We start from the raw sequence: 72089 nt of genomic DNA, 5'->3' as shown, positions 1-72089 counted from the left end.
TGCTGCACACTCATGGTGATGACCAGCTGGTTGGTGCAACTACTTGCTATTAGTCGCCAACAGAAAATCACTTTTAACTGTGGTTGACTCAACCATAATGCATGTTACTTTGAAAAGTGTCCAGCTCTCATCTGTATGGTGAAAATAAAGCTACAGCTTACACTGATTTCCTTAGCTTAACAGAAACAAGTATCCTAGCTGTAAGACCAGCTTTTAAGGATCAGAGCTAATCACTTTCCTTTTTTTGTCCCCCGTCTATGCTAAATTAAAGAAAGAGGCTGCTGGTGGTAGATAAGACAGCACTATTGCTTGTCTCATGTGACTCGTAGCAAGAAATGAATTAGCATAACTCTAAAATGTCCAAGCACTTCCGAGAAGCAGCAGGTAAAGTTGAATTTTCTTTTCTCTCCTCTATCTTTCTTTCGTTTTTTTCTAGCTCCCAATCTTGTGATAAACTTTCATCCCCTTTAAATGACTTCCTTAACATTTCAACTATTTATGGTTCACATGAAATACTGGGGCTATGAGGCACACTGGACTGAACTGAAAGTTTCAAAAAAAGACAGCCCACACATGATTCAACCATTTTATTGGAAATGTTTGGCCAAATGACTAGTGTGGGTCACAGTTTTTCTCAAATGGAGTCTGACCTAGTCTGTGCTGGAGTGCTCTGAGAGGAGGAGGAGTGGGAGGAAAGAGTGCTGTGGGAGATGGTAAAAAATAGAGAAGCACAATACTTTCCTATTCATGCTAGCTGGCACACAGGTGGCCAGGAAATAGCACAGGGAAAGTGCTGCCGAACATACACCCATTTTATTCAGCTAGTTAGCACGTCCTTGTCCACTTTATGTGTTTGTGTGTGTTTCCCAGTCACAGTCGCTCATCTTGGTTTTGACCTACACCCAACTGTAGTGGGTGTGTTTCTTAGTTCATGGGTACAGCTTAAAGTAAAAAAAGAAAAAAATGCTGCTGCAGCTCGGTGTCTGTGCGATTTACCAGGAGTACAGTAGAGGATGCTGTTCTCATTCCAAGTTTGAATTTGGCCTTGTTCGAGCAAAATCGAGCTCAGTCGAGCACTAAACTGCGGGGGTGGGGTCATTCACCATGACAGCCCTGTAACTTACTTTCTTGACTGGAAAAGGAAAGAAAGGGGCACTCCCATGGTAACTCATACTGCTAACATCTGTTTCAGTGTAATGTTGTGTAAATCTTTTTTGTATTCATCTGCCATAACATAATCTAGATAAACCGCCTATCATCAAAGACAACTTCAGCCCGTCTGCTTTGATGTATCTCGCATAATTTCTACCGTAGCCGCCGCCGCCGCTGCTGCGACTCGTCTGATCGGAGACATTTTTCCACATTTTGCAGTGGTTTGTTTGAAGGCACGAGCATGACAACTGCTCGAGTGGAAATGCGAGTCAAAAGAAATTGCATTCTTCGTCAGGCCCTCCTCTTCTTCTGGAAAGCACTGGGATTGAAACCAAGAAAGACAACATCGGGGCTGATAAGATGCTTGGCTGCCTGCCCTGTATACACACACACACACACACACACATACACACAAAATGTAAGGTTTCAGAAATCGAAATGCTCACGTGCAAATTTTGACATATCAGTTTTGGAAATACCCACCAGGCCACGGCTGTCTGAGTTCACCGTGCTTTGGGTAGGTCAGTTTGGAAAGCAGACGTGAAAGATTAATCAGGGAGTTGTTGAGAAGCAGATTTAGCACCCTGTGTCCAGTTAGTCAGCCTTCCCAGTCTGGGCTAACTGCATGCCCATTTGTTCTCCACATCTGTAAAAACTTAGAACTCAGTGGGCCGGATCACAGAGACAGAGCTGTGCTTTGTCAGACCTCAGCCTCTGCCAGCCCTCAACCTAAATGGATTAGAGACACTGTTAGAGAGCACCAGTGGAAGACCGAGTTCACTGCTCCCAACCAGCAAGCTCCAGTCCCTTTAGTTCATCAGAGCGCAGTATCAGCCACTCAGGACGGCTCTCCATTCCACTTAAAGGCTTTTATTAAGAGCAGTGGAGAGTAGAGTCAATGCAGTCAGCAGAGCCACGGGTACGAGAACAGGACAAAAGACCAAACAAAGGTGGCGAAGGCGGTGAAAACAGACATCTCTTTATTAGATGCCATGTTGTCTTCATGCCTCCTCCTCTTCCTCCTCCTCCTTTTCTCTCTTGTTTTTGTCACCTTCCCTCTCCTTTCTCCTCGTCTTTGCCTGCAGGCCCTCGCCCGGCTGCCTTATAATGGCATGTGTTTTGATTGGTGCAGCAGGGGGAAGCGGGGCATTGTCTGGACAGGATCTAGGCTGAGATCAGTAGATAGATCGACTGGTGGTTTAGGGCAGTACTCAAACTACCGTCATATTTGTTTTAGTTGGACCTTGCAAACACTTAGCTAATCCTAGAAAATAGGCAGACTTGCAGGAAATAGGAACTTATGAAAACAAGTCCAGCGGTATTATCATGCCGAACTTGTTCGTTCATTACAAATACTACTGATTATTGGCAGAGATATTATCAGACATCTTGTGTTCACTTTGTTAAGAAATTAAATCAAATGTTAGTGGAAGAAATGACATCAGATGTTTGGAGGTTTTGAACTTCACCTTTACCTCCCCGGCATCTTTTGTCCGGGCATCCTGAACGGCTGATTTCATGGTGGGTTGCGGCCCACCCCGGTGCTATAATTGTCAGGAATTCACAAGGCCGGCCGCCTCTCGTTGCGCTAAAGGCGACTGACACTGAAAGGATGTGGACAACTGATTTATGTTTTCTGGCAAAAAAAAACAACAAAAAACGCAGACAATTAATTCCTGGCGACAAGCACAAATTACAACATGCTTGGGTTGCTGTGGCAGGGTGCACGACCTGAAATAGCTGCTCTGTCAGTGCCATGAATCTGCTATAATATAAGAGAGGCCGGGAGCCAGTACAATGCAGAACATGAATGGTGATACCTCCCATACAGTCTGGAGAGAAGTCTGACACTTCAAGGGCTTCTGTTTGAGTTTGTCTTAAGAAGAAACACAGATTCATCTCAGGAATCTGTGATGCATGCTTAATGCACGGGCTGAAGCTCGAAATAAGTTTTAGTGTCATGCTCCCAGGATTTTAATGTTTTCTTTTCATCATTATTCGAGCAGCATTAAGCTCTAGTCTTATATTACTTGTGAATTCTGGTTCTTGATTTGATTTAATTGTCTTTCTACCAAGTTCTGGGTTCAGAATCAAATTCAAACTCCTTCTCCTCACATATAAGGTCTTGAGTAATCAGGCCCCATCTCATCTTAAAGATCTCATAACACCACATCAAACCAATTAGAGCACTTTGCTTTTGGACTGCAGGCTTACATGTGGTTCCTAGAGTTTCTAAAAGGAGAATGGGAGGCGAAGCCTTCTGTGGGACCAGCTCCCAGTTTAGATTTGAGAGACAGATACTCTCTCTACTTTTAAGATTGATAAAGCATATATTTTTAAAAGGCCTAGGCTGCTAGGAGCTTCCCATCTTCACTCTCAGTGTACTTACACACCCATCTACATTTAATCATTAGTTATTATTAATCTCTGACTCTCTTCCACAGTTTGTCTTTTGTCCCGTCTGTCTGCCTTACTCCCATACTGGTCGTAATAGATGACCGCCCCTCCATTAGCCTGGTTCTGCAGGAGGTTTCTTCCTGTTAAAAGGGAGTTTTTCCTTCCCACTGTTGCCAAGTGCTTCCTCTTGATTACTGTAGGGTGTGTACCTTACATTTAAAGTTCTTTGAGGTTGTTGTGCTATATAAATGAAACTGAACTGAAATGTTGAGTCCTTTAGAGCTTCTCTGTATGTTCCTCCCTCTGTTTTGTTTGTTTGCTGTTCCCATTATCATGTTTCGTGTGAGCCTTGATCTGTTTCTTTTTTGTCTTTTGGTTATTCCCTGCTTCACTACAATAGCTGATTTTCTTGTGTGCCTTGCTTCAGTTTTTACTTCCTGTTTATCTAATTAGCTTCACCTGTGTTTACATGCACACAGGTCTATATGCAGTGTTGGGAAGGTTACTTTTAAAATGTATTCCATTACAGAATACATGCCCCGAAATGTATTCTGTAACGTATTCCGTTACGTTACTCAACGACAGTAACGTATTCTGAATACTTTGGATTACTTAATATATTATCATGCTGTTTACAACTACATGAATGTACTATTGCTGTGATTTATTACTGTTACTGAAGGTCCGTGGCTCTGAACCGTAGTAAAGGGACCTCTGACTAATATGGTGGATTCTGTGTCTGGCTCGTAGCCGAAAAATAGCTTTACTTTGTTGTCTGGGTCAACTTTGCTAGCGAGAGACAGAGAGAGGTGTTGAAAGGCTGCTCCAAAGGAACTTATTGTTTTTGGAGGAAAACACGAACACGGTGTACAGTCGAGTCTTAATAGCTTACTTACAACTGGGCTCGTCAGGCACTCTTCTTGGCTGCAGTGGTTATTATTATATTTACATGCTTCCAGCTCCCGTTTTTGCTCGATGACAGCTCGTACTTTTCCTTTTTCTCCCTCCCTCGCTCACAGACACATAACGGGTATGGCAGTCCATTCTCCCTGCAGCACGGACTACACTGCCTATGATGCTACATTCTTTAGAGCTATACCTGTAGCATTCTGCCTATTAGCTTAGCACAACAACAACAAAAAGGCCTCTCTCACCCAGGAAACACGCAGAGAGAGAGCGGCACCCTGTAACCATGGCAACCGTAACGCTGCCGCCTGGAACGACAGAACATAGCTGTCAAACAAAACCCAAACAGTCCTGACCCGCGACAATATGAAACAGGAAAGTACCGCCATTTATTTCAACAAAGTAACTGTATTCTAAATACCACCTTTTTAAACGGTAACTGTAACGGAATACAGTTACTCATATTTTGTATTTTAAATACGTAACGGCGGTACATGTATTCCGTTACTCCCCAACACTGTCTATATGTTGCTAATCCCCAATTCCTCCCCAGAGAATATACATGATATATATACAAGGATATGTATTAGACCTGGCATTTTCTGACCACACAACCACTGTCTGAAAAATACTGTTCGTTCACCTGAAAAAAACAAAACAAAACAATATCAAGAGCTATTAAAAACACGCAAAAGCAACAGGTGGCAATATAGCCCTGACCATATAGAAAGTCGGGCCAATCAAAAGCCAATAAAAAGCTCTTTTTCCCCAAAAAATATCCTTGTAAGAGTGGACAGACCACAGCTATGTCTCCTCCTTTTTCTTTGTCAGATACTACTGGTAATTTCCCTGTTCGTGTGGACTCTGGGACTCCTGGTTTGTGGCTTTTTATTTGCTTTGGATTTTGTGCTTCGCAGAAATAAAGTTGTCTGGGTCCTCTGCACGTCATTTCATCTAGTGATATTAAAGTAAAAAGTCTAGCAGGTCTGGTTTGCAGAAGAGCATTTCTGAACACACAACCTTAACCTTGAAGCAGATGGACTGCAGCAGCAGAAGACCATACAGGGTGCCACTGGGTTTTTAATTACATTTTTTACACTTGGTTTCAAAACCTTGTATAAATCAAGTTTATGTGGTGGAAATACTGAACCCTTTCCTTTTTGTTGCTCTCATGTTTACCTCTTTTGAGCTTAACAACTGCTGGTTCACAAATACGGGCTTCAAGCGAGGCGGAGGGATCTCCTGTAATTAACCGTGAACGGGAGCTGGCAACGCAGCTTAGCAGTGCTTTCTGAGATAAAGAGTCAAAAGGGCACGCAGTGATATTCCAGGAGAAAATTGAGAAAAGTTCCCCTGTCCTCTGCAAAGTAAGCAGCAACCAGGTGAAAGCCAAATGGAGCGCGGAGTTGTTTACTATTATGCTCTGCGACTGAGGATGAATTCCAGCACAGATACCGAACCGCAATCCTAGCTGGTCTTGCCAGCTCAGGCCGCAACAGAGTTATTATCCAACAGTTTTAAAATTTGAAACTGCTTTTCTGAAGGACTTCAAAAGCTATTCTGTACCAGGAGGGAAAAAAATCTGAGTGGTGGACTGACTGATAGTCATCCCTCAGAGTAAGAGACACAAACAGACTTACACACATATTTGTGCTGTAGCAGCTTAAGGAGCTGTGTCAACTGAGTGAACATGATGTGTTGTCCTCATCTCTTCCAGTCCGTCAGCATTCATCTCGTCTCAAATGCGCAATGAACTCCCGTCAGAGTGACAATCTGTCCCAAGGGACAGTCACACAGGCATTAGAATATGTGCCCAGCTTGTAAAACGACTGTCTCCCCTTCAGGGGTGGACTCCACATCGCTGATCTTCTGCGGGATTCACGACCTCAGAGGCTTTCCACGGCGTGTCGTTTCCTCCCTGGAATCCGTGGATTAGTCATATCACATCCTATTGTCCTTGCCAGGCAGTGAACTACTTGGCAGCAGCTCATCTTTGTCCTGCTTTTTATGGGCCAGCATTGCCACAGTCCAAACATGCCCACAACTGTCAGGGACACTTTTTGCTTTTCTGTTTCTTTTCCCATTTAACTGTTGGAAAATTAAATTGTGAAATGTGAGCCTACTGGAACTGTCATTCATTTCAAAATTCCCAGGCTCTGAATGGCATTTGGCCGAGGGCTTTGTTGTGTTGCCAAAGGCCGACTTTTCTTATCCAACAATCTTTCAAACCCCGGTATGGCCAAGTCATTAAAGCATTTTCAGCTCACTGCCCTGTGTAGCTAAAACCGGAATGTGTTAATGAGAAAACAGTTTCCTCGACACTTTCTTATAGCCCACTGAACCTTTTCTGCAAGGGAGTCTCTTTACCTCAGGCTCAAGTTGGCCTCTGGTTTAATGAAAAAAAGAAAAAAAAAGGGGGGGAAAAAGAAAAAAAAAAGTTTTCCATCCAGCTCCAAAGGCAGTCCCTGGATCTGAATGTGGAAGTTTTAATGGGAGTCAGATGCGCTTTTAATCAAAGGAACATGGCGGGAAATGTTACTGAGCTCAAGCAAGAAGAAATGCGACTACAGGAACTGTGATAAGACTCATATGACAATAACATACACCGATTTCTTGATGTAAGAGCCAGCTAACAAATCCACTGCAGTGTTAAAGCTGATTTTACCTCTGCTGTGATCATGGTCGTAGGGTGGTGTTAGGAACCCTTTATGAGGTATTGTACATGTAAAGACAAAACCGCTCATAAAGCAGGGACAGACTGGGGATCTTTTTGTAGTGGTAGCAGTGTTTGTGGTCACGCGTATTAGCATTGCACATTAATTTTGTTTTCATGCACTTAAGTGTTTAAAGCAGCTTTTATGAATAGTTAAAAAAAATAGAATAAATTGCTATGTTATATATAAAAAGTTGTATTCAAAATGCAACGCTGCCATCGGTCATTGAGCTTTGAAAAAAAACTTCTTTTTTAAAAGTTAATAATTGCATCACGGGTTGAATAAAAGCCACACATTAAAGATGAGCATACATATTCCAGCATACAGACACATAGTCAACTGCACTGGTTGTGTGCACCCCCACCCCTCTTACTTTAGTATTCCCGGTCACAATAGACCAGTCAGTTTGAACAGCTCTTAAATTAACATAAACATTTTTCACCACCAAATTCAGTTCAGCGGGTCGTAAAAGTGGGTCTTTCATTTGGTCATTTCGTGGGCCATTCAGGGGGTCAGAGGCCAAAGGGGAGGATGGTGGGTTGGCTTCCCATTCATTTCCTATGGCAGTCATTTTTGATCGGGAGCACCACAGATGTAACCTAAGTTGATTAAAACACTTAAAATTCAACGAAAGAGGTGGTCATCACCTTTATATGTTCAAGTACATAGTGTGGAGGATGCCATAAGGCCTCGAGGCAATCGGATGTAAAACACAATATTTATGAGTTTTTAAATTTGTAAATCGGTCAGATTTGACCCAAACACGACAGGAAGGAGGCACAGGATGCACGATCTTCACACTAAGAGGACTGAGTGACTTTTTTTTTTACATGGACTGTATTTAAAAGGTGGAGGCAACTTTTGGGTCTGAAAAGTGAAGCCTAAAACTGAATTCTTTCAAATGGCAAGCGGCCAAAGGGCGGTCCCTTTAGCTGCCAAACAACATAGCTCACTTGATCTATGACTGAAAATAAACAGCTGGTGAGTTTATGGTCCCAGTTGATTGTTTCGTGGCTTACTGAATATGACTTAATGTTTATTTATTTTTAAATATGATCCCCGTTAGAGTGAAAAAAATAGATTTTATGGCAGATTTCTGTAATCGTTCTTTAAAGGCAGGCCAACTTTGTGGCTGACAAATCATCATGCAGCATTGCTCAGTTTCACAGCACTCGCCTCTCATGTCTGGTTTCAAAGCAACAACATGACGAGGTCCAAAATGCTTAGTACGAGGCTTCATCATAGGACTTCACTAACCAACGGGTGATGGTGCTACACCCATTTATTATTGACAGTCTCAGTAGCAGTACAGTTTTTAATTAGAAAAACTCGTACTCTTTTCTTGGCCTAGTGTAATAAGATTATTACTCAGCTCGGCTCCATGGATAAGGACCTGGATCCTGTTGAGATAGGACAAGCTCAATCTAAGCTTAGAAAAACAAAAACAGGATACAGGATATCAGTGATTCTTCACTAATAAGACACAAAGGGCCAGATTAACTAAACAGGGCAAAGTAACGTGTGAGCATAATCCCCAAATAGCACTCACAGATGTGGCGCTTGATTTGAATATCCTCTCACTTTGAGAAAGGATTTTCCATAAACACAACAAGGTCAAAAGTCTCTGCGTTCAAACCAAACTTGTCAATGTGCTCTCGGTAAATATCAACGCTACTTTTGTTAGGCCAGGATCCAATTTATGCCGGCGCACTGCGTCACTAAATCTGGCCCAATACCATCTAAATGATTAGACTGCTAATAGAGCCCCCTAAATCCTTCCCACTAGCCATTTCCACTTTGCCACAGTAGTTGAATCAAAGACTGTTTTTAAAACACAGATGAAGCTATACACCAGTTTGTGTTCATAATCTTAATTCACTAGCTGGGCCCATGTCTTCATTTTAGGTTTGACAGTGTTTAAGTGGTAAAGGTGAATGGCTTGGACATGAATTTTTTGGGGGGAAGGCCTCAAAGGGGACTGGCGGCAGCTCCTGGGCCTGGCAGATCCCCATGTACTACACAGAAGTGAGGAAGTTAAAGAATTGAAAAGGGGCGGGAGGGTGGGGCATGTAAACGAGAATGAACAGCTTACAGAACTGGGGGAACCTATATAGATGAGAACTGGAATGAGCATGTTTGGAGTCATGGTCTCGCTCCTGAAATTCCGATACTTAATCTCCAAATGAGGATTTTGGCCATCGGTATTTTGTCTCTTTGAAATTTTGAGGCCAGAAGTTTTCATATTTGGATGAGAGGGTGGAGTACTAAGTTCTCAGGTAACCTTTACATCCATAGACTGTATGGTTGGATTATGCCAACACAGATACCAACTAATCAGTGTTAAGTACTGTTAAAGTAATATGCTTGAATTCAGTAACCAACCCCCCCTAAAAAAAACACTAGCACAGACTTTTTCTTCTTTTGAAAGTTCTCAAAAATGCTCCAACAAAGCAATCATGGTTGGAAGGTCAACTTTAAAGCCTGTGCGACAGCTGTGCGACAGCTGGATGGTACAAGCAATGATGTACTCACCTGCCACCAACTCTAAAATGGGAGATTTTAACATTGAATCATCTCAATTTTGAAGCCTTAGATTAGATTAGAGTTTAGATGAAACTTTATTAATCCCTCGGGTGGGTTCCTCCGGGAAATTCAGTTTCCAGTAGCACAGCACCGAAAGAAGTTGCATGTTACAGATACAATAAGGGGAGTGAGAGTAAGGATATAAGCACAAATACACCATATATACACATATACACATATATAAATACAGAATATACAATATGGATAAATAGGATTGCACATTTGAGTGCGTATATTGCACAGTGATTATTGCACAGTCGGATATAAGAACCCCCCCCACCAAACCCCAAAACAAATATTACAAATATTGCACAGTGTAAAAAAGCACTACAGCTCAATTGTTCGCGCCCTTCCTTGTCCCCCTGTTTCTCCTTCCCCTCCCCTCCAGTGAGGAGTTAAACAGTCTGATGGTGTGTGGGACAAAGGAGTTTTTAAGTCTGTTGGTTTTCGACTTTTTCGAGAAGCAACCTGTCGCTGAATAGGCTCCTCTGATTGTTTACAACCATGTGCAGAGGATGCCCAGCATTGTTCAGAATGTCCATCAGGTTCTTTAATGTCCTTTTCTCTGCCACTGTCACCAGAGTGTCCAGCTTCATCAGCCTTTTGAGGAACTCTAGTTTAAGCGGTGACTGTGGCACAGGTCAAGACTGATCCCTGAGTTGCTCCCAGTGCATTCACTGTATGTATGTTTGATAGAAAACACTAGAAAGTGGAGTAGAAAAGCACAAGAACCAGTCCATTTAGTTGTTTCCATGTTTGTGACTAAATGATTTTGAAATCTATTCAGGGTACATTAAGTTAGTTTGGAAATATAATAACTGAAGAGGTAGCTTTTTTGTGACTGTGCACATGTGGCTATTTTCTGCACAGCACATACCGGTGCAAACGCTATTATATTTATTGAACTTTCAAAAATACCAGCAATAATGATTAGGAGGTTCATATTTGGCCAGAAATACCCACAACTTTATTGCTTTGGCTCTCTGTGACGTTGTTTTCAGCCACTGCAGATTTTGAACTTTCGAATTGAGTCGCTGCATCTAAGAAGCAATAAGCGGGAGTAAGAACTAGTATTGGCACGGACTGCATTTTACATTCACAGCATGTGTTTGCCATTAACTTGTGTGTATTTTCAATGTAATGATTTTCTCTCCACAAAAGAAACCGTCACTGCTGCTCAGCATAATTTCGCGCTGATGTTGCACATGTCGCTGACACTTTGGTAATACCCCAGAGTAGCTCGCTGTATGCGGTGACAATGGCATACCGTCTATCTAATCGGGCACTGCGCCGGGCCTCGCTCTGTCCTCTCCTCTCTCCTTTTCCAGTTGTGCATCCTGCTTGTTGCGGGCGGTATACCAGGGCTGTGCGCATGCACGGAGCACGCTGACTGCCAGCCAGTGAAAACTGAAGAGGTGATGTCATGTGCTGATACAGGTTCAGTTCACAGCAGAGGAACAAACCCAGCTATTTGTCTTTGTCAAACCACGAGCCCCTTTTCCTCTGCCTGTAGACTAAACATGCTCACTCATAGAGAGGCACGCATTGTGCAGCATTCATGCACACTTGTGAATGTGCACAATCAAAGTCAGCCACACACACAGAGATAAAAAAAAAAAACAAGCCACATATGTAAATCAGGCAGGCAGAGTGACAGAAACACACAAACTATGCGGCATGTGAAACATCCTCTTGACCGTAAAGTATATCTACTTTGTCATTCATCTGCCAGTATGTGGGGTCCCTCTCTTCTGTGGCGACTTTTACTGTTTCTGCAGCTCGAACTCTCACAGATAACTCTCACAGGCAGACAAACCGCAGAGTTCTGGCAGCTGTGACTTAAACTTACATTAGCATAAAATAACCCTAGGTCATGCGCAAACAGCTCATGGGAAAGTAGCGCTAAGTTCTTGGGTCCCTCCAACCGCTCGAGCCTCCATTATAAACGGACATTTCCACTGCACTCCGTTTTCCTAACCAAGCTGGCTCAGCCCGCAGAGAATATCTGTGGTTTTGTGATTACTAGTACAGCAAGAATCGAGAAAAAAAAAACACAAGAAAGAAGTCAAAATAAAGACAAAAAGTGAAAGAAACCATTGCAAAAATGGAGACGATGTAGGAAGCCTGTCAAAGCTTGTTTTGTCTATTTACAACACAGTCATCGCTGCCGTCTGGAATGCCTGGTTGTGACTAGAGTAATAATCAAGAAGGCTGCAGGCTGTGGGTTTCACACAAGAGCATGCATAAACTGTATTTCTCCTTGTGAATGGGGCAAAAGCTTAAACCAATGTTGTGCAGGATGGTTCAAAAAAAAAAAAAAAAGAGCCTCTGGAGTCTGTTTTTATTTAGCCCACGCTGAATGTCTAAGCACGGAAGGGCCACGGTGGTATCATCCAGGTGGGTGGCTGCTAACAGCAGTGGATGAGAGGTTTACCCGAGGCATAGATGTGTTTTCCATTACAAACAGTATCAGGTGGAAAAACACGTTTTGTAAATTGGTCTTTTTTTTTGTTCTCAAAGCCATGTGCTGCACAGATGGGATAAAACTCACTAACTGGTGTCCACAAGCAGTTCTAAACAACTTGGATGTCTTAAGGTGCAACCTCTTATTAGCAATAACAAACGAGTTTAATTAAAAATAGGAAGGAACACTTCCTCTGCACGCTGTGTGAATATTTTGGGTATTGACTCCACATTGCCCTGCCTCGCTAAGTGCCCGTCGTGGGGTCGAGTGGAAAGGCATGCGTAGGATCTGGTATTTATGGGAAGTGAGGATGATGTCAGAGCTCCAGAGTCCTCTGCAGACATTTAGGGCCACGGCTGCTTTCAGCACGGGGCAGCACCCATACATCTGAGAATCATTTAAAAGCTTTGGTAATGGCGTGCGTGTGCTAGCAAGTTCATATGTTCGCACACACCTACAGGGCGCAGAGTGAAGCTCCAGTCATCGAAATCACGGCGGCCAGCATCAGAGACAGCTCACAAAGTGGTAATGTTCATCTGCATCATGCTTTCTCAGACTGAATCACCCACCTGTGGTATTAAAGAATGTTATTTGGTCCTGTCTGGTATTTAGTTTTCCACGAAAGAGATTTTAAGAGCTATGCATCATTTATAGAGTCACAGTCGATGGTGAAGAACCAAAAAAAAAAAAGAAAGAAAAAAAAAGCGGCCTTTGAGAAGAAGAAGAAAAACAAACAAGACTAAAAATCTGTCATCGTGAACGAGGCCCTGTGAGGATGGGATTCTTATTACAAACCAGAACAGTTTGAAAGATGCTGTGCTTACTCTGTTTCCACCAGTGGCACATAAAAAAAATATTAATTTTTCACGGTGCTGATGTGGGGCCACACTTCTAATCCCATTGCCACACCATTAGAAGTTGCATTATACACTTGATTACAGTCTGGGTGAATGGGACCACAACACTTACCATCCAGGATGCTGAGAGACTAGATGGAAAAACAAATGATAGGTTCCAGCCGCTCGCGACCGTCAGTTGAATAAGTTGAAGATGGATGGATGGACGGCTTTTTAACACACCTTTAGTTTAGCTATGAAACAACAGGTAAACACAGGTGTTAGTAATTATATTAATTAAGGCTCGCTCCTAAATAGAAATGAAGCTTCGCTGTTGTCATCAGCGGTGTTTGTGCCGTGGCCCCAGGGCTTTTTGGACTTTTTAGATTAGCGTTCTCTAGTTAGTGGTAAGTTTGTTTACGTTTACATGTGGATTTTCATGCTATTCTTTATTACCTCGAGCTCTCAGCTCTTAGTTCCTGTTCCTGTTTTAATTAAAGTTTATGATAATACTTTCTGACTTTCTGAGTTTATTTACTTCTTCAGTATTCCCTCTATCTCTTCCTTGTGTCTTCCCCTCTGTCAAATTATTCATGTCCCTGCATTTCTCCTGTGTTTTCATAAAATTTCTTCTTTCCTCTTTTACTTTGTTAACTTCTGTCTCTTCTGTGAGTTTTATCCGACATCATGTCTGCGCCTAATTCTGTTCACCTCCGCCTTGTTCCCTTGCTATTTCCTCTAATTACCCTTAGAGTATATATAGTCCTCTCCCTTGTTCTTTGTTAAAATGTCTTCGTTATTCCTCTCTGTGCTTCTCCCCTGTGAGCTCTGTGTTAATCCGTGGGATTTTTGGTTTGTTTTCTCTCAGTGGGTTTTTGTATTATGGGGCTTAAGCAACTGACCTAATAAAGTTTAGGTTTTTGTCTTTTGTTGTTGTTGTTACATCTGCCTTTGAGTCCTTAACCCGAATGCTTGTGAAAGATTACCCACTCTATAACAAATATCAGCTGTAAAAAAAAGACGTGCCATTCAGCTGGATACTCTTTTCTTCTAAGACCTGTACGAGGCTCCACGATGTCATTGTCAGGTAATCTGATAAACGGCTGGGTTTATCAAATCAGTGAAACTGTGGATACATCAAGATTAAATTTGTGTCCAACAGTAAAATAGATACACGTGAAACAAAATGTCGTGGGTATATGTGCGAAGGAAATAAATGACGGATGATCGACAATAATTTCGCTCTTTTCAGTCTAAATTTTCTAAGTGACATTTATGCTTCCTTTTTTAAACAAAAGAGCAAACATGGCAATGTTATCTCTATTGATTTATAGAGTTAGCACTGAAATACCAACTCTAGTTTACTCTCTTTCTGTGCTATAATCTCCCTGCGTATAGATGCTTATGTAAAGTCGGTCTGCTAATATATACAATTTATTATCTCCAAAAAAAACCTAATAAAAGAACTGTATCTTTAAGAGCCAATGATACTTTGCAATGCTTACACAACCAGTGAGCTGTGACTGGCATTGACAGAAGTCCAGAGGATACTGAGCACCACAGAAGCTGATCCCCCTCGACATGAGTCGACAGTAATATCCCCTCCCAAAATACTAAGGCACATAAAGCTGATTAGCCATCTAATAAATCAGATTTACCAAACAGATGATCTGAAATGAAATAATAGACCATGAGCCAACAGTTACAAACCGCTATAATCACTGTAATTACAACACATGCCCCTGCCCCACAGACAGGAAAGTCTGCCTTTAGGTTAAACCAAGCTCAGTGGAACCAGTTTACTTTCATTCATGATGCAAATCCATACAAATTTTCTCTTGATACATAATTAATAAATCACCTTTTTATAACTGGCTCCCACTTGCTTAGTGATTGCTACAGTCTGTACAATTAGACCTGTTCCATGTTTCTGTGGAAAGCACTGTGAGAAATATTAGCCTCATGCTGACCCATAAAAATCAACATTATAGAGGAGTCCATCCACGCACACACAATCCAAACCCTAAAAGTGACGGCCAATGCTTTGGTCTGTCATCTGGCTCAGCAGCACCTTCAGGATTCAGTAAGTTTCTAGCAGTCCCATAAAAACTGGGAATCTCATCCCTGGTTTCAGATTGATGTTCACCCTGCTTTACTTTGTGTGTGAGTGTGGTGAGTGTGTCAGAGCTTTCCTTTACATACAAGTGTGATCAAGTTGCCTGCAGCTTTTACAGAGGAAATTCTTTCCTAAGACTTTCTGGATTTTGACCTGGGGGATTTTTCAGAATCTCTTTTACTGGTGCAAACCATGATTGAATAAGTCATTGTGGTGAAATGGACCAGTCACTGAGGGGGTTCCCACAGCTTGTGGGTAAGTTCCATGACACAAGAGTCTTCATCGTAAATACCTGTCAAAATGCCCCACTTTTCATGGATGACGTGCACCATGTTTAATTGTGCTGGCTATCACATACTAGAGCCCTGCACCTTTCCTTCTCTTGTTAATACTTGAGTAAGAAGAAAACTTTTATTCATCATTGTTCAGAAAGGAAGGGAGAAGCTGGCGAAATGGGAAATGCTGCCCATTATCAGTCCCTGGGTTATTTTTTCAGGCTGTTGGGCCAGCTGTCGGTGCTTCTGTTTGTCCCGACTGTCAGAGCTCCGAGGGGTTCTTGTCAGCCACGGCTATCTCCTGTGGTCACCCGAGCCTGGCTGAAGAAGATAAATAACCACCTCCGCCCTCCTGTGAAGCAGTTTCACCATGACCCGTCTATCAGCTGCCTCCTCGGACCCTTTTAGCACTTTCTCTTTAATGGAAAAAAAATGTCCTTGCCAGTGTCTTCGCTCGATTCAGAGAAATGGGATCTACCACAGGCCGGTGAGAGACCATTAAACCTGCGGAGTGACAGTGATGAAGAAAGCACACTGTGGAGACTCTGCATAAATGTGAACAGCAGGAACACCTATTACAGCCCGACTTACCGGTCTGGCAAACCTTCAGGCAAAGCCTGGCAGCTTAAATGACACAGAGCTTCAGCTTTTGCCCTTTGATCACACTTCTCCGTGAATGAGTCCTGTAAACTGATTTTGCATTATGAATGAAGTCATTCTAGGTTATGCCTCTCATTTGGATCATATTATTACAGCCATTTCACATGACTGTTTTTGCAGCTGCCTATACTCGTATGTTAACTCTGAAAATCTTGTTACAGTAAGCTATTCCCAGGTGAGAGAACCGAACCTTCTCTGGTGGGTTATTTTCCACTGAGAAAGGTAAAAAAAGGGCAAAGAAAAGTCTGAACCAACAAAGCCTATAGTGTGCTGGGAATAAATATGAACCCACAGAATGGAAAATGATTCGACATAGTCTCTCAATTCACAGAGTAAAAAAAGTGACAAAGACATGTAGAGCACAGATGGCAGGAGGAATGAAGGTATGAGTTTAATTACTTCCAGACACGATGCAAGCAGAGGGAGGTACAAGGTGCTGTAGCTGCACAAATGCACCCCGGGAGAGACGTCTGATGGAGATGAATATTATTACTAGTTACCTCAGTATGTTTGGTCTGAAATGAAATGTGCCAAAGGCATGAGCAGTGCCATCGATCTGAGCGCTTACTCATAATCTCAAAGTGTTAATTGTTCAAAATGAGGTCAAATCGAGGCAGAAATTAGACGGGAAGTTGCTCTGTGGCGGTTTTTTAGTTTAAATCGACATCAGTGTGAAACACTTAGGCAGTGCGATGACAGCTTGCTGCTGGTGTCACCATAAATGACAAATCCAGGAATGGCTCTCTTCTACTCTTCATAAATCCATCACTACGTTTATATGAAAAGTCCTTCCCAAGTTTGCAGTAAGTAATCCCATCTTGTGATTTACTCGTCTGACGTGCACCGTTGAAGCTAAAGAACTGTTTTAGTTTTCTCATGCTGCCGTAATGTGCAAAGCAGCAGCTAGGAAACATCTGAAATGCTGTTCAGTCAGAAGCAATCAGTAATGAACGGAGGAAGCCTCTGTAGCATCGCAAACGATATATTTGTACTGTAAATGTATACAGCCTGTGTGGTCTGAGCTGCTTTCATTTAAAGATGAGTGAATCATAATTTAGTAAACAGTGTAATTATAACTTCAATTCAATTCAATTCAATTCAATTTTATTTATATAGCGCCAAATCACAACAAATGTCGCCTCAAGGCGCTTCATAGATACAGAGAAAAGCTCAACAATCATATGACCCCCTATGAGCAAGCACTTTGGCGACAGTGGGAAGGAAAAACTCCCTTTTAACAGGAAGAAACCTCCGGCAGAACCAGGCTCAGGGAGGGGCGGCCATCTGCTGCGACCGGTTGGGGTGAGAGAAGGAAGACAGGATAAAAGACATGCTGTGGAAGAGAGACAGAGATTAATAACAGACATGATTCAATACAGAGAGGTCTATTATAACTAAATGGATTTAAAGCCAACCTGCATGTATTTACCCATTTACCCTGAATTAAAGAGCTTTTCTTTCACTACAGGAAGATGCGCGCTTTAGTCAGAGCATTTCCTTTGCTATTACTGCTCAGTGAAGAAAATACTGCTGGGTGAACTAAATTCATCTTTGCAGGAGTCTGTTTTTTTATCCTGTTGCTAAGTACACCCTATAACAGTTATTAGTCACACAGTAACTGGCCACTTCATTAGTTACACCTCACTACTACTGGGTTGGACCCCCTCTTGTCTTCAAAACTGCCTTAAACCTGGCATGATATTATCACAGTTGCTAAGGGTTCCACATAATGCGAATGTCCTCTTCCACCACATCCCAAAGATGCTCTGCAGCATTGTCCCTAACAATAAAACACCACCAGATTGAACTGTTGCTACAAGGTAAGATGGTCCAAATCCAAATGCAGCAACAGAAAATTGAGACTCATCAGACCAGCCAATGATGTTCCTCAGTTTCCTGTCTTTAGCTGGGAAGAGTGGCACCCAATGTGGTCTTCTGCTGCTGTGGTCCATCTGCTGCAAGGTTCAATATGTTGTGTGCTCTTCTGCATACTTTGGTTGTAATGAGTGGCTATTTGAGTTACTGTGGCTTTCTATCAACTCAGCAGTCTGACCACCTGACTCTGACCTCTAGCATCAACAAAGCACTTAACTGCTGCTCACTGAATAGTTTCTCTTTTTTCAGACGATTCTCTGTAAATCCTAAAAATGGTCGTGTGGGAAAATCCCAGTAGATCTGCAGTTTGTGAAGTATGTGTCTGACCTGTCTAGCACCGACAAGCAAAGTCACTTAAATCACCTTTCTTTCCCTTGTTGTGTTGCTCAGTTTTGAACTTTAGCCGCCCGTCTTGACCATGATACATGCATAAATCCACTGAGATGCTTCGATGTGATTGGCTGCTTAAATATTTAACAAGCCATTGCACAGCTGTTGGACACACACACATACAAACACATCCAACTTATTTTTTTACTACTTTATTCTTTCACAACAACCTTGGCTCATATTTCCGGCTTACACGCTAATATCATTTGCACTGGGGAGGACGAATAAATATTTTATTAGGACCTTGCACTGTGTGACACAGATTAAGCCCTTAAGTTGCACGTCAGTGAAGCAGATCAGCATTAGGCATTTTGTTTTTGTCCTCTCGTAAATTTTGATTACGTTCTCTGGAGCGTTGATCCGAACAAAGAGCGAGCCTCTCTGTTGGGAGAATAATTCCTGCCTTGTTCCTACCGTATCTGCAGAGAGGCCCGGCAACTAAGCAGAAAGGCATTTAGATGGAAACAGGCTGAACCAAACAGAATCAGACACGACAGGATGTCACATCAATCGATCTGTAAGCTTTCGTGTATGCTTGTTTAATGGTTGAAGTGCTGCACAATGTTGATGCATGTTTATTTAATGTGTTTAAACCCTGATTGATTGCAAGATGCAGCGTGTGAAAGAAAGAAAGTGCGACCGCAGCCGAGTGACGGGTTACAGCATGCGTATGAGGGGTGTGAACCTCTTGAGATCCCACACATTTCCTCTCATTCTTTAACCTTTGACATACTGATATAGTGAATTAAGATTAACAGCGCTGCATGACATTCCTGTGAATCAAGAAATATCCTGTAGCTTTTTAACTGCACAGCGCTACTCAGTCATTGACCTGTGATACAGACTCACTTCACTCAGCATGATAATCATTTAGCTCATAAAATGCGACGCGCACGGCCTGGTGTGTTGTCCATAAATGGAGAGAGGGGATCAGAAGGTCTGTATGTTCTTCCACTAATAAACTCAGACTAAATCAAACCAATCTCCTTTTCTTTTTTGCAACATCCCCTGTTTGTTTGCTTTGGCTGCTGCAGCCATGTGAACACTGATGAGTGCAATTTCAAAACTGTTTAACACCAGAAACTTACTGCATTAAAACATCACAAATCAAAAGCACGAGTGCTGGCAGTGAAGAAACCTCTATTTCCAGGGCAAACGTCGCAGACTCATCTGCAATTATTATTTCTGATTCCCACATTCCTGAGCTGCATTTCTTTCCCCCCCAAGAGCTTATTAAAGAAGGTAACAGCGTGGGCATATAGCTGATTTACTTTTTGTTATGTGTGAATCTTGGCTCTTGGCTCTTTGCGATTTCGACTTTGCCCAGACAGACAGACAGACAGACTGAGCCAGCTGATTGTGGTTTGGGTTCAGTCTGTGCATTGGTGCACCGGGGCTCCCACCATATGCTTATGGTGCTCTGGGCCCAAGTCTGCTCAGACATACAGTTTATAAACGAGCATGCACTCATACACAGCAACAAAGCACCAACAAAATAGTACTCTGGGGTCCACTGGCAACTTAGATTCCCTGGCCAGTCTGTGGAAGCAATTTAGGCCACTAACTGCTGTAGTGGGACTTGTGCCATGTAGTATATTTAGTGTATATATTGGATTTGGAAACTTTGTGTGTGTTTAAATGTGTTACAAGGCGCCAGGCTGGCATCCAAAACCTGCTTGCACTTCAAATGCGAAATGAGTGTAGCCTATTAGGCACTAGTATGTACTGAAACTGTGGAGTAATTAGGCTTTTGGACTGTCTTGTTTATACGCCTCAGACATATAAACATCATCAGACCACAAGCAGACACACCCTGATTCTACCAGGGCTTACTCATCTCTGCTTCAGACCGCAACTACCCTCTGAGGTAGTTAATGAGAAATACAGATGTCCCATTCACTGAAAATAAACAGAGGCAGAGCTGAAACATGCGTGAGCCTCAACCGAGTTAGTGCTACATACATACCGTATCCTTTAAGAGCAGCAATCAACCCGTTTTAATCCGGAAATGGCGTCTCGAATGAGATTTTTGGAGCATGCACTTCAAAATATTCAAAAGCATGGCGAATTGTCCCGGTGTTTTTGCCTGTGTTTATAGTAAAGCCGTGTCTGTGCGCAGCCTCGTAGCTGTATCTCATTACATGTACTGAGAGCTGGTACGGTGGGGAAGAAAGCAAAGATGTATGATTTTAATCAGTTAAGGCCAGAGCGTGCCCCTCTCTAATAACTTCTGGAGATGAATCCAGCTTGAGAGGGAATATAAACCAGATCACTTTGGAAATTCCACAACGGTCCGTTTGCAGCAAGTGCCCCTCTTCTGAAGGAATGCGAGCTAAGATTTCCCCCTCAGCTCCCTGGTCTCCCACATAGACAGCTGCCCTTCAGAGAGTCATGCCACAAGAGCAGAACCGAGCAGGCCGCCGGAGAGGCAGAAAGGGAGAGAAAAGACAGATAGACTCGACGGCTAATGGCTCCTCTCCCAGCTGCATGGGGTCCGAGACATATAAACATGTCAGGAGAGGGTCAAAAGGGAGAGAGCATGGTGATGCAGAAAGGAAGACCGAAGGGTAAAAATAGGAATAAGTTGCATGAAGTTGGAAAATCCAAGGCTGATAGATATGTGAGGGAAAGAGAGGAAAAAGATATAAAAGAATAGAGGTTGGGAGCAGAAGGAAAGGCGTTTCCCAGCCTCGAGGAGATGGACTGACAGGACAATCCAGCAGGTGACGAGAGGTGGTGAAAGTCCAGACATGTCGCACCAAAATCACCAGCAAACCACACCTTCGGGATTACAAAAGATGCTGAATCTGTGCATTTGAAAAACACGCCCATGATCACAAGCCCGATTTGAGATGTAGAGACGTGCCTTTTGGTAAACTTTGGGTGACCTGCTCTTTGAAAGAGTGGTGAACCACAATCAGAATAAGTGCACCATTAAATAAAGTTAGCTTGTCCTGTGGCTGAAGGGTGATTAAGATGTTATTCCTAAAGCCTGGCAGCTGTTCAAGATACATTTTTCAAGCATATGACCTAGCCAAGCAGGCTCCATTGTGTATCCAAAAATCCAGTGCCCGCAGTCAGTCCTCATCTCGCTGAAGGCTTTCAGGTCTCTGCACAAAGGATTTTGAAGAAGAAGGTGAAACGTTCCTCTATAAATCTACAGATCTAATCATTTTAAGGCTCAGACACTTACCAGATGTTACTGACATTTTATGGTACTTGAGGGATCTTTCGAGTATGTAAATCTTCGGCGATATGGAGTGCACGTCCATAATCTTAAGATTAACATCCCAGAGGAAAAGGCCAAATGTCGTGTACTGTACATCAAATATGAATGTAAAGTTACTATCGTGAGGAATCTGGACGTCTGAGGTAAGAAGCTCGGTGGAGCTTATGTTTGCATATCTCAAACAGAAATCTGTTCCCTTGACTTTTAATATTTGGAGACATGTAAGAAGTGCATCGAGAAATTCTTGGAGTTTAGAGGAAAACCCAGCCTGGCATTTTTCCTGCATACTTTTCACTTTTTCTTTGGATTTTTTTTTTCTGCCCGGGTGTGCACGGTGGGGGAAATGGGTCAAGAATGAAACAAAGAAGTGGGGAGAGAACAGAGCGGGGGCCTACTGGTCCCTCAACATCCCTGCGTTGAATATGAAAATATATTATGGCATAATGTGTTCAGTATGCAAGCTTGAAGGAAACCATATGAAAAAATCCCAGACAAAGAGCCTTCTGTGTTCCAATTCACCCCCCCACCCCCCCACCCCCCCACCCCATCCTTCGTCTGCTTCGACTGAGCGAGAGAGAGAGAGAGTTAGAGGGAGAGGGAGAGAAGAGGTAAAAAGGGGAGGTATGCTCGCACACTCGTAGGAACTGAAAAGGGGCAGTACACACCCTCGCCGCCTCAAACAGCCAGACGCACCGGAGTACAGGTGAGCAGCAAACCTAACCAACAAAAAAAAGAAGAAAAGAAAAGAAAAGGGAGGGTGTGTGTGTGTGGGGGGGGGGGTTGCTTTAATGAATCATGGAATTTTATCTTTGCTTGCACCAGACTTTGTCACTTGGAGCCTATTAAGTTTATCTTTATGGGGTAAGAAGACAGTATCTTTGCTTGGGGAAAGAGGAGAGAGAGACCGGGGAATGCGACGAACTGGGGCAGAAGAGGAGGGAAACTCTGAAAGTCTTTGTTTGAGTAGATGACAAACATCTGTGGCTGCTGTTTTTTCCCTTGGCAAAGGCTGTAGGCTTGCAGGGGTTGTTGGGGTGGGGGTGTTGGCTGGCTACATTAGTACTGTGGTCACTGATATCCAGGCCTATTGTCCTGACTGTGTGGAGCCCGCTCTGTGGCCATGTTATAGACTTGAACTTCACTGTGTAACATTAGAGGGTGTATCCAATTAAAGTCCTGACTGGAGACTGTATTGACTTACGCATAGCATATATAAGTAATTGCTTCCTGTTACAGGTGAGGCCCATTAACTGCTTTATGGGGGAGCAACAGGAGGCTTTGTTCTGCTATGTGTTACAGTGTGTTACACAGATTAGCAAACTACACCTCCTTTATTTTTGCTGTAATGGGAGATGCTTTGAAACAGCAGAAACCTACTTTGTCAAATGTCTCAGTGCGAACAGAAAGCCAGTAGTTTCCTGCTTGCAACTTTACATTTTTAAAAAAGTGTTTGTGCCCGCTGCCTTTGATGTCTAACGGTTTTTCAGATTATGACTGATTGTTTCAAGGAGGTGCCTCCCTCTTGGCACTGGATGACACACACCTACTTCAAGTATTTATTTTCACCTCTTGAAGTTCCCCACCTGTGACAACGAGAGCAGGATGAGCTGCGCGCGATGCAGGCGCTTTATTACAAGGTCTTCCCACTGCATGATTTATGATCGCACTCTCGGCAATGGCAAACAGAGAGAGACATTTGTTCGTTTCATTGGGGACGACTCTTTGCAATGTTTTAGATGTCTGTCGTCAGCTTGCACAAGCTGCGGCATGTTAACTATCACAGCCTCTTGAGGAATTATGAAGCAGGAATGCCCATTTTGGAGCACTAGCCCAAATTATTTTGTAGTGCTGCGAGGGCCCTTGAATAGCTCTTTGTTTAAACAAGAGAGAGTGAGCGAGAGAGAGAGGCCCCGCTAAAGCCTTTAGCCTTTACTGTTAAATTATTTATTTAATTTTTTTTTTTTTTGCTAACTGTAAAACATCCCAGCAAAAGACAGACAATAGCAGACACACAACAGATCTTCCCCTCAGGGATTCAGTCATAAAGGCTTGCAGTTCAAGTCAATGCTCTGACCCGATGCCTCATTATAAGCTGGGTAAATGATACACTTCAAGTCACAGAGTAGGTGGAATGCGCGCTCACCTGACATCCGCTCATGTGCGCCCCGAGCAACTGATGATGTGCAGATGCCGTTACTGGGGTGAAACTACATGCGCTTTGTGAGCTATTAGGTGGAAGACACGCATTCTACAAGCTGACTACTGATGCAGATGTGTAATAAACACACAAGACAACAGCCATGAGGGACAAATGAGTGATTAAGGTTTTGTAAGGGTGCCAAAAGCAATTTCTTTTGTGCGCTGTCGCTATGTGAGACGCGCCGCAGAGGGCAGAGGGATAGATTTGCTGTCTGGTATGAATCCATCATGAGCTGATGATGGACAGGAACTCTGTGATTACACATTAAACCAGCCTGCGGGGCCAAACTGTAAATTAGATCCTTGATTCCTGATCACGGAGGCAGTTGGGTGGCATAGGAATATTGTGCCGGGGTGGAAGCCAAACGGGACAGGTGGGCACTGCGAAATACTTTTTGAACTTTAAAGTAATTGGAGACCAGGTGGTGGTGGTGGTGGTGGTGGTGGAAGAGATATCAGACTATTACATATGGCAAGCACATAATCGCCAGAGTGGGATAGATATCACAGGTTTGTTTGGGAGAAATACAACATCAAGCTGTGTATTAACAAGCCGTGATAAATAAAAAGTAGAAAGCAAAAGAGATAAAGAAAGGATTGGGACAGATGCAGATTTCAAAAGTCCATATGCTGGTGTTTTGTTTCCTGAGCCAGAGCCTCTGCTCATGTAGAGTTCTTACATCTGTTCCTTGTCTGTCACTTAATAAATATTTGCAGACTGGATCAAAGTTGGCAATCAACCCATGTTTAAACCAGGGGTGTTGGGACATGTCCTCCACACGTGTTCACCTATGTTCTCTGTGGAGACGGGAAACAAAGACAACTGCGAGCAGAGATGGGCAGTAACGCGTTACAAGTAACGCGTTACTGTAATCCGATTACTTTTTTCAAGTAACGAGTAAAGTAAGGGATTACTATTGCAAAAACGGTAATTAGATTACCGTTACGTTCCCGTAGGAACGCTGCGTTACTGCGTTACTAAAACCGTGATTTTCTTGCGAGAATGTCTCATGACAGTGACGTAAGCGAGTGCCACGTGCGTGACAACAGCTGTGTGCAGATCAACAATGGATCATATATCGAGTGCGGGAGAGAGTATGAGCGTGCAGCGTTTAAAGCGTGGAAGTAACTGACCTTACTTTGAGTTTGATTCCATAAAAAGTGACAAAAACATTAGTGTCCGTTGTGCGTGGGAAGAAAACTTCTTTTTACAGCGAAAAAAAAACCCCTAAACTTCCAAGCAAGCACCGAGTGCGCTACGACGTAATGGGAAACTCACAGAGAAACTGCCGTATCCTTCCACTGACCGCTGCGGCACACCTGCACCAGGATAACCCTCCGCCTACCCTACTCCTGCTTTACAGGTGAAAATAGAGCAAAAGGACCGCTAGTCTTTGACTTTATTTATTTTCTGCTGTGTTTTACTTGCATCTGAAAGAGTGAGTGTAAACACAATATATATATATATTATGTGCTGGAATGTGCAGAAAATAGGTTTAAATGTTAAACTAATTTCTTCCAGTCAGAGAATGGTGCATATAATTAAAATTTTGCTTCATGCATAAAGGTAAAAGATTAAAACTAACAAGTAATTAATTACTGATTACTTTTTTCAAGTAACTTGACCAACACTGACTGCGAGTGAAGAAAAATATCAGAAAACCACTGCAGGAAAGTGACACGGTGAAAGCTAATGTGAAGAGACAGTGTCGCTTTCTGAGTGATCCAAGCACAGATCGCACATCTGGAGGAATCAAAGAGCGATTGTCAGAGTATCTAAACAATACCAGCCTTCATGTCACTTGACACGATCATGCCAGTAAGCTAGGATTGTTGTTGGGTTTTTTTTTTTTACAGCGGGGAGGTGGGGCAGGGTTTTGTTTGGGCTGATTGTGTCCAGGGACTAATGCGCAGCCCTGCTATGAATTTTCATGACTCAGTTGTTATTTTACGAAACAAAAACACAGCCTTCAAACGATCCAAACAAGTTTACGGTGCTTAGACACCTCGAGAAAGCAGCATTGCTTTGCTTCTCAGGAATCTCAGAAAAGGCATTTAAAAATAATAAGTGTGAAATGTGTGTGTGTGTGTGCAGTTTTTGAACAAGCCTCCCACTCATGAGCAGTGACTCACAAGCAAAAATGAAACCCCAATCAGCTTCGAGGTGAGGCAAGTCCGATCAAGGACAAGGAGATGTGCAAACAGTGGTTTACCGTTACAAATGTTGCCAGTGGCTCCTGTTGGCTTTGAAGGAGGAACATGACACTGCTGATCTAAAGAAATACTCTACAGGGTCAGAGTGAAGGAGGATGTGTGCCCACTTAATGTCACTGCAAGATATTCATGTCTTTGTTTCTCTCTTTACTTCACGCTGAATGGAAAGCTTAAGTCCACATTCACTTTCTCAGTGTGCTCTATCGCATCACAGACCCTGAGGCAGGGATAAGTTGTGTCTGACAGGTTTAATACACAGTAGATCCTAAACACTCAAACCTGAATGGACTGCAGCCTTCCTCCCTTCATGGGAGACAACAGAGTTTATCAGACTCTTTTTTAAAAAAAAAGGCGCCTCTCGTTTCCGACTTTGCACCATTAGTGTGACTGCACTTCAAAGTGAGAAGCCTGATCTTTACCTCTGAAGACAGAGAGTCAGACTCCTGCCGTCTTACAAACCGAGATAAGTTGAGTTTGATGCTTTTATTTTTGGGAGTAAACTAACTAAACTTTCATCAGAAGAGTTAGGTAAATGATGTTCTTCAGACCACGTCATTAAAAAGTCTTTAAATATCAGAAGCCTTCCTGAAATCGTGTACGAAGCAGTGAAATTATTTAAAAAAGACAACACTGGTTAGATGCATCATACAGTTTTTATTTGACCTAAAATAGATTTGACCTTTGACATAACTGCATATTCTCCTTTTTCTTGCAGGCGTTTCTGGGCATACAGCGAACACAGAACAGAGCAGCGATCTGTGATCCAACAATCAGCCAAACTGGTGGAACTGTTGAAGTCTTAGCTGCAGCCCCCTGATGTGTTTCAGTGGAAGTCAGAACATCCGCCGCATGAAATAGGAATCTTCATCCTCACATATGGCTTTCCTCAAAAGCAGAAGAATGAAATCGATCATTTTACTTTCAGAGACCGTGTTTGGCTTTAATGCCTGAGAAATAACACGGGACACCAGATGAAAGCAGCCCTAATTGAATGCTTTTGAACACTGAATACAAACCAGCCTCTGCAGTGACCTTTCCAGTATGAAATGCTATTCCTCACACGCACCCAAAAGCAGGAAGCCGCTCATATACACAGCTTCCCTGCGAGCCACTCAAGAGTTATGATCTATGAGATAAAGGGCAGATCCCTTTTCTCCAAAAGAAAAGTCATCTGCGAGTTGAAGATTGGGGTGCAGGCGAAAAACTTGTTTTTGTGACTAAAATAGAAGAGAAGGAAGAGCAACATCTGGGAAAGAAAAAAAAGGAGTATTAGTGAGATGTGAGTAGAGAAGCTTGGACTCTTTCTCAGCCCTTCGTGCCAGAATTTTAGCACAGCACAACAATCTTGTGCAATTTTCGTGGCATTTATCCATGGGAGCTCATCCAATGCTCATCGAAGCTGACCCTCCTGGGAGGTCCCATTAGATGCAGGATAATACTTCATGAAGACCAATGCAAGAACACGCTTCTTCCGTCAAATTTCGGCTGTCTGCAGGACAACATTTGGAAGAATTATTGCTGAAAGGGGAGCCGTAACCGGAAACAGAAACTGGGAAAACTGAACTACTACCTTTCCCTCATCTTCTGCGTGGGTGTTTTCTTTCAGCTAATTCACTGTTTGCCAGTAAGGAGTAAAACTTCATCTTTCACCAGTTGCTTCATCCTTTCGGGAGAGGAGACTGAGCCGAGCAGGACAAAGCACTAGCGTTTCTCCCTCCCGCGTTGAGGGTTTGTTCCTGCTGCGACAGACGGCGATGGAGATGGAGAAGGGACATACGTCTATCAGGAGAGGGGTGAGCTGGAGCCCGGGGGGCTTGAGAAAACCTCTCCAGTTAACTCAAGACGTGCAGACCCGTGGGACAGACTACAATGCGTCATGGGAGAAGACAGGATTCAACAAAGAACACATGAGCCGGAAAACAAGTAAGTGCTTGTTTATTTGCTATTTTCTCTCCTTATTTGGACTTCTTACAAGAAAATGTAACTCTAAATGCACATTCAGTGGTTTGTTTCTGAGTCTGGACTCATCAGAGCAACTTGACACAATGAGCTGGTCTCTGAGACATCTGTTTCCGTGTCATAAAAATACAGGTTCTTGTAGCAGCTGTGCCAATGCAATCATGCCTCACTGCTAAAGGGCTGTCTTAATATACAACCCGGCCACAGGCAATAACAGGCTAACTTGTGGGAGACGTTGTTTGGAAATGCCCCTCTGCTTTTTACCTCTACAGCTGCCAACTTAACTTCAAAAAACCTGTTTTAAAATAGAAATGTTGAATCCATGAAAAGACAGAAAACATGACTACTGGTGGGTGGTGACAAGTTTTTCAGATGCACTATTCAAAGTGAGTAAAAAGGCATTGTGCATTAAAAAGGTTCCCAGCCTTCAAATAATTGTTCCTGATATGGATCTATAGCCTGTGGGCTTCCAATACCCTTCCTATCACTCATTACTCACTAGTTTCCTCAAATGAAACAGAGATCACTAGAACAACAAAAAGGCGGCGGAGAAAGTGGACAACTGCTCCGGTGGGATCTTTCCTAACACGTGAAACAGTAACGCTATGAGCAGGAGAGCTTGGTTTCCACCTCTGAACTGGATTTCTTTATTCCTCCCAGGGGAATCTGCTGAGAGTTTAGGTCACATTCAGTCTGGTAGGATCTCAGGACCTCTGTTAATCCTCGTCTTTCCATACCGCTTCACGCATCACCCGCAGGGGCTGGTGCTGTCATCCATGCTCACCCCACAGCCATCACCCGGAGAAAGATAACATCCGACAGGGTAATCTGACCTTTGATACACAAAAGCAGGGTTGGCCTCCCTGACTTAAATCCCGCTGCCGTGAGGGCGGGGGGAGCTTTCCTGTCTGATCTCACCCGTGCTGGGATGAGGTGATAGGGCAGAGGGCAGAGGTAGAGAAAGTTGGAGGTGAAGGAGTAAGGGTAGGCAATATGATGTAGGGGCTCTTGCATCGCTGTTGAGCGCTGAGTTTTGACTCTAATGTTGGACAGGAAATTCCTATCCCACTCCTGCAGGTTGGAGGCCTTAGGGTTCAAAGAGGGCAGACACTTAGTTGGAGCGAGTGCGAGACGTGCACTGAGGGCAGCAAGGGCAGAGGACATCAGACAGAGATAAGCTGCTGACTACTTACCGCTGATTGCACCCATCTCCTGAACTTTCAAAATAAAGTGCAGCCTCTGTAAAGCTTTCTAAAATGAAAGACCCAGATTTGTCAAGCAGTCACGTCCCAGTTTTTTTTATACACACACACATATATATATATATAATTAGGGAAGTGGATGTGGAAGTGGAAGTGCGATGGCACAGATCTGAAAAAGTAAAACAACGCTGGAGGCTGAGTGACAGAGAGCACAGCCTCCAGCTACACGCCCTCCCCGCCTTTCCCCCCTTCTTCCCTTCCTTTCCTCCCCTGCCTGCTTGCCTGCCTGTCTGTGTGCTGGACTGCAGGGGAAAAGAAATCCGATCCCACCTCGCTCCAGAAAGGGGGTGTGAAGCTATCAGGCGCAGTTAAATTGAAAACTCTTGTGGAAGTACTACAAAACAGCGGAGCCCTGAGTTTTCACTTGAAAAAGGTAAGGGATTAGACACTAGAGTGGATCCAGCAAGAGAAGCAGGCTTTCAGAAAACTCAAGAAATGTGAGAATATGTTAACATGTTGAAGCAGCTTGTGCTTGTCTCTTTTATGAAGAAATATGACTTACTATTGGCAGTGTTTCTGTAGAAGACGCTCGCTCATAAGCTTAAAGTTATTTCTCCTTATAACTAAAAAGGTAAAGATCACTGAGATTTGTGTGTAATCATGCAATCTGTACTTTTGAGCCTAACCTGAGCATTTTTATGTATTTGTTGTTGATTAAAATATACATTTTATGCAAAATAACTGCAGCTTTTTTTGCTTTTGGAATTTTCCGTAAGATTAGCTTAAAAACTTGAGAATTTAACGCTAATTAAAATCAAAATTCAAATTAAGTAAAAGGTACCGCTTGGGATTTGCTCCTGAAATGTTACTTGATAACAGAGCTGGCTCCCACTCAAGGTAGATGTTTATAGCAAGGACACTTCATTTCAAGCCTCTCTGCTCCGGTATATTCAGGTAGCGTGAATTATAAACAGCAAATAGCTCATAAAAATGGTCACTGGGACCCCTGGTGGTGCTACTGCTTACAGTGACGACAATGATAAAAGGCAGCAAGTCTACATAAAGTACCTGTGAGATAGGTAGGCTCATTTCTGTGTAGCAGTCTATAAAAGAAGGTGATTTATGCTCATGCCAGTAGTTATGAGAGGACTGCTTGTCTAAGGTGTGGTAATGTGTTTATCCTTGTTATACTGGAACAAATATCTAATATGGGGGATAGATCATGTTGGTGTCAGGTGCGTGATTTAACATAGTCTATACTTATCCATTTTTTTGCAGACATAACCGCCGTCATCATCGTTATTATCACAGAGGATAACTTTGTTAACACGCTGCTTGTTATTAGAGCAGGTCCAGGGTGCATGGTTCATGAAAAAAATAATAAAGAGTGGATGGCACACGTATGCTCTTGAACTTTAGCTAAGTTTATGTAAAAAAAAAAAGCTCAAGGATACCTCACAAGGAGCTGATTCAATTACTGAGGGCCAGATTTAGTCTGTCAAATCAGTGACAGATGCATATTATTCCTTTTAACTGGGGGGAATGATCGTGTTGGCTTTACACTCTGTGCCAGCGAAAACTACATGCCGACTCAGTTCTATAGGACAGCTTTACAAGTGACTGATTTATGCATAATTATTATGATTGGCACATGATTACATCAAATAATGTAGCTGTCTGGATTCATCACCTTAATAAATGAAAAAAAAAAAAAAAACAGTCATGGCTGAGCTAGCTGTCTGAGAAACGTCCTGCAGGGATTTTAAATATCTTCCATCAGAGTAACATGCTTTCGGTGAATAATCTACCAGATGTGTCACCATAACGACAAAGAGACTCTGACTACAGGTTTTTATAGAGCTAAAAAAAAAAAAAGGCAAAAGATGCAGCTTTGATTTTCCTCTTGTGGACTTTGAAGAGTGATGTGTTCACTATACTTTAAGTGGGAACACTTAATTGTATAGTATGTTTATAGAGGGCAGTGAAAAAATGTGATTTTTCTGGGTTAGTTTTAGATTGTGAAAATGGTCTATTAAGGGTTTGAGCTGCAGTTCTGCACAAATTAAGTACAGAGAGAAACCAAAGGCATGCTGGAAGCACAGGCAGGGAGTTTTCTCAGTGGAGGAATGCTCAGGGAGGGACTACTGCAGAAGGAAATAGCTCTGCCGCCTAAAAGGGAGCTCTCAAGCTCAGAAAACAAACTATCATTTATTTTATAATTCCAGTAATCAGCAAACCTATGAAATCAAGGTAAGACACCGACTCGCTGTAATTTCCCTATTTTGCAGCTTTCGACATTGACCTTGATCTTTTTTTGTTGTTGTTTGTTTTAATTTTTATTAACTTTAGTAAAGCAGCTGTTGACATGTTTATTTCAAATGCTTCTCCGCCTACGTCTCCTGGCTCATTGCCTACAGCTCTGGTCTGCTGAGTCAAATGTCCACAAGGGGAAAAAACCCTTGCTAGATTGGTTGAAATCAAAAGTACCGGTACTCTGAAATAAAAAAAAAGGGAAAAAAAGCAATCAAAACCACATGGTGCCAAAACAGTTATGTGGGTTTTAAAGAGAATATTTATATCCCACACTTGTTAAAAATCACCCTTTCTGGTTCTTTCTATTTGTTCATGAAAACAGTTTGGCAAACTTTAATTACATGCTAGGGAGTTGTCTCTGCATAGCAGCACGTTGCCAAGTCTACAGAGGTCTTACTCCTTTTATTATTTAATATAGACAAGAAGGCAAAACTCCTTTGTCTTTTTCTTTTAGCTGAACTTCCTTTCTTGTGTTTTCTCCTGTGTGTTTTGCTTTAGATCTGACCAGGAGTGCCAGTTTGTCAGAGAAGGAGCTAAAGGAGGCTCGCGTCAAGAGTCAGATCATTGCTGCTCAGCTCACCGTCCCTTCCAACTCCAAGTCCAGGGGTGTTCAGCTCTTTAATCGGCGTAAGCAGAGAGTCAACGCCTTCACACTTGAGAGCTGTGGAGAAAGGTCAGAGGAGGACAGAGCTGAGGATGTGAAAACGAACCCCCCATCCAACAAACTGACATGGGCAGAGAGGAGCAGTGAGGAAAAGGACAGAGACCTAAACTTAAAGAACACGACCGCTGACAAGCCGGTCTTCTCAACACCTGCAAGAGTACGCTCAGTGGGAGATATCATGGATAAGCCGGCTAAGGATTTCCACAAAGAAGAAGACACTGATGACAGTGTTGTGCAAGAGAGACACTTCCTCCCTGTCAAGGAGGAGCAAGAGGAAGAGGCACGACATCAATTTCACGAGGATCTAGAGGATGAGGCCGAGCGTGAGACTCCGCCAGGGAGTAAAACCACTGATGTGATAGTGTCAGTACATGCTGAAGGAGAAGCAGAGATAAATGGGAGGCAAACAGGGCCAGATCCTGCTGGAAAGCTTCCTAATGGCTGTCATGGTGCCTCTGGTCCTGAGAAGGTGCCCACATCTAAGCAGGCAAGCTCCTTCATCAATAGAACTGCCAGACCTTTCTTCTCTCCGCCCACGGTGCAGTCTCCGGAGACCGTCAGGCCTGTCATGGACATCCCCCCTCCTCCTTCCTACTCCACACCTCCTCTCCCTGCTTTTACTGTCCCCCAGCCTGTGGTGGCCTCACCTCCTCCTCCGCCTCCGTCATATCCCACACCACCTCTACCCTCTTTTACAAACCAGCCCCCACAGACTTACTACTCCAGTCCACCTCCAATGTCTCCTGTCATGTCTCCTTCTTCTCCTCTGTCATCCCATTTCTCTGCTTCCCAGTATTCACAATTGCCCCATTATGGCCCTCCCACAGCCCCGAAACCCTCCACTTTTGTTCCTAAGCCATCAGGGGAGAGGACGATGACAACACCAATCAAAACAGGAATACTTGAGGAGGGTGCTGCCAGGAGGGCAAATAAAAAGTCAATGTTCACATTCAAAGAGAAACCGGTGGTTGCTCCAAACCCCGAGCTACTTTCTCTAGTGCAAGGAGCGGATGAAAGAAAGAAGCATGGACACAAATCTGTCCCTGAGCCAGGATCTGAGGAAGAGTTACTGGCTCTGGGTGCAGAAGCCTCCAACTTCCTCGCCAAGGAAGAGGACAGGACAGAGGGAGCAAGAGCTCCAGAATGGTCCTCCTGTCTCAAGAGCTCGAGGACCCGACCGAGGGCAGAGCACCAACCGGAGCAGTCGCTTACAAATGTGTCCGGAAAAGGTGCTGAACTGTTTGCTAAGCGTCAGTCCAGGATGGAAAAATATGTGGTTGAGAATCAGAACGCAGGCCAAATTAGATCTCCTTCTCCTACAATGTCTCTGCCACCATCTTGGGTTTACCCATCAAACATGCCTGGTAGGGTCAAAGCTATCGCTAAAAACTCTGACATGTGTGCTCAACTTTCACAAAATCTCAAGGCGCAACAAGCAGTCAAGCAGAAACCAATGAAAAAACCTCCACCACCAGAGCCAGTTCCAGAGCCGCCGCCTTTGGAAAATGGTTGCTCCAAGATAGAGATGGATCTGTCGAGGCACCGGCCATACCAGCTTAACTCTTCTCTCTTCATCATTAACCCAGTCAAGGACCCCATCAGTACCCTACCCAAAGGAGCACCACAGGCCAGGAACCAGCTCGCCACTCCAACTTTCTCCCGACAGACTTCACTCCCTAAGAATCCTCCCTTTAACTTCAGTGCCCAGTGCATGTCTCCTCAAATACCTCTCAGACCTACAGGAGGACCAGATTATCCTTCAAATCCGACATCTGGTCATCCAAGGATCAGCTCTCCGATGTCTGCTTTTTCTCCAGACAGGGTGTCCTCTCCCCGGTCATCAGTACAGGCACCAAGGCCCACATTTTCTGCCAAAAAGGCAGGGATTGCACCGCAGGTGTGGAGCCCCTCTTTGTACCATTTTTAGAAAATGTGTTGAAAGAAAATGTTTGGGTTTTTTTAGATACTAAACACATGATTGCAGAAGTGATTTTAATAGGGCTAAAACTTACGATTCATTACACTGCCTGTTTAACGTGTGCCTTCTTCTTTTTCTTGTGCCTCTTATTACTATAATCCCACACATTATAGAGAATTTATGTGTCTCTTAGACACTATGTAACATCTTCATCAAACTACTGACAGATTAACAGTTTTAGCCATGGCTATCTGTGTCTTATCTTCTGTTCAGTGCATATTATTTGTCTTTTTTGTCAGTAAAAAAACCCCAAAGACTGGTAATTATCCTTCGAAAATGTAAAATGTGCCTCAGCGTAATGAAAATCAACTGCCATTCCCAAAGCCGCGAAGCACATCAGCACTCAAGAACGTCCATTTTCAGCACATTTTAAAATATGATGAGAAACAGCCTCACACTTTTTCCACTGGGCACCCGGGTGATGCTGCTTCACAAAGCACTTTAACAGATGGTCTAGCATCTGCTTTATGATCTACGATTTGCAATTTAATGCTGTTCACTGACATGAAAGTTGCAGCAAGAGAACTACTTTTCTATCTTTATGCCTTCATGCTAATTTACTCTGCTTTTCAGCATGCTCTACTTAACTATATGGTGTGTGCCTGAATTCTTAGGTGTTTCAAATCTGCCTGCTATATACATATTTTTGTTTTTCATGACTTGAAGCAGTAATTCCGTCATCAAACGCTGTTGTTTTCCAGAGCACAGGGACTGTGTCTGTTTCATTTCACAAACCTTGATTTGCTGCTCTTTTCCGTCTGTTCTATCCGATTGTTTTATGTACGACTGAACCTTTGCTTCCTCTGATTAAAGCTTCATGCTAACCCTCTACACGGATTCCATTCTGACTTTTTTTCCTCATTTCCTGACTTCACTGGCTTTTTCCAATGTTAATTGTTTGCCACTTTCACTCTTTTGCCTTTTAAGCAATCACTGGAAACACGCTAATAAAATTTATACCTCCTTGAAGTACACAGATAGCTTGCGGCGGGGGGGGGAGAGATCTATTTTGTTACACAGCGTGTGACATTTAAAGTTCTGGGGAAAAAACTGAAGCTTTCCATTACATGATGTTTTTTTCCCCCATAACAATTTGAGTTATGCGTATTCATGTTAAGGCCTGAACTCTGCCCTGGCTGACCTTGAGGGGGTCAGAAATTTAGACAAATGCTATGACTCCTGACCTAGGCCTTTGAAATATGACCATTAACATTCGACTTATGAGACCATAACTTCTCGGGAAGGTGATCCTAGCAGGTTAGTTTCCTCATAATATCATACTGAGTGGGAGTATTCCCTAATTAGAATAGACATGAGATGGATGCGAGCCTTGCTTCTGTCAGGTAACTTCATATCTCTGCAAAGGTTATCCTCTACGGGAAAGCCAGATGACAGTAACCCGAGAGAGACACTTAAGACAGGGCCTGTGTGGGCTGGTAGCCAGGGGAGGCTGGATAAACACATACAGATGGAGGGAGTGCATAAATATAACCTGAATGCTGCTGAGGCACAGGCTGGGCACAGTTTTATCATCACAGGTTCACTTATTAAGTTTACTTGGTTGATCTTCTGGGTGTATTGTGTGAAGTTTCATCTGAACAGACTCTCCGAACAACACATCCTGACACAGTTTCATTAAAAACCTTTTAGATTCATTTACTTATCCCCATGCTTAACAATACTATAGCCTAAGTTATTGTGTATTTAATATACTGTGTTTTTGAATACATATTTCTAAGAGATTAAAGAAACACTTGTCCTGATCCAACAGACACCAAAGGAGTCCACTCCTGCTGAAGTTCCCAGTGAGACACCTACACCAACCAGGACACCTAACCTCACAGGCAACCCGGGCGGCCCAGCTACTGGAAGCTGGACTTCTAGCCTCCAAACAAGCCCACCACCCCTCACTAGCTCCATCCGTTCAGTCACGTCCCCTGTATCGTTTCGTAATAATTCAAGATGCCAATCGCCTATGAGCACTCAGAATATCCTGTTTTCTACAGTTACCTCCACTTCCACATCCAGACCCTCACAAACATCTACAGCCACCTTTCCACGCTCTCCTCCTTGGGGTTCAAGATGTCAGTCCCCAGTGGTCAGCCAGTCCGCTATCATTTCCCCAATTCCTGCTTCCCAAACTTCTACATCTCCTTCTCCCCTTTCTCCTCCTTGGGGTGTAAGGTGCCAATCCCCAATGGGGACCCAGAACAACAAGCCCTCCACTGGTTTCTCATTTTCTTCATCTAAACCTCCCCAATCATCTACAGCGACTTCACCACACACACCTCCTTGGGGATCAAGATGCCAATCCCCATTAGTAAGCCAGAAGGTCCAGTCCTCTAGCTTCTTAGTTTCCACATCCAGACCATCCCAGCCATCTACAGTCACATCTCCTGTCTCTCCTCCATGGGGCTCACGTTCTCAGTCTCCTTCACACTTTCAAACCAGTTTCTCTCTCTCTACCACTAAACCTCTGTACACATCCTCCGTCACCTCTCCTGTTTCCTTGCCCAAAGACAGTCGCTGCATGTCTCCCACAGTTAACAACTTGGACTCTAAAGCCAACCATCGCCTGCTGGCCAAAAATATCATCAATGCAGCCAAACGTAAAAACAGCCCTTCTCCTGGTGCACTAAGCGGTCACAGTCTTCCTATCTCATCACTGAGCTACGACGGTCAGAAACCACCCGTCAACCTCTTCCAGTCACGGTCACTGGGGGCACAGTCCCCTACTTTCACCAGCCCTCCCCCAACTCCAACTCAGAGAATCTGTTCTCCTGTGCGTCTCTACCACACTCGCTCCCTGACCGACTCCGACGCCTCTGTTGAATCCGAAGACTCAGGCCTCCGCTCGCCCGGCCTCCACTCCTACAACACTTGTCCCCGCGGCTGGGGCGGCAGCCTGAGGGTGAAACGAAGTACCATCTCCACTGACCTGTGAGGGCGTTATTGAGTGTCGACAAAAGCACAATTTCTGATTTCATAGAGTTTTGTGGAAGTAGATCACCAAGTAACCGAGTTTCTAGAGACATTTCATCAGACTAATGTTAGATGAGTACTACATAAGTAACTTTGATTGCAGATCCTATAATGGTATATGTTGTATCGAAGTAGTTTATAGTATTTCATATGGCTCACATTCGTAGTATGGCCTGACAAGAACAAGCTTTTTACACAACACAGTTGCTGTGGCTTGTATGCTTCTTACACGCCAAAAAAAGTGCAAAAGACTCAAAATAACCAAAGATTTTTCAATACATATTATACTTTCACAACAAACATAAAGAATCTTCACTGTCGATACTGTGTTTGAAAAGTGTTTGAAGAAATAGTATCAGTTTTAAACATCATTAATGAACTATTGTTATGACGCAAGTAGAAAATTGGGGTTGAGACCTAAAAATGTTGAAGGAAATGGGTAACATGTAAATATACCCCTCAAGTGAGTTTAATCTGCTTTTTCTCATAGTACTGCGTTAGGAAATGACCAAGCAGTGAATTGATAAAATGATTTAGACAGTACTGATTATGATGGGTTCCCTTCCCTTTTCCACAACAAAAACACAGAAGTAGATAGGTAGCACACACTCATTTATTACCAGCTGTAACCACTGCAAAGTAAGTAAAATGCATAAATATCACAGTGCAATAATGAGTTTAGCAAAGCGTATAGATGTTGCTCTGATTTGCTGAAATGAATGTAAGCTTTATAGACAGACTGACGAAGAATGACAGAAAAAAAGGGAATGTTAAATACAGAGACTTATGTGGAGGTAAGACAGGGCATTGATACAACTGTTCAATCAAACACTGTTTCCGAGTTCCAAGAAAGATGTCAAAATTGTTGTATTTTTTGTTTCTTTTGCTGTTGTCGACAGAAAAACGGTTGATTAAGGTTTGAGACAAGGAATGGATTAAAATTTATATATTTCACTGAGAGCCTGTTCGAGATGGGTTCAGAAGTTCAGAAGTAAAAGTGGATGTCACACAAGTGTGTGCGTTAACCTTTTATGGAGAGGAGGGAAAAAAGATTTTGAAGAATGTTGTACGTTGTAAAGTGATTGTCAGAAGATGATTGGAGGACCAGTATGTATTTGAAATGCATATAAAAAATCAAATGTATGTTCTCGTTCATTTTTATTGTTTCTCTTCGTACTTGATTTGCACTTCTTTTCATTCCATTTCAGCGGCTAAGAAGGGGTTGTTCAAAAGCTTGATTGCTTTGAGAAGTGTCACTCAAAACGTTACCTTCAAACACTTGTATACTGTAAAAAAAATAAAATAGCCCACAGCTGGAGAATGCAATATGCTGACATGATGATGGTGGCACTTAGCCGCAAACATAACTGCTGCCAGAACGAGCTTTATGTTTCAAGCGTGGAGCCATATTACACCACCTTCTTAAGTCGTTCGCTAGCACAACAGATCATTCCTTCATTCCCTGACACGCAGGCCAAAAGCATCAGCACATTTCTAAATATTTACCCTGTTTGTCTTTTGAGTGACGGGGACTCCTGCTACACAGTGACCCGGCTCTTTCAGCAGGATTAGGCCTATCACTGTCACGGCTTGAGTTCAACCTGGGTCACCACTAGGTGGACTGCAGAAGTTCTCAGACTTTAACAAGAATTGTTATAGTTTTGAATTTGAAAGCAGGGTTTTTTTTTGGAGTGCTTTGGGGGGGAGGGGGGGGGGGGGTTGATTGCATGCCTGCATTTTATAACCCATGTTGCATAACTGTATGATCTTTGAATGATTTTATGCAGAATAAAAAAAATGCCACACTAGATTCAATATTTTCAGTTTGTCTTTGCTATTGTCTTTTATAAAACCATCACCCTAATGAGGAATACAATTGAAAATAACCCACCGTGGCCAACTTGTACATGAAAGAAGCGGAAAAGAGGGCCCGTTATTCTACCCTGGAACACCACCAAGTCATTGGTTCAGGAATGTGGATGACACCTGGGTGAAAATCAAATCTCAGGACATAACACAATTCAGTGATCACATAAACTCGGTGGATCAACACATCAAGTTTACAGAACTGGTGAACTTGATGTGAACTTGAGTCTAAAGATTGTGAGATTTCCATGAGTAATGGGGATATTTAAAAGTTGATGTGCACTGTAAACCTACGCATACGGATCGATATTTAAGGTTTGACTCTCATCAACCACTGGAACACAAACTGGGTGTCATCAGGATGCTACAACACATGACGAACACCATCCCCACAGGTACAGCAGCCAGGGAAGCAGAAAAACATCACATCAAGAAGGCCTTGAGCAAATTTAAAGGATGCTCTCGGCATCCTTTAAATTTAGTGATCCCTTATGTGTCAGAACAGTTGAGATGCATTTTTTCCTCAACACCACTCCTCTGTCGCTTTTAAATCCCAAAACACACTGCCCCAAAATTGGTCCACCCCAAGAATCCGGTCCCCCGGCACAGAGTAACACAGTGTACGCTGTTAAGATCCAGGAGGATTGCCACAATTTTTACATCGGGGAAATCAAAAAACCTCTGGCTAAGCGGATGGCACAACACAGAAGAGCTACCTCGTCAGGCCAGGACTCTGCAGTCTATTCACATCTATGGGCCAGTGCCAACTTTTTCAATGAAGAGAATGTTCACATCCTGGACAGGGAGGAACACTGGTTTGAACGGGTAGTCAAGGAGGCCATTTATGTGAAAAAGGAAAGACCTAGATCAAGAAGGGGGCCTAAGGGTACATCTTTCAATGCTATGATTGCAGCCATTTCCCAACTCTCTGTGAATGGTACTCATGGCAATTGATCAATGGTCATTGATCAATGGTCATGACAATTTACATATTAATGATCAAGAAACTGACCTTACAGCCATTGTTCATCAGTGGTGCTAGTTTGAGTCATTATATAACTGTAGTGTTTATAAGGTGGTGGAAACCTGCAGTCAGCTGAGACTGAAGAAGTCCCTTGGATTAGTGGTGAAACGTTTCTCCCACTGAAAACACTACATCCTCATGAACTGAATCAACTTTTTGGGAACTGAAAATAATGTAGGCTGGAGTAACATTTCCCTAGCTATGATGTATCTAAATAAAATGTGAAGCTGGTCACGGAAGATAAGTAGTAACATATCCATTTACAATGTTAAGTTAGTGTTTTTATTCTATAATCAATAAAACTTTATCGGCCAATAAATATACTATTAAATGTATCACTACAACATTAAGGCCCTTTAACAGCTGCTCCTTTAAAATTATATGACAATGTGGACAGTGTATTTGTAATTTCATAATATGTCTTTGTCTTGTTATTAGGTGCGGGTTTATGCCATATTGAGAAAAAGTAGAGTACCGGATGAAAATATTACATGTAGCTAATAGCTAATGCAGGCTAATACTGTTTGGTTTTACAGTCTTGTGTTGTGTTTACTGTCAGTACAACATAATACACATTTCTGGCAATAGTTAGAAGGTTGGCATGCCCCAGAGTGGAGCACCCAGAGGTGAAAAGGAAATGCATTTATCGCAGGATCATAGACTGCCATCTGTAGGACTCCAGACAGAAGTTCAAATGAGGCAAAGTTGTTCAGAACAGATTGTTCACTTCCTTTTTCATTTGATCACGTTGCACAACATTTCACATATTCTGCAGTTATCTATATTTCTCCTTCACTGACTTACTTAAAGGAGTGAAATTACTCAGCCTGTCATGCCAGAACATTATGGCTGAAATTATGAATATATAATTGCGCTTGAATACCCCCGTTTATTAGAGTGTCATTCCTAATCGACCTTTCTCACGGCAGATATTTTAATGCGTCGTGGCAAGTGTAGGCAAAAGTGTAAATAATGAGCTAGAATCTAGCTAATTATTAATCATTATACATGATTGTTAATATCATTACTCATACTGTCCTGTCCTGTTTTTGTTTGTTTTTTTTTGTTTTTTTTTTTTAAATGACTATGCACTCCTTCAATTTGAACTCACACTATAAACCTGGCCACTTCCTATTGCAGCTTTTAATGAAGCAACCTCGTACATACAGTGCTTATTCTCTGTGTGGTCAAGCTAGGCTGAGACACAAGAGGCCGCTCTTGAGGTGAAAAGGGCGAAAGCCAGCGCAGTGGTTTTCCCGTTTGACAGCAGGGGCTTGTTTTACAGCACAAAACAACAAGGATGAAGACTCACAGGCGGCGATGCAGCAACACAGATAACATTAAGGAGGTGTAGCTGAAGTACCGCCAGCTTTATTTCGATCCTCCAGCAAGCGAAGCGACGTAAACACCAGGCAACTTGAATGTCGACGGAGCTGCAGAGCCGCATCTGTGTGCCTTAGTTGAAGTGCTCCTGGATTTGTTGTTATTAGCAGCTAATGCTAACTATAGAAGTTGCGAGCTAGCTGGCCTAGCAAGTTAATAGTCAAAGCAAGTTAAAGACAATTTAGCCACATATGTCTGAGTTTTAACCTACCCGGAAGACTTAACGCGGGGTTTGCTTAGCTGATGGAGCCAGCTAACCTTGTATTCAGTTGTTTAAGAACTGTAGCTTTGGTTGAGTATCAGTCATAGTAGTTGCCTAGCTCGTCAGTTAGCCACCACTTTCCGTGGAAGAATGAGTAGAAAACACCGTCATTTTAAAGGAGCCGAAGTCAGCTGCTGTGTGAAATACGTTTTATTTGGATTCAACATTGTATTCTGGGTAAGTAAACACAGTGTTGTTACTCGTTCCTTTTGGTTTTATTAGAAATTTCACGTAAATAGTGATAACTTGAAGTATACATTCGTGTAAACGTCGGGAACGTTAGCACCGTTGCTGTTGGCCAATGGAAGTTGATCGCTGAGCTCCCATCTATTTTTTTTTTTTTTGTTTGTTTTCCCTGAGTCACTTGATTTTAATGCGGTGTTGTTGATGTTTATGTGTGTTGTCATGCACAGCAGATTAGCTTGTTCTAACAGAAGTAAATTGTTGTAAATGAGGAGGAAATTATTTGTTTAATGTAGGACAGTGTTCATGCCCTAAAATGTCAGCTACACACTCTATTTATTTAGATTTAGATTTTTTTATTTTCTTATTTTTTTTTTGCGTGCCTCTGCTTATTACTTGTAAACTTTACAGTTTTCCATTTAGAAACTTTTGGCCATCAGAGACAGATTGCTTATAATTGTAACTTCTCAATTTAAATGTAAAGTTTAGTAAAGAAAAATAAAGGAGCAATTTTCTTTTATAATAGTTTCTGCTCCTAGTTGAGCTGAGCAATAGCATAATTCTCACCAGAACTGATGGGGCAGTGGCAAGTGGTTGCACGTCTACTTTACAATACCCCTCCCTCCATCTTTATCCCGTCTCTGAAAAGTTTCTCTGTTCAGTCTTGCCTAACCTCCCTCCTCACTCATCTGCATCGCCTCTGTGGGCTGGTATAATATAATGTCTGTGGGTGAAGGAATGGCGTGTCTGTCTGCCCCAGGAGGTCTTCCCACACACAGTTTAAAGGAAAAGGCCATACGGTCTGAATACCACCCAACCCTCCCCTTTCCATGCTTTCTTTCACTTTATACTATAGCACCCAGACTGTGCGGGACAGCATTGTTTGTCTTCGCTCACACACCCACAAATGCACAAAGAGTAATGGTGAGAACAAAAGCTGGGAGGGGGGCTTGTAAGTCTGTGTTTTCTCCCGTCATACGGTTGCTCTATCAGACTCACAAGGAACACAGACTTCACATATATCTGCCTTTTCTGGCATTGCTCAAACTTTCCTTATCGCTTCCTCATTCTGCAACACTTTTCCTTCAAAAACAAATATGAGTGCACCATACCTGCCACATATTTCCATGAACATAATATTTGTAGATACAGAGGCTACTATTATCGACAGAAGTACAGAGTTTATTGTAATTTCATCTGAATGAGCAATCAACAAGGAAATATTGAGTCATGGGCTTTCAGCATTGTATCTGACTCATTGTGTTCTTTTGCAGTGTTTGACACTTAGGCCAAGCTAACAGTCATGTGTCTGAATTCTCTGTAAAACAGTGGAACAAGTTCCAGCTTGCTGGCTGTTTCCGTTAATAATCACTAGAAGATGTTCTACTCTTGTCTGTGTGCTGCAGAACTGGATTTGACAGACAAGCCAGTGCATTGCTGAAATAGAAAGAGATGGGGTTTATACTCCACAAATCAACCCATTTGTCTTTCCTCTAGTGATCTTGTCAGGCTTGAAAGGGCTGCCTAAATTGAGACAAAATGCTTGTAAGGCCATAAATATTGTGAACAAAATGGAACAATACTTGCTTTTAGTGTGAGGTTTCGCAGTACCCAGGCTTGCTGTTGACAGCCAGGCATTCTCACCCACGAACAACACACCTTCTCTCATCCTTAGAATAGACACATTCCCCACATCCAATTAATTAATCACATTTTCTGCCTGAGCTGCTGAAATGTTTGGGAGCTCTGCACGCTGTAATTAAGAGCTTGTTAAGCTGTAACCAAGTTGCTGAGTTGGTTGAATGCAAGCGAGAGTGTTATTAGCCAGCTACAGCTCTGTCTTTTCACATTTGGCACCAAAAGGCAAGCTGCATGATTACAGCTCTGGAGCACACCTCTAAACAACCAGGTGTGACGTTATTTGGAGACATGCTCTGTGACTTAGTCATGGATAAACTTGTCTAGTTATTGCAATGTTGATTGCATTACTGATAGCATTTAAGGAGAGCAAGACTTTTTTTTGCCTTACCTTTGGCACAGAGGACAGTTAGATTTTCTCAGTATTTATGAAATGAAGGAATAAATGTTGATAAGCTTCCTTATTTTAAAGATCCCATTGTGTGTGTGTTCCTAGAACATATCTTCCTTTCTTTGGTTTTCAGCATTTCTCATATCAGGCCGTTTCAGTGACTCTACCTTAAAATGGAGACATGGCAGCTGATCAGTTATATGATATATTATGCCACTTCTGCCTTTATCTCTTATTGATCATTTTGAATTGATATGTAGCCTTAGTCACTGAACACAATATGTAAGTAAATTTGTCAGACAGCTTTGCAATTATAAAGCCTGAGAAAGGTTATAATGTAGTTAATGGGCTGTGTTGGAGTCAATATTTCATTTCTTGTTCTGTTCTCTCATTTAACAGAACCCAGGACCAGTCTTTGGTTAGCGGTTTTAGATCAGTTTTAAAAGTTTTTCCACTGGGCCAATGATGAAAGCTATTGATAATGTTATTTATATTAGCCATAACACTGAGGAATACCACACTGATGTGGGGACGTTGTCATCAGAAATTAAAGTGCTCAGCAAATTTATTAGACTCTCATTCGATGTAAGGTTTATACCACAAGTAAATGTGCAAAATTGATGTTTATAGTAATTACCAAAATTAATTATGTTTCTGTAAAAGTTCATTCAGCAGTATGTGTAAATATTTTTAATGCTAAAATATAATTATTGTTGATGTCCATGAATTTTCAAAAGCACTGGTTTATAAAATAACTGGAGAAAATTGTATTTGAAAATAATCCAATGTATTCTTAACTAGGGATGGGTACCGGTATGGCACCGGTTCTGTCATAAATGGTAGTAACCAGACCGAAGAGCAGCGCACATTTCGGTGCTTTGTTTATCAAAGTACCGGTTTGGCACCGGTATCGGATAAAACCTAAACGATACCCATCCCTGTTCTTAACACTACTCAACAGGACCGTCAGAATAAAAATGAAAAAAATAAAAATGTTATGTAATACGAAATAAAAGTGCCAGCAGTATTTAAACAAAAGACGTGCTAATAGAAAACTAAAAATGGCTTCTGACCACAAACTCAAATAAATATTTAAAAGAAATCAAAAAGATTTTCTTTTCCAGTCCAAAATAATTAGTTTGCAAAGTTTACAGATGATTCAGTTTATTACTTCATGATTGCAGTGGATGTGCTCTGGAATGAGGCTTGCTCTTGTCTTTGAGATGATGTTCCAAGCTGCTGATAACTAAACATCCTCTCTGTCATGACTTCAGCCATTTGAGAGGTGCAAGAGCCCCCTTTTAAAACCAACTCATTTATACGCCTGTGCTTAATACTAGTAAAACAGAACAAAACACAATTAGAAAAGACAGTTACTAATCACTGTAGTTGTATATCAAAGTTTCTCAGACAGTGTAGTGTTCAATGCAAATTAAACTTTATAACCCAAAGAATAACTACCTAATGTAAGGTGGAAGAGGTTTAATAGAATAAATGCTAATATTAAAGTCGGAAAAAATAAAAGACTAGTGGTTTACTATCACATTTCACTCATTAGCTAACAAAACTGAAATGGTGTTTCTTTAGCAAGCATCATCCTGAGAAGTTTCTGAGAGGTCATCTAACATAAACATTATTAACATAAACTTAACTCTCTAAAATTGGCCCGTTCGGAGTTGACATCACAGCTCGGGGTACATTCGTGAAAGGAAAGCGCCGCTTTGCATAGTCTACATTTAAGTTTGTTTTCTGTGAAATGCTATCATATTTTTTTAAATGTCTGGTTCCATTTTCTGCCGTCCTCCTGTTTTGTCGTTTGTGCTACATTTCCTATTTTCTACTTGTGTTCTGCTTCTTTTCACAACTAAGACCAACACATGGTGTCAGAGTGTGCTTAGTGATATTTCTTCCTTTTTTTTTCTATTCATTCATTCTGTCTCAGAATCTGGTGTTGAATCTTTAAAGTTGATTTTCTTTGGACGTTTGAATTAAGTTTTGATGTAAAGAATTAATCTGCAAAATTAGTATATATATTTTGTAGCCATGTGATGTAAAATGAAAGTATTAGTAGTAAAGATATATGTTGTGGAATGTGAGGAGCTTAACAATTTGCTCACCCCGTTGACATTGCTGCTGAGATTGAGAATCACGGTGTCACACTATCCCCCTCATTAAATATTCATTTTTTTAGGGAGTCATGGAAAGGGGATTCACACTATATCCTGTGTGTGTATGTGTGCATGCGTGTGCAGGAGTGGGGAGCTTGATTTGTCTGCCAGTTAGTAGAGGTTAATGGGATCAGCTGGCTTAGGGAGGCATCTTTTCAAGTGTTGATAATCTCTTAGTCCACATGGAGAGAAAACCATCGCTCTGGGAAGGACATATTTTACAAGCAGCACTTGACACCGAAGGAACCTTGATTTGAATAATAATGCAAATAAAGAGACATCTAGATTCAGACTTTATTTAATTAGTTTCTGGTAAAATACATAGGTTTGACAGAATGATCAAATTAATCAAAAGCAAAAGAAATGCATTATCCATGCGGGTGAGATTTAAATGAACAGATCCTGAGTGTTTTAATAACATATTGTTAAAAAACCAAAGGTGGTGACTCGTACATCGTTGTGTTGTACAAAGAGATTAGTGCTGTAACGATTTATTGAGTATTTCAAGTAATTCGATTGTAAAAGAAAAATTTTCGACAGAAATTCTTTGCGTCGACGTTTCATTTAACACACGGCTCTGTAGCACACTACTGTCACCATGGACAGACAAACGCAAGGGTTTAACCCACATTTGCGACTAAAAACAGACTTTAAACAAAAACACTGATAACACAACAACAGCAGTCGTGATGATGCCGGCACAGTTTAACGTGGAGCTGGAGTCTGTTCACACACAAGAGCAAAGGGTCGGAGTCGTTACCCAGATGGTGAGCTCAGGTTGAGTGAAAGAAAACATGTTTCTATCATCCAGAACTGCAGCGCTGTTCCTGTCCTCTCTGTTAAAACCTTTACTGGGGAAAAGGTAGCAGGTTTCCTTCATCAAAGCACCTGATCAACAAAGTCCCAAAGCCAGCTGTCTTGTTTAAGGAGTTTCTTAATAAGGTGAAAAGATTGTCCGGAGGACGTTTTGCCACAGAGAGTGGTATTTAGAGATTTGTCTCACATAGCTAATTCTATTGCCACAAGCTCACCTGAATTTGATTCAGGTTGTGAGAAAAGTTAGTCAAAATAAGGATGTTACGGAAGCACTATACAAAGACAGTTTGTTCTTTTTGTGATGTGTATTCTTTCAGTAAGTTCAGTCTAAAATGTACTGGTCTGTAAAGGGAAGTTTGATTTACAGATAGGGTTCCAAAAAGCACAGAGCACAAACACATACTGCCAGTTATCACGGTAAATATTTCACAATACTGCTTAGTGGATCTGTCCTGTCAAATCTCTGCAATAGATTAAAAAAAACAAACAAACAACACATTCAGTAGAAATTAAATTTTTGCTTAAACTAAACAGGTGAAAAGATTGTCTGGAGGACGTTTTGCCACAGAGAGTGGTATTTAGAGAGTCTATCTCAGGTAAACATTGATTAAAACTAAACATTGATTTTGGGCTTTTTCAGGAATCCATCCCGTCTGAAACTTTCATTAACTTTATAAAGTATAAAATAACAGTTCACAGACCCCCCCCACCCCAAGAATAAACTAGTACCAGGCATAGATGTCTCTTTAACACTGTCTTCAGTGCCACATCAAGCTGTGGCAGGAGGAAATACAACCTGATGTGGCACTGAAGTACTTTTGAACAGAAATAAAAATAATAATAAAATTGGTTCTATAACCAAACACCATCCAGACACCACAAAATACTTTTGTGGTGTCTGGATGGTGTTCCTGCGTCTTTTGGGATCTTACAAAGCTTCAAACGACGCGTCGACTATTAAATTAGTTGTCGACGATTTTAATAGTCGAGGTAATCGTGACTAGTCGACTAATCGTGGCAGCCTTAATACACACACACACACACAGTCGTAGCCAGAGGTTTTGGTAGTGGCACAGATTTTGCATCATGTATTTTGCCACATCGGGTTTTTTTTTCTTTCACATTTCAGTGATGTAATGAATTAAAAAAAACTTGTCAAATAAATAAATCAAAATTTGGTCAGAGAAGGTGACTGATGGAATAAGGTCTCAGCAGGGCTTTGTATGTCACTAAACATTTAAAATAGTCTTCAACGGAATTTTAAAATCCAGTTGAAGACAATGCAGCGAAGCAAGAATAAGGATGAATGTGATCACCTGTTAGTTTTTCTTAGATGCCTAGCTTCTACTGCCTAGACCATTAGAAGCTAGGCTGGTTGCAGAGGACTGCAAGAACAAGTGGGGTGCGTTTAACCTCCTAAGACCCGAACTCTTCCGTGGCTTGCATTTTTAATATCTCTTTGATATTTGGGCATATTGGGACCTCATGAATGTAAAAACAAAGAATTGCCAGATTTTATTTTATTTTTTTACCTGATTTTTGTTTCTGACAAAAATGAGATCCACATATGAGGACATTTGTTTAAAATTTTGATAGAACAGTGGCATTAGAATGTCCTCGTAAGTGGATATCAGGCCCTAGTAGAGAAATTTTAGTGTTTTTAGGTCTAGACAACCCAAAATGTGATGTCCACGTAAGTGAACGCCAGGTCCTAGGAGGTTAAAAATGACTTGCAGAATCTAGATGGGAGACGTTTTGATTATGTACTAAAGGCTTCCTTGGTATCGACTGATGGGGTTGGTTTGTTAGATTTCTTAGGTGAAATCAAAAAGACTGGATGAGCTTAAAGATGCAAGATTGAAAATTTTAATACTATGCTCACCAAAATAATACCAGGATGCTTGGCAAGTTATTTGATATTACCCAGTGAGGAGGCAGAGTGACATCCCTAGTGAAATAACAACAAACACTTTGATTGAAAGGGCGAAAAATGTTGGTGTCTGTATCAGGTTTTGGACATTTAGTTATTTTAAAAGGCTGTGTGGTGTACCTCTCTGTGTTTAGACAAATGTTTGTGGTGTGTAACTCTGGGTACTGGTACTATTACCAAATGCAGCCTAAAAGTGATATGGAGTTCTCTTGTAAACAAATCAAAGAAATGTTTTTCACTGTTACTCAGAATGTGTTGTGGTTTCCAAGGTCTGATGAGCCAACTAAATGCATTTCCGTGAAAATATCTGGTATTGTATGTTTACTGGCATGAACTCTTCCTGATTAAGTGGAATATTGCGAAAGCAGTAGCTGGACCGAGCATGTCCCGCTTGACCCTGTCAGATAAAAATGTTTCCATTAGCAGAACTGGAAAAATGCCACAGCTTACCATTCAGCTTGTTTCTTACTGTATAATTGAATTATGGTGATTTTGGTGTGGTTTAAAGCTGCGTGCCAAAGATTAGGTACATTTTCTGACTCCTAACTTTATTTAGATTTCTAAAAACATGGCAGTGGGTTCATTGAAAATTGGCAAAAACAGTATTTTGTTTGTTTGTTTGTTTTTTTTCTTTTCCTTTTCCGCCCTGGCTATTGAGGCTGAATACAAGTTCACTATTCTGTTGGGAGGACAGGCAAACAAGTTACTAATGATGAGATTCCTGGATAGATTATGTACTGCTTTTTTTGTGTTGGTGCACAACTGTGGTAAAGCGGTGTAGTGTAGGGACCTACAGGAACCATTATCATATGCAAAAAAATGTTTGTTTGTTTTTTAAATAAACTTCTGAACCATGGAAAAGAACTGGAAAACAGAGCACTTATGAGCAAGGCTTCTTCTGGGTGTAGTCACTAGAGGTGGAAACTGAGAGCAGGCTCCAAAATGTCCAGTCTATTGAATTGCTTTGCCTCCAAGCTTTTCAGTTTCTTTCATCAGTGCGTCAAAGCGTGCTAAGGTTGCACTTTGCAAAACAATGATGTGAAACTGATTGGAATTTTTGCACACCTGAGTCATATGCTTGCCTTTTTCTGCTCTGGTCCTATATGCTGTTCAGACTCGGATAATAAAACTGTTGTATTGATGCTAAAATGCCTTCTTTTTTGCCTGAAAATATTGATCAGCATTGAAGTAGAGAAGCAAAATGAATGAAAGCTTCCATAGATTCCATTTTAGGGTTGAAGCCAAGCTTGACAAAGCTGCTTAAGTAGTTCAGTGCTCCAAATTGGTTATTAACATTCAAATATAGAAAAATGAAGGCAGCATTGTCCGAATGTCCTTATTTTGAAGAAGTGAACTAGTAGTTATTCATGTTGTCTGGCGACTCTGATGCATTGTGTTGCTGTGCATTTCATGTCGCAAGACGCAAGTGGTTTCCTTTGTCACGGTTTTCAGCTTCTTTAATCTGCATGAAAAACTTGAAGTCAAAGGCTAAGTGCTGTAATACTCCCACTCTGTCAGTCTAATCTCTTCTGATGTCTGCCTGCATACACTGACTCTTCCTGCTTGTCACTTTCCAGTTGAATCTACCACACCCTTCGCTACAGACGCTTATATAACTACCAGGTCAAGGCAGCCCCCCCAACCCAACTGCTGACTGCTGTTGTTGTTTGCAAGACTGTCACGTTGATCTTGTTAGGTGTGTGCTAATGGGCTGCCATTAGTTTACCTGCTTCTCGCGATTTAATCAGCTTCCCAACAAATGATTTAACACAATTTCAATGGAGCTATTATATTTCAGGCATTACCATTAGAGTTTGCCCCCAGCTCTCTCCATCGACATCCTAAAACTCTTATGAATGCCATTTTGTAGCAGCTAAGCAGCTGATTAGACAGTAACATTTCTACGTGTAAACACCAGAAACCGTTGATTTTTCTCATCCTGTAGCTATTCTGTTGTTTTTGTGTCATTTTTACATCTTTAGACACCGTGGGCTAGTAACACAGCCACTTGGCTTTCAGTCAAGTTGAAGCAGTGAGCCTTAAACTCGTACACCTACACCAGGATGAAAGACTAATATTGGATGGATTTTCTTTAACCCTTACAGCAGCTCAGTGTAATATCTCTGTGAATTAATCGTTGAAGAATTCACTTTATTTAAAAGCTCCTAAAATCAGTTTTTCTTTTATTGGTCTCTTTCCTGTGTGATTCTCTCTGTTTTTTTAAGTGCACTGATAATTAAAAATGAGAGATCCCTTTGTTCTTATGTGAATATTGTTAGAAAGGATGCAGTGGATGACAAAAGATGAATTAGATTTTCATTTACCACAGTAAAACTCTGAATCTAAAGCAGTTCTGCTGTTTACATATGTTGCCAGGGGGACACCAGTGAAATCCGCACCACTCCCAAACCATTCCCGGTCTTGCTACAATAACAACCGTATCATCTGTAATAAACTGCTTCAGTTTGTATCAGTCGCCTCCCGTCTCACAGCCGCCTCTCTGTGCTTTGTTTTACAGTTACTAGGAGCTGCATTCTTGGGTATAGGCTTGTGGGCATGGGCGGAGAAGGTATGTATAAACACATGCACACAAACACACTGGCTACGGGTTACCACATAGCTAAAATTCTTCCAGATATCCTAGCTGTAATAAGCTGGAAGTATAATTCATCGGATGGAGTTTGGATGTAAACAGAGCTTTTGAGAGGAGTGGTGTGGAAAGTAGAAGCTTCATTCCTGTAACACTTTGTAGCACTTAAAGGCATATAACCTCATAATGTTCCTGGTAAACACGTCTCAGGATATGAATTATGCTCACTGCTGCAGCTCCAGTGTGATGTGTAACTAAGTTTTGTTGAGCCAATATCGAGCTAATGGTTAAATTGTTTTTCCGGTGATTGGAGCTTTAAATGGCTGTGGCTGCAAATAAGGAGCCATAGGGTCCAAATGACACACTCATTTGACTTACAGCTACCAGGATTTGAATGCCTTGTGCTTCGTCTCGTATGAAAGCCTGTTGCACGATAAATTGGATCGTATATTTGCGCAGAAACTGGTTCGCTGTTTATTGTCCACGCTGAACAGGCTACAAAGACCAGGTGTTGCCATTAACCTCTCGTGTGCAGTGAGTCATGGCTACGTTCAAAACTTCTTTCAGAGGAGTTACCAGTCAATTTGTTCATTAATTAGCAAGAAATCGCTGCACAAGCGTGGAACCATGTACTGATTAGTAACGTCTGGTCATGAACTCTGTGCAAATCGGCCTGCGCTGGAGTACCTTTGTGGAGCAGCGTGAATAATTTAAAGGGATTAGGGTGAATGATGAATAGTGGTTGCTGGAAAGTCGTAATGGTGAGTTTGGGTCTCAGTGACTAAGATGATTAGTTTCAAGCCTGCTGTGCACAGCCAGACTACATTATTGTTTCAGGGCCTCCTGCTAAAATTTAAATGCGTGCAGTTTATTCTGCAGCAGTGCCATTAAAAACATGAGCATCCAGCATTGCCTTCATCCTACAGTTTTGTCCTTGCTCAATGCAGAGGGAGATTAACTCAGTACGAGAGCTGTCTCGGCTTTAGCTGCATGTTGGGCATGTTCACTATAATATATGACAAGCAAACAGGATGTCAGACTGAGAGTGGATACACGCAGTGGTTTCCTTTTTCAAAATAACTGAAAAATATAGCAGGGATCAGGGCTGTACAAAATCATGTTAATAAAACAAGCTTGGACTCGTTTTATGGAGCTTTCGCAAAGTACCTTCTTTAGTGTGCTATCCAGAAACAATAACGACGTCCACTGTTACTGCGGAAGAAATAATAATTTCATTTCCTGCTGGATTTGTGTGATGTTTGCTCACTTCCAAAGAAATAAACTGTCTCTATTTTTCATTTTAATAAAGACAGCCAGAATATAAACCAAAAATGCAGGGGAAAAAAACCCACATTTACAGTTATAAATTGATTTGCAAGGCTTTGAGTGAAATAGGTATTTGATCTCCAAGCAAAACATGACATAGTACTTGGTGGAGAAACCTCTGTTGGCAAGCACAGCGGTAAGATTTTTCTCATTGCACTAAGCCCCAGACTGAGGGCGATTTTTGTTCATTTTCTATTTCTTTCATTTCGGAATAATCGCACCAACATTCTCACCAAGTTTCTTGGTGATGGTCTCGTAGCCCATTCCAGCCTTGTGCAGGTCTACACTTTGTCCCTGACAGACTTTGACAGCTCTTTGGTCTCGCCCTTGGTGGTGGAGAGGCTGGAATGGAAGAAATGGCTTCTGTGGACAGGTGTGCTTTATGCGCTTTTTACGCTTAACAGGCTAAGATCAGGACTATCCTTGACTGATTGATTGATTGGCTCTGTGCCCACACACACTCGTGGGAGCCAAAATTCTGGCTGGTTTGCAGGGGATGAAATACTTGTTTCACTCAATGACATGTGAATAATTTCATATGTAATATGTTTTTTCTCGAATTTTGGATAATATTCTATCTACCTCCATTAAAATGAAACTATCATAAAGATTGGACACTAATCATTTAATTGAAAATTTTGGAAAATTCAGCCTAAGATCAAATTTATTGCATCAAAGTTGCAATATACAGTATAGTTAAGAATTGGGAGTGATTACATGTGAAGTCTGTCTTGTTGTAAATAATTCTAAGAACGCAGAGGCTGACAAAATAAGATGGTGGCCACACTGTGGCTTTCAGAGAGGAGAGTGGAAGGACAAATGTCTCTGTGTTTTCAGGAGGCTTTGAAGTTTGCCTCTTGTGAGAAGTTACTTGTTTTATAATTTTGCCACAAAAATGCCATAGAGTGAGTGTATGTTGCATTTAAACTGATAACAAAACCTCAGCGAGGTTCTTTATTTTATTTTGAAAACATCACATTGATATATAAGAATGTAATGGAATAACAGTATTTCAGTTTATTAAATTTCCCTGCTACAAGTCTGCATCTGTGAACGGGGCCCAGCAGGCTGTGACATTAGTTAAATCTCCCTTTTTCTCTTTGACATCACAGGCTCTTCTCAAGGTTAACTGTGTTTTTGTAAAAGGAGAATTTTTACTGAGACCTTGTCATAGGGATGGTAAGGATTGATTTTGGAAGTATTATGGTCTGAATTTTAACCACTCTTTTGTCTTCCCCCTCAGGGCGTGCTGTCCAATCTGTCATCCATCACAGATTTAGGGGGCTTTGACCCTGTATGGCTCTTCATCGTCGTCGGAGGGGTCATGTTCATTCTGGGCTTTGCTGGATGTATCGGAGCGCTCAGAGAGAACACCTTACTGCTTAAATTTGTAAGCCACCTCTAGGCTTTATGTGCACAGACACTGTTTTAATTATTGCACACCCCTTAGATCACACACCAGGGCTGAAGGTATCTGTGTAGCCGGTGTCACTTTGACTCGCTTGAGCCAAATGCTATGAATGACGGTGTGGCATATCATACCTCATCAGTAAAACCAAATCCTGTTTAATGATCAGAAAGGTATACTGATCCACTGAAGCCTATTTTTTTGTATGCGTATTAGGCAGTTCTTTCTTCAGCCACAACACCACCAGGATTTATTTGGGTTCAGCTTTATTGATAAAAACCTGTGACTGACAGAGACAAACTCGCCTTGTTGCTGCCTGTGATTCTGAGTAGCTATTAACTCCAGCAGATGTCCATTAGCAGCAGTAAATCAGGCATCAGCGTGAGGAGCTAATGCGGCTTTTGTGCATTTATCATCAGCATCTTCTCCTACATTTACTGTAAAGGGATTATTCAATAGGACCTGTGGGAGTGCAGTTTTTATTGCCACACTCTCACTTAGCAAATCAGGACAGGCCCTACAAACTGACCTGCACAGGAACATTACATTAAAGTTGTTCTTACACTCATTTTCAAGCAGAAGCGGGGAAAGGCACAGAATTTTCTTTGGTGCTCCTTGTTCCCTGCTTGAAGTGACAGGTGTATTGTTTTTTGTTTGCATGTGTTTACTTGTACTTTTCAGTTTTCTGTGTTCCTGGGTTTGATCTTCTTCCTGGAGCTGACTGCAGGGATCCTTGCCTTCGTCTTTAAGGACTGGATCAAAGACCAGCTTAACTTTTTCATCAACAATAATGTCAAGGCATACCGCGATGACATCGACTTGCAGAATCTCATCGACTTTGCCCAGGAATATGTGAGTTCACCCCCACCGATGGTATCTCTTATCTTAAAATCGTTCATGTCTCTTTGCTGGAAGAAGTTACTCCCTTTCTTAGAAATGCGGCTGTACATGTGAGCTCAGAAAATGACGAGTCAGCCTTGTTATGGTAAGAATGAAGAGACTCAGCTGCTGCAAATGTGGAGGGGTTTTTCTGATTAATGTGATTGTATTTCGGTCAAATGGCTATCCAATTATGTGGAGGAAGCAGTTGAGATAATTTGCTCCTGTGTGTAAACGCTAGGTTCTGTCATGAGGCACCCTAAAGGCGATTAGATTGGCTTTTGTGTTCATACTTGAATCTCACTGTTTGTAGTCATTACCTGCCCATAGTAAGCTAACAACCTAGGCTGACCTGAGCCAGCCTGTTAAGGGCTCAGATGGCAAGATCAAAGAAGGTACATCTGTGTGTTTACTAGAGTTAGCTGTTTAATCTCTGCTTGTTGTTGTTGTTTGTCCCAGTGGTCATGCTGTGGAGCGCACGGGCCTGACGACTGGAACATGAACATCTACTTCAACTGCACTGACAGGAATCCTAGTAGGGAGCGCTGTGGCGTTCCCTTTTCGTGCTGCATCAAAGACCCTGCAGTGAGTCGCGTTTCAGCAGCACAAACAACTGTCCATAATCACCTTTTTGTTTCGTGTAATGCTCTGTAGCCATGCATCATGTGTGTCAACATAAGAAGTTTCTCTCATGCAAAGAGTCATTATTTCAAACCTTCTGACCTTAGGTAAAATTGTAACGGATGAATGTGGTCGAGGATCCCATTTTAATCTCCATTTGGTTTGTTTTTTTTGCAGGAGGATGTCATCAACACGCAGTGTGGTTATGATGTTCGGCAGCACGTGGTTGGTATCTCTTCTATTTCCGTAGATCTCTTTAGACAAGAAAATCAAGGAAATCTGTAATTTAGAGTCCCAAGAAATTGCAACGCTTAACCAGTTCTCATACGATAGAGTCAGTTACAAATGTAGAGTTCTGCAGGAATAAAGAAATCTTGGTTAAAATGATGCAATGCTGCTGGAGAGAAATACTCCCGAGGGCGAATTGACTGACAGCCTGCAAACCCGTTTGACTTAAACGGTCTAAGTTGTCAAAGGCAGAGTGACAGTCGGGTTCATTTGTATTGGATTCGATTGTCAGTCGATCAAAAAGTGAATTTGTGTTTGAAATGCAAAGGAAAACCAATTAAATGTGAGATTTTATGGCATTTTCTGCATTCTATCTTTAAAACTACTATAGGTAAAACCAGATGGCTTGTGTAAGGTATAGAGAACATAGTGGGTTAAGTAGCTTACACAGACTAGTCTGTATGCTTCTTGCCTTAATAACAGATTGTTCTTCTAACAGGGATAATTAGGCTCCAGTTATAGCCTCAAGAGCAGCCTTACTACACTCTGTAATTGGCGACTCAGTGGGTTATGCCAGTCCGTTCCCTTTTCCTCTGTGTGTGTGTGTGTGTGTGTGTGGGTGTGGTGGTTACAACTCACTGCACTGCAGTCAGAAAGATTGCTGTTGCTAGGCGAGCTGCAGTACAGTGAACCACCTGCCATTGAGTTGCTATGAATTCATTTTCTGTGCGCTAACGCCCTGGCCATTGACATTTTGCTGAAACTATCAGGGATGTGCAGAGAGTTCCTGTGCAGCACCTGAGCGGGGAGCAGGGTGGGAAAGAGGAAGAGCAGGAAGTATGGCAAGGACAGGAGCACAACAAAGGCAAAGGGCTGAAATAGCTTTAGAGGAAGTCCACAGTTATAACAACATTGCATTTCCTGCTATTTTTTTTGGCTGCAAAGTGGCTCTCTCTACCTCATTGGTCTAAAACTAGATTTCAAGTTCTGGGAGAGAACAAAAGATTTTCCTGGTTGACTTGTCTGAAGGATAACAAAGAATGAATTGTACAGCGGCACCGATTCTTAGCCCCTAATTAACGTTGCAGCGTTAATTAAACCCGTTTTTGTTTTGGTTTTTTTGTTTTTTTAATTTTTGTGTCTGAATAAAGCACGTACACCATCAGTTGGATCCAAGAGCAGAAATGGCCATCTGTCAGGCAACAGGAAACAGCTTTTGTCTGTTCAGTCCACCAGTGTCCTTGGTGGAAAAGAATACACTGCATTGATAGTCAGCGTAATTGAGAACACTGACATGTTGCAATCTTAGGCTGTGACTCAGCTTATCGTGAGGTCTTCACGCCCTCATCAACTGTGATGGAGTCAGTGGGCAAAACACTATCTTGTGTTTGTTTGTGTCCAGCATTAGTCATAGGGCAGAGTACCAGTTTTTGTTTAAATAATGAGCAATGCCAGCATCCTCTCAGAGAGCAGATCATTCAATATGCCGTAAATTAAACACATTTTCTCGCTCAAAACTTTAATGTACTTGAATTCTGCTCATGTTTGTGAAAAAGGAGTTGGACCGGCAGAAGTTTATCTATACGAAGGGCTGCGTGGGACAGTTTGAGAAGTGGCTTCAAGACAACCTGATTATTGTAGCCGGGGTCTTTGTTGGAATTGCACTTTTACAGGTAATGAGCTGTTGTTTGGAGATTTCTCACACTAAGAAACTTGCTGTATCGCAAATGAGGCCTTTAATTAAAACTAACAATAGTTCTAGTTTTTTGATTTTATATCTTCGCTTCCATCTAGTGTTGAGAACATGTAACTGTAGTTTTTTGTTTGTTTGTTTGTTTTGCCTTAATCCAGTGACTTAAAATCCCGTGTGGCCTTTTTAAAAAATGTTTTTATTTTCTTCTAGATTTTTGGTATCTGCCTTGCTCAAAACCTCGTGAGTGACATCAGAGCTGTCAAAGCCAACTGGTGACAGGAGAATTGAAGTGGGGCGGCCCCAGCACCAAACTCGCATAGCACACCGTCCGGCTGAGGCGGACAACTTTTGCCACTGAGCTAAGCAACACACACACACACGCTCTCACACACCGATATGTGTGTGAGTGACGCTTGAAAAAGAAAATATATTTCACAGACAAACCAAACAGTCAGAACTTTGTTTACCACTCAGCTGGGATTTTAACCCAAATATACAGAAGAGAGTCCTGCCTACTTTTTTTCCCCTTTATTCTTTTTTTTCTTTTGACAAATTTATTTAAGGCACGCAGTTGCACAAGGACTCCAGAAAACTCTGAGATCAGAAGCCATGGATAAAAGACAACAACAGCAAAAAAAACGAAACAAAATGAGGAAAAACGTCTCCTTTTTTCAAAGAAAAAAGAAAAAAAACTCAAGCAACATGTTGTCACAGAGCCTTTGTCCTGCTCAGCAAGGGGGCTGAAGATCTTCCCTTAAAGTCAGCTCGCACCCACCCCCACACTTCCTTCTCCTCCAGAGGACGATGACTGGCTGGCCGCATGGATTCGTCTGCGTGCCATTTTTCTCCTTTGTGACCTTTTTTATGACCACTAAAAAAACAAACAAAAGAGAGACAAAAAACTGAACACTGGTCGGTCATATCTGCAAATTTAAGTCACTTCAAGAGTTTTCTGTTCAAGTTCAAATGTAAAAAGTGCCATTAATTTCCAGTTTTGTGTCCTTCCTGTTCTTTACATGGAACTTGTGCACCTCGACCGCCCCCTTCCCTTATACCTCAGGGCCTGGCTAAACAATGTGTTTCCTGCCGCCAGTTAAAAGCATATCTTATTTTTCCATCCGTGTCTGTTGAATTTAGATAAACACCAAAAGTTACCCCATTCGCCCTATGGTGATTGCATCATCTGTTGATTGAGTGTATTGTATGACATGAAATAGTAAGGATTGTAAGTGTGTGCTATACAGAGAAAGGGGGTTTAATGATAGAGGTTGTTGTTTATCTCCGAGCATCCCTCAGGCACATGGGATTGCTAGTTTGGGGCCTTTTTAATCTTCTTTTTTTCTTTTTACTTGACTTCTGTATACCATATTTGTCTTATATTTTTCTCTTTGCAAAAGAACATATGTCTGTTGTTAAAGATGTTCTTTTAATTCTTCATTCATTTCCTGTCATTTATAGATAAATCTGTTCTCGGGTTCATTATTAAGCTTTACAGGCACCTGTTTTACTTCCAGCTCATCAGTCAGCTGCAAATTAGCTTTGTATTGTGAATGTTAGCGGTCCTAATGGAGACCAAATAATATCATTAGCTAACTGCCAAGGTTTTGTCTGGCCACAATTCTGTTGTTATTAGAAATGCCAAACGATAACAAATGGCATTTCCACGGCCAAAATGTGAATTCATTGTCCCTCCATGTGGGAAGTGCCAGTTAAACCTAGAAATCAAATGACAATTAAACAATGTTACAGTAACGCTAATCTTTTAATTCAGTGTTGTCTTTTTTATTTTTTTCCTTTGGATTGTTTTTTAAGAAATAGAATAGCAAATACATGCCGTACCTTTTTAATATTAGCGACAGTCTCAATATAACATGAATGCTGCTTTTAACTTTGACTAGATTATTGATGGTGTATTACAATAGTCGAGCTAACAATCTATCTCACGTGGCGGCATTTTTAGAAAACGGTCTGGCCGCTACGGTTTCCATCTGAGGAAATAGTCACATTGTTTTTCATGTTAAAGTTTACACATTATACGTCACCGCCTTTTTAATTATTATGGGTCCCCCCCCCCAATTTATTCAGTCATTTAGAAAACACTCTCTTGGAGTGAGTTCAGTTCTGCTATAACTGGCTTCACTCAGTAATTCTGTATATTACTCAAAGCATTTAACCACAACAGCTGTTTCTGGCTGTCACAATGTCATTCGGATACATTGCACAAGCTAGATTAGGAACGGATTTACTTGACTGCACACACAGGTCCATATATGCACACCTTAGATGTACACACACACTCTCAAAAATGAGAAAACATGTTTGGAATTGCAATGCAGACTAGCTGAAAGATGAGTAGCATTAATATTCTGTGAACAGTGCAGGAAAACCTTCCCTGCTTCTCTCAGAGTCGGTCTGCAGAATACATATACATAGGAGTTCTTTCAGCGACGCCACCTTAAGATCGTCTGTCGTGTGCACATGTCACATGTTGCTTTTCACCCACGCCCCCTCCCTTTTGAAAAAAAAACAAAGAAAGAAAAATCAAAAATCTACCTGATCATAGTGCACCTGTTTCAGAGCCTCTACCATTCTGATGTATTTTTAAACATCGGGCTCTTTTGACAAAAGAGGAACACACGACACAGTGGGAGTCATTTGAGTTTGGGCGCCGCAAATGCACAAGTAGAAATATCGCCAGCGGAGAACAATGCATCTGCACAAGAGCGACAGAGCCTTAATGACTTCTCCCCGGTTCAGGTAGATGCGTGTGTATAGGAGAGGCTCATTTATATCAGCACTTTAGGTCTAATCAGTGAGTAACAGCTTCCAGTAATCTCCAAAAACAGATTTCATTTAGAATAAATATGGAGTCGTTTTACAGGATGAACTTGCAGTTAATTCTCACCTGGAGTTATATTTTCATGACGTGCCGCGAAAGTTGTTTGTCATGCTTTGTGTGTGGGCTTCTTTGATTTCACTCACTGTTCAGACTGTTAGATGAATCTGGATGAAACCTGTGTGTGTGTTTTGTTGTTTTCTTTTTTCTCTTCCCTCCATACATCTGTGGGTTGAAACGAATGTGTGTCACTAATTAACAAATGAGAAAGTTTAACAAATCTGTGAAGCATTTTCATGTTTTTTTTTTTCTCTCTTCTAAAAATCTTAATTAGAAAGTCTTTGCTCAGGGTCTTTAACACACCGTTCCATCCAAAGACCAAAGAGAAATAACAGAAGAGTGCATATGCATAGGATGAGATCCTGTGTTATGTTTGATGAAGTGGAGAGCTGCAGCCGTTTGAGTTATGCTGAGGATCTGGCTGAACGCAGGCGGAGGCCGTGAGTGTCAATTCTCCTGGACTACAGGGCTGCAGCTCTTAAATAAAAACCGCTCTGCAGCCAACATCATGCTTGAATGGATGTGCCAAGACAGTCACCTTGGTAATAAGGATAATGATGCCATAATAATTCGCAGTAGCCGCCTGGCAGGATTTAAATATGCAGACTCCACAGAGGTGAACTTGCTCGAGTATGTTTGTTTTTAACGGCTTTGGCTAATTCTGCTTTTGTATTCCTGTAAAGCAGGAGGGAGAGAACGATGCTAATTACACTTTGTCCTTTATCATAATGGCCTTGCATCAAGAAACACCTTCTTAATTTTCTCTGCTTCCCCCCTGTGGGTGCTTAAATCATTCCCGAGAAGGAGCCTTATACATACCATTACATACCATGAATGTACAAGTCTGTTATCAGCATGGACCTACTGCTCCACATTCAGTTTGAACTTCCCTTTATCCTGATGCAGTGCAATGCATAACATGAATCGAGATAAGGAATGTGAATCAAGAGTATGCGGAGATGTTTTAATGTTCTTTTCTTGAAGATTTTTACATTTTAAATATGTTGTAGCGAGCATGAAACCGGATGAGCATTCCTTTTCCTCAGTCTCCAGGTGTGTGTGCGCGCGTGTGTGCAGACCTACATTTATATGCAATCACAAAACCTTTTTAATTAGCAGATACAACCAGTTAACATTGTCCTGGTTTCTCTGTGTAGCTGAATATGTGGATCTTTTTCTTTAAATACACAAACTCGTCTGTTCAGGTTGGAATAAACCATTATTGATTATTCATTTGTACTGATTGAATTATCTGAATGAGCCTTTTAAAAATTGCTTTACAGGTATAATTCCGAGTGGCTACCAAGTGCGTCGGATGACATGTCCTGCGAGCATGTTTAACAGAAATGAGCAGCACATCAGACATTTGTACGTCTTACCTCATCGTGTGCACGTGCTCATGTCACACAGAATGCAGCTTAACTGGCTCGTTTGCTAGCATATGAACAGCAATACCACACGTGTTAGTACCGACGTTCCCAAATCGAACACATTTGTGGTTTGAACTGGTATGAAAACGCATTTGTGTTGATTTGGCGGGTTTTACAGAGATGACATTTATGAAGACAACTTGTTTGTTTGTCAGTCAGATATAAACCACTACAAAAATTTCTGAAGATCCTCTGTTTTCTTTGTTTTTTTTATGTGTAAGGTTTTGTGGATAACAGCAGAATAATACCACAATCAGCCGTATTTTTCCGATCTGCCTACTCTGAGGGGTAACCTCGTGAAGAAGTGTTGTAAATGAAAACTGTGGGACTTGGTCTGTTACACTGTATATTCTGTTAATACATGCCTCTTTCATATATTAAAGGATTATTGATAAAAGTGTTCTTTTTTTCCTTTGTGGTTTATGCAAATAATCATGAACGCTGGGCCTTATGTATTTATTTCTTTTGCCCGAAATCCTTATTCATCATTAATGACACATGAAAAAGGAATGAATGGCCAGTACATGAATACGTGGCCTTATGATGAAGCCTAAGTAGCAGTAATAACTTTTTTTTTTTTTTTAATGTAATAGGTCTTTCAGCAATCCTGACCCGTATTTGAGATTAAGTTATTTCTACTTGTACATGAAGTCTAATGTTACAGAATATTGTTTATGGGGAAGCAGGCCTACCCAAAGGGCAAAAGATGAATGCTAAACCTACTCATTTACTATCTACTCTGGGGGTGTTGTTAATGTGTCCTATGATTACAAAGTCCTTTTAATTCATCATATTTGGATAAATTTAGCCAATAGAGGGAGACAAATAGTGACTCAGAGCTCAGCTGCTGACACAGTGCTGCTGTGACCTCCTCTGCTAATCCTGAAAGTCAGAAAAAACGCCGTGCAAAAAGCTGTGCATTTGTGTATTATATTCTTGATGTTATTAGCATTTGTAGAACAGCTCAGATCTATACAAACCCATCCCGTCGACCTGCTGTTGCAGCTCTGCCTTACGATATCGAGATCAAAGAGAATTAATCAACCAGTTTAATCCGTGAACTTCAGAGACATTTTCTTACGCATCTCAGAGATGAAACACTTCATAGTTATGCACGCACTGCTGTGCTTTCCCTGGCAGTAAACAAATGACTTAACAGACAAATGTCACTGGTCTTTTCCGTCTTTGTTACCGTTTCTGGCCACGGGGAAAAACGAATACACCGAAAGTCTTAACTTATTACCAAAAAAATAAAGCATGCAGCTTCATGGACAGAAGACCAGCCAGTACAGCTCCCCCTTTTCTGATTTGATTTAGAGCAGCTGCTACCATGCTACCATCATCTGTCCAATAAATTTGACTGACCTTGTGTTTTTATAGGCACAGGAAGCGTCTTAGGCACCAACAATTCGCTTTCATACCATACGGTAGTTCATCACTGAAAACCAGACCAATTGATATCATTTAAAAGGCACAGTTCAGAGAGATCACTGCTCGATACATGCTCCATTTCCTTTATGAGAGACGTTTAAAGATTTAATCTCCAGATTGTATCTCACATCTGGAAGGCTACATCAGACTCTGCTGCTTCTGCAGCCCTTATTGTTACTGCCTTTCATCTTTGAGAGGAAAGCAGAGCGCCTGACCTTCTCACCTTAAATAATATTAATCACAAGTGTTATGCTTGTAATCTTTTAAATTTGTTTTGATATTATTTTCCCCCCAAGTTCAGTGGAAAAAGTATGGGATGTGCCATGATAACAGAACAATAGGGATAGATTTAATAACTTACATAAGTAAAGTCTCTTGTTATATCCTTGTCCCCTTTGTCCAATAACAGCGCTCTCTACAACAAACCTTTCCTTCAATTCCCGTGATAAAATGAACAGATATTGAGCATTTAGTCTCTGGCAAAATAACTCAACAATAAAGGTTAAACAATAAATGACAATCAGATTTTTCAATAATAGAAATAAAGCAAAGATGCAGTGTGAAAAGTGACCAGGACTACCAGCTTTATAATACTAGTAGTATTGATCTGAACCCACACTTTTTTTTGGTCTCACATCAACTCACTGAAAGCTGCCTGCTTGGAGTCTGGAAAAGATCATGGTCTGAGATTCATGCTACGTGTGAATCATACTGCTGAGTCAGATCTACGTCGTAACTCACGCCATAACTGCAACCCAATTTTAACACTGGACCGCAACCTCCTACGTAACCTGACGTGCACCTTCCGAGAAATCTAGCTACATGTCGGGCTGATGCATACCACAACGACTTGAAAAGCATGGAAGGTTACACTGTAGGAATAATAGGAGTTTCCGGTCAGCTAAAGCATTTTTAGAAAGCTCATGTTCTTGCACAGTGCCAATTCCAAATCTAAAGATGACAGCACCAACACCCATCGTACATACATTAAACTAATAACAGCCTGACAGACCTATGAGGTCTCTTTCTGGGAGAGGACATCTCTGTATCCACGTAAAATGAACAGAGCTTCTCCAGAGGCCTGTACAACAAAGCAGGGTTTGGGTTAGTGGGTTAACTGCAGCTTTTGAATGAAAGCTCTGAATGGTTTAGGACCAAAATACATCAGTGACCTCCTGACCCAGTATGAACCTTCCACATCCCTCAGGTCATCTGGATCCGTTTTTTTATCAGTTCCCAGAACCAGACACGGAGAAGCTGCATTCAGCTTTTATGCTCCATATATCTGGAACAAACTCCCAGAAAGCCTCAGATCAGCTTAAACTCTGTTTATTTAAATCCAGGTTGAAGACTCACCTGTTCTCAGCTGCATTTGAATAAAGCACCAAATCCGCACTGTTTTACTTTTAAGCTTAAATTTCAAAATTTACATTTTAACTACTGACTAACTACTGTTCCTTTCTTTTTTTTTCCATTTTAAATCATGATTTTTATTTGTTTTTGTATTTTTAATGTCTCTGTAACGCACTTTGAATGACCTCGCTGTTGAATTGTGCTATATAAATAAACTTGCCTTGCCTTTTTCTGTATTGTAAAGGTGGCTCACTTTTTACTGGGGTGCATCCCCACTAGGGTTTGCAGCATGGGTAACAGCGCTCTTATGCTCAGAAGCACTTTTTTCTTATGAAAAGAGCACCACCATTTGACCCGCAGACCTCAGCACGGAGCATGGCGAATAAGTGGTTCTCTAGGTTTCTGAGACTTTCTAAACCCTCTGGCACTCCGTGGGAGATATAGATTCTCAGCAGAGATAACTTTACTTCTTGCTTCATTTTCCCCCCCTGCTGCTAGCAAGGAATTTAATCTTTTTTCATTACTAATTGTTACCCACTTGTTGGTCGTATATAAGATTTGTCAGTTCAACACAACCAGTGTTACATCTAAAAGGGTAATAACTCAAGTCATTATAGCTATTATAGCCCACGGGTGGGCCCTGGAAGGTTAAGGAGTAGCACAGTAGTTATGGGGTTAAACTATCAAAATAACTTTTAAGTAGCTGGTACAGTTATTCTGCTGAGCACTGGGAAAAATGGAAACTTTATTCTGTTTTTGGCTTCTTTTTGTTTTCTCTATAAATCTGCTAGCTTTTTATGTTAAAGTTAAAAAAGTTAAAAAAAAAAACTGTCTGTATTACTAAGTATATGTTTGACTTTTTTTGCTGCTTTCTTTTTTAGAACTATAGGAGAATAAAAGCGGTAGCTATTAAAACCAGCAGCAGTACCACTCATTGCCTTCAGGAGGCGCAATAGTTTTAAAAGCTATTAGCTTTACCTGTAGGTGGCACACTGTAGCTTTTAGTTGCTGGTCACTGCTCGGATCCATGAGAAGCTTGAAATCTGAAGTTTTTGTCTGAATTCGTTAAACAAATGTAATGATAACCTGTTGCTGAATACTGCAGTTGGATCTTATTTACATAAAATTACAGGGCAGTTAAATCTGATTAGACACTCTTGTTGTTTGTGTTTAGGCTTGCAAAAAGTTGTGCTGAGTTATTTCATAAAGTGCAGTGCAGTGAGATTTCCCTCACTGCACTGCACTATAAAAGCTCTGCAGCCTGACTCACACCATAGGCCCCCCTAAAAAACATCATCAACAACAACATACATTTGTGTTCAGGTTGTCTAAATATGCAGTTAAGCAGCTAAATTGGATGCACACAGTTAGTAATTAGCTAATTAAATGGCACGGTGGGGCCTCTGTTTACCATCTTAAAGAAGCCGAATGGCCCCGATGTGACACTCAAGAAGAAAAGCATCTTGTTCCTGAAGGCGTGACACCCTATATCCCAGCCTGGATTTCTATCTGAAATTGGATGAGTCAAAAACTCATGAGCAGCAACTAAGCTCCTGGCACAGATGAATGAAAAACACAAAGGTTTCACAGTCTAGGCCTAGCACAGCATTTCCTTCCTATGGTTCACACGGGAATGAAAGGCATAACTTTCCAGTGAAAGGTGTAAAAGTTTAAGCCCCCTGCATCCACTCTGATTGATCTGAACAAGCATCGAGGAACAACAATCTCATTACGAGGTAGTGGGAAACCTCCTTGCGGTTCTCCACAAGGGGAGGGATCATGTCAGCCTGCAGAAAGAGATGATATTGCCTCTGGCATGGACAGAACTTGATTTCATTGATGTGTTCTATAGAAAAAAGCTTTCACCACCAAACTGTCAAAGGCACCCATTAAATAGCCGGTGACGTCACATGTGCGTAAGCTAACTTAGAGAAACAGACATCACATGACAGCACTCTCGCTTTTTCATGTGGTATCTTCATGGAGGGGGGACAAGGGAGTCATTGACACATACTGCAGTTAAATAAAAATCTTTGAAGTTTTCAAGTAAAAGCTTTTATTTTTTTTCCTTTTGTGATTAAATGAAACATGCTGCTTTTGATTCGTTTTCTTATCTAGTGTGTGTGAGGAAAATGAACATCATTATTTTATCTTTTATCCTATAATCAGAAACTCCGCATTATTAGACAGCAATGGCCTCCACTTAGTCGAGACAAACACAGACATCAAATGATGTCATGATGTCTGCCCTTTGTTGTGATCTAACAGATCTGATTGGTTGTAATTGAATGAGTATGTTTCTCTTATTACCACACAAACTGAGATTGAAGTAGGGGCCAGTTGAAGTAACGGCAAGAGGGATTACAATGGCCCAAGCAGCAAAATCGCAGAATTGCTCTTTAGCTGCTGCTTCCTCAGTCAGAGGAATGTGCCGTAGGGTTAAGTTGAAGGAGAGAGCTTCTCAGGCCAACCATAAGTCACCCAAGTGGCTCTACTTTAAAGGCAGAATCCCACAAGAGCTAATTGCATGTCACCCATTTTTAGCCAGAATATTTATCTGAGCTATATATATTGATAGTGCTTCAAGGTGCTCGAAAAGAAGAGCAGGATGTGCGTGTGTGTCTATGAAAAAGGCCACTTGGGCTGATATATTTTTACCACTGCCAGCATTCAGCTCCTTTAATTAAGCAATAGTATTAATACTGTGCTGTAGAAATGCTCTGTTAAAAGCAAATGTTCTGCATTTACTTTACAAAAATGAACTCAAAATACTAAAATTAAAAATAGTAAATAGATAAACTAGCATCAGTGGGTACAGTATGTTGAAAAAAGCAATACAGTTACCCGCTGTTAATTGTTAACATTATCAAAATTATATATATTAAAGTTATTAAATAAATAAGAGGAAAAAGAGAAATGTCATTTTGTGAAGCTGCAGCCAGGAAATACTTTCAAACAGAGTGACTTAAATTGATTAACAAAATAGTCGGCAATTAATCTTCTGCCAGTCAGCTTAATTGATTTTTAAACTGTTTGTTAAAAACAAAACATGTCTTTTTAAGATCTTCTTTTGTGTACAAAAATATACAAATTGGTAACTGAAGTTGTATCTTACTAGCATTATTATTGTTAAACTGGTTTTTGTTTTTATTAAAGTAAGAAAATGGCATTATGGCTATTGTCAGCCTTTAAACTCTCCAATTCTAACCATATCCCAAAATGCTCTATTGGATTGGGATCTGGTGAATGTAGAGGGCATTTGAGTACAGTGAACTCACTGTTATGTCCATGAAAGCAGTTTGAGATGATTTAAGATTTGTGACATTGAGATTGTGAGATTTGTGTTATCCTCTTGGAAGCAGCCATCAGAAGATGGGTAAACTGCGGACTGAAAGGCATGGATATCGTAACCAACGATACTTAGGCAGGCTGTGGAGTGTAAACATGCTCAGTTGATTCTAAGCGACTCAAAGTGTGCTAATAAAATACCCACCATAAATGTATACAACAACAGGGTGGATCCAGGCTTTCAGGTTGTTTACACTAAATTCTGACCTACCATCTGAACGTTGCAGCAAAAATTGAGACTCATCAGACCAAGCAACGTTTTTCAAACTAAAGGTTGTCTGTTTTGTGGGAGGCTGTGTGGACTGGAGACTCTTTTTTTCCTGTTCTTAGCTGAGAGGAGTGGCACTCAGTGTGGTCTTCTGCTGCTGCAGCCCATCTGATAGAAGATTCGATGTGTTGTGTATTCAGATATGCTCTTCTGCATACCTTGCTTACAGCGAGTGGTTATTTAAGTTACCGTTGCCTGCCTATCAACTCAAAGAATCCCTAATGTCACCAAGGCATTTTTGCCCAGATAATTGCCATTCACTGGACATTTTCTCTTTTTCATAGCATCCTCTTTGAACCATACAGATGGCTGTTTGGAAAATCCCAGCAGCAGATCAGCAGCTTACGAAATACTCTGACCAGCCCATCTGACACCAACAGCCACATGTTCCTCAAGCACCTTTCTTCCTCATTTTCATGCTAAGTCCAAACGTTAGCAGCTCTTCTTGACCATGTCTTCATGCTTAGATGCGTCTTGTGATTGTGAAACAGTTGAACAGGTGTACCTAATAAAGTGGCTGGTAAGTGTCTTTATGAAATACCTCTGTATTTTGATTAAACCACACAGTACTGCTTACCTAGTAAACATTAGCATGCTAGCACTGTTTCGCATGCTAACATTAGCATTTTGTTCAAACTGTGCCTTCTGTCCTGGCAGGCTCTCAGACTTTGTTTTAGGACAACACATTGATGTCATCAGTGAGCTCATCTAACTCAGAAAAAGCAAGTACCACACCAAAAAGTCTATCTGTTGGTTTCAAAATAACTAAAGGAACCAGCCTTAGCAAGGAGGCTGATGTATCAAACTGGCATTCAGTACTTTGTCTGTGAAGGTTCTCAGTCATCCAGGTCATCGTAGTCAAAGGAGCTTGCAAAGAAAAGCGTCTGGACTTCTTTAAGTTGCTTGAAGACGTTTCACCTCTCATCCGAGAAGCTTCGTCAGTTCTAAGGTCAAATGGTGGGGAGTCCCAGATTTAAACCTAGTGGGAGTATCCCCCCGCAGAGGGACAAAAGGACCCCCTAATGATCCTCTAATCGCCTGAGCCAAGGTGTGAAACTGGGTGTGGGTCCCAATCAGCCAGGGTTTCGGGTGAGCTCATTGTGAAACCTGGCCCCACCTTATCATGCGAATTCCTGAGGTCAGATGGCCCAGGATGTGAGTGAGCGTTCAGGCGTCTGGGGAGGGAACTCAAAACTGGATTATAGATGGCAGACAGTTGGTGTCGTAGACCACCGCCTCTGTTCAAAGATGGTCGCTCACAGTGGACATAGATGGCTTCTTTCACTCCTCTTTCAAACCATCTGTCCTCTCTGTCCAAAATGTGAACATTGGCATCCTCGAAAGAGTGACCTTTGACCTTTAGATGCAGATAGACAGCTTGCAGGCAGTCTTGTCCTGTGGAGGTGGCTCTTCCGTGTTGTGCCATGCACTTGTGAAGTGGCTGTTTGGTCTCTCCAATGTAGAGGTCTGGGTATTCCTCGCTGCACTGTACAGCATACACCACATTGTTAAGTCTGTGTTTTGGAGTTTTGTCTTTCGGGTGAACCAGTTTTTGTCTGAGCGTGTTGCTGGGTCTGAAATGCACCGGGATGTCATGCTTGGAGAAAACTCTCCTGAGTTTTTCTGATACACCGGCTACATAGGGGATGACAATGTTGTTGCGTCTGTCCTTCTTATCCTCCCTCGCTGGTGTCTGATCTTCTTTTCTGTGCCTCTTTGCTGACTTTAAGAACGCCCATTTAGGATAACCGCACGCTTTGAGTGCTTCCTTTACATGTGTGTGTTCCTTCTTTTTCCCTTCAGGCTTAGAGGGAACATGTTCTGCCCGGTGGTGTAGGGTCCTAATTACTCCAAGTTTGTGTTAAAGAGGGTGATGGGAGTCAAAGAGGAGGTACTGGTCCGTGTGTGTTGGCTTCCGGTAAACTTCGATGTTGAGGTTGCCATTCTCTTCAATGTGCACAGCGCAGTCCAGGAAAGGCAAACAGTTATCCTCTGTGTCTTCCCTGGTGAACTTGATGTTTTTATCCACAGCGTTAATGTGCGCAGTGAAGGATTCCACTTCTTTTGTCTTGATTTTAACCCAGATGTCGTCTACATATCTGTACCAGTGGGTGGGTACTCTTCCTTTGAAAGAGCCAAGAGCCTTCCTTTCCACTTCCTCCATGTAAAGGTTGGCTACAATAGGTGACACGGGGTAGCCCATGGCACAGCCATGTTGTTGTCTGTAGAAGCTGTCGTTGTATTTGAAGTATGTTGTGGTGAGGCAGAGGTCTAACAGTGTGCAAATCTGATCGGGTGTGAAGTTGGTCCTGTCTTCCAAGGAGCTGTCTTCTTGTAGTCATTTTCTGACAGTCTCCACGGCCTCCGTGGTGGGTATGCAAGTGAAGAGAGACACTACATCAAAGGACACCATGATTTCATCTGGACCCAGGGTAAGTTTCGGGACCTTGTCAGTGAAGTCGGTGGAGTTCTTGATGTGGTGTGGGGTGTTCCCCACGTGAGGAGCAAGGATGGTAGCAAGGTGTTTTGCAATGTTATAAGTGGCTGAGTTTATGCTACTGACTATGGGTCTGAGTGGGACAGCTTCCTTAGTACTTTTCAGTACTTTACACTTTATTCAATGTTAAAATGCAATTCTGTTTCTGCTTTTCATTCTGGTGCTGATTAAATTTTAATGTCACAGTGTTAGTTGCTCATTGATCACTGTGTGCCAAGTATCCAAGTATCATGAGAGGAAAGGTTTAATCGCTGTATGCCAAGTAGCATAATCTATGCTGGTGAACATCTGCAGTCTTTTTCCAGCTTTCTTTTATGCTAAGCCCATTACTCTCCTCAAAATACAAATTGAGATGTTTCCCTTGAGTGTACAAAAGTCATATTTACCATTTTTTGCACTGTAAAAATAAAACTTTTTAAATGCTTTGAATGATGTTAATTAACAATTTAATTTCCAGGATATTAATCTTGTTAAGCTCCACCATGAACACATCAGCCAGTGGCACTTTCAATGCAGCTAAAAGTACAGCGAAAAGACTTCCTTACACACTTTATGCACTTCACGTTTAAGCTTTTTTTGGCATGAAATACAGAATCCCATCTTTGCAGCAGTGCAGTCATAATCACATCATTTCTCCACATATCATCAAGGCTAGCTTATATAATGCACACACCTGCCAGCAAGTCCCACTTAATCATATTAGTGAGAAAGCGAGGGTTGTGTATGCCTGACATCTTCCTCGCATTCCTTAGTTCTGCAGATTTGTTTATCTCCCACCTTAGTATATGTTACTACAAGGCAATTTAATCACACTCCTTTTGTGTTGGTTTTTTAGCAAAGTCATGGGATAGTGGCTGCTGTAGCTAAGAGCGAATTGAACCGAGTCACTCCTCCTTGTGTGGGACAGATGCCCAAACACTGTGGCAGCCTTGTTGAAAGGGACCTTTGTAGCTGTCAGGAGCGGTGGAGGGGGCTTATGGAGGACCACAAGAGCCACGCGCATCGAAATAAAAAATCCTGTGCTTAATTAATGAATTGTAGAATAAAATCTGCATTTGTAAATTCATTTTTGAATTCCAATTTAATAAACTGATTTTTAAAATGCTTTTTAAGTCTTCATTTCAAAAAACATTTTCGAATTGCACTTTAATAAACTTCATTTCAAAAACCTTTTTCGAATTGCACTTTAATAAACTTCATTTCAAAAATCTTTTTCGAATTGCACTTTAATAAACTGCATTTCAAAAACCTTTTTCGAATTGCACTTTAATAAACTTCATTTCAAAAACCTTTTTTGAATTGCACTTTAATAAACTTCATTTCAAAAATCTTTTTCGAATTGCACTTTAATA

At 41.6% G+C, this 72089-nt stretch overlaps 2 protein-coding genes across 2 annotated transcripts; both read left to right on the top strand.

Annotated features, from left to right (window-relative positions):
* The first annotated feature begins 22239 nt into the window (after positions 1 to 22239).
* synpo (synaptopodin) lies at positions 22240 to 37583 on the top strand. The gene is made up of 4 exons (XM_006781662.3): positions 22240 to 22300; positions 26726 to 27933; positions 31983 to 34045; positions 35898 to 37583. The coding sequence occupies exons 2-4, from the start codon at positions 27765 to 27767 to the stop codon at positions 37068 to 37070; spliced, it is 3405 nt and encodes a 1134-aa protein (XP_006781725.2). The 5' UTR covers positions 22240 to 22300; positions 26726 to 27764; the 3' UTR covers positions 37071 to 37583.
* A 3582-nt stretch (positions 37584 to 41165) lies between these two features.
* tspan17 (tetraspanin 17) lies at positions 41166 to 59590 on the top strand. The gene is made up of 8 exons (XM_006781664.3): positions 41166 to 41820; positions 51288 to 51338; positions 53929 to 54075; positions 54775 to 54945; positions 55432 to 55557; positions 55771 to 55818; positions 57378 to 57494; positions 57725 to 59590. Exons 1-8 carry the CDS (start codon positions 41734 to 41736, stop codon positions 57788 to 57790), a joined length of 813 nt encoding a protein of 270 aa, XP_006781727.1. The 5' UTR covers positions 41166 to 41733; the 3' UTR covers positions 57791 to 59590.
* The last annotated feature ends 12499 nt before the right edge of the window (positions 59591 to 72089 follow it).

Source organism: Neolamprologus brichardi, chromosome 2, assembly GCF_056152115.1.
Source record: "Neolamprologus brichardi isolate AB-2024 chromosome 2, ASM5615211v1, whole genome shotgun sequence".
Classification (NCBI taxonomy): Eukaryota; Metazoa; Chordata; class Actinopteri; order Cichliformes; family Cichlidae; genus Neolamprologus; species Neolamprologus brichardi.
This window is presented reverse-complemented; position numbering and strand designations above follow the sequence as displayed.

What these genes read in the sequence shown, in the direction of transcription:
- synpo (XM_006781662.3), top strand. Translation starts at nt 27,765, where the DNA reads ATGGAGATGGAGAAGGGACATACGTCTATCAGGAGAGGGGTGAGCTGG. An exon ending in ACACATGAGCCGGAAAACAA is followed by an intron (nt 27,934 to 31,982) that starts GTAAGTGCTTGT and finishes GTTTTGCTTTAG; the next exon opens with ATCTGACCAGGAGTGCCAGT. An exon ending in AGGCAGGGATTGCACCGCAG is followed by an intron (nt 34,046 to 35,897) that starts GTGTGGAGCCCC and finishes CTGATCCAACAG; the next exon opens with ACACCAAAGGAGTCCACTCC.
- tspan17 (XM_006781664.3), top strand. Translation starts at nt 41,734, where the DNA reads ATGAGTAGAAAACACCGTCATTTTAAAGGAGCCGAAGTCAGCTGCTGT. An exon ending in GATTCAACATTGTATTCTGG is followed by an intron (nt 41,821 to 51,287) that starts GTAAGTAAACAC and finishes TTTGTTTTACAG; the next exon opens with TTACTAGGAGCTGCATTCTT. An exon ending in ATGATGTTCGGCAGCACGTG is followed by an intron (nt 55,819 to 57,377) that starts GTTGGTATCTCT and finishes TTTGTGAAAAAG; the next exon opens with GAGTTGGACCGGCAGAAGTT.